Source organism: Symphalangus syndactylus, chromosome 14, assembly GCF_028878055.3.
Source record: "Symphalangus syndactylus isolate Jambi chromosome 14, NHGRI_mSymSyn1-v2.1_pri, whole genome shotgun sequence".
Lineage (NCBI taxonomy): Eukaryota > Metazoa > Chordata > Mammalia > Primates > Hylobatidae > Symphalangus > Symphalangus syndactylus.
The window spans coordinates 51,259,000-51,319,947 of record NC_072436.2 but is presented as its reverse complement, the minus strand read 5'-3'; the positions used below and the strand labels follow the sequence as shown (position 1 = coordinate 51,319,947).

The following is a 60,948-nucleotide window of genomic DNA, read 5'->3' as shown; positions in this document are numbered from 1 at the left end:
GTGGGAGGATCACCTGAACCTGGGGAGGTTGAGGCTGCAGTGAGCTGTGATCCCTCCGCTGCACTTCAGTCTGGGCAATAGAGTGAAAGCCCATCTCAAAAATAAATAAATAAAAATAAAAATAAAGACCAACCAGGCCAGGTGCGGTGGCTCATGCCTGTAATCCCAGAACTTTGGGAGGCCGAGGCTGGTGGATCACGAGGTCAGGAGATCGAGACCATCCTGGCTAACACGGTGAAACCCCGTCTCTACCAAAAATACAAAAAATTAGCCGGGCGTGGGCGGGTTCCTGTAGTCCCAGCTACTCGAGAGGCTGAGGCAGGAGAATGGCGTGAACCCGGGAGGTGGATCTTGCAGCGAGCTGAGTTCACGCCACTGCACTCCAGCCTGGGCGACAGAGTGAGACTCCGTCTCAAAAATAAATAAATAAATAAATATCAACCAAAGGGAAGGATTTTTTTTTTTTTTTTTTTTTTTTTTTTGTGACAGAGTCTCCCTCTGTCGCCAGGCTGGAGTGCAGTGGTGCAATCTTGGCTCACTGCAACCTCTACCTCCCGGGTTCAAGCAACTCCTCTGCCTCAGCCTCCGGAGTAGCTGGGACTGCAGGCGTCCACCACCATGCCCAGCTAATTTTCTGTTTTTTAGTAGAGACGGGGTTTCACCATGTTGGCCAGGATGGTCTCGATCTCTTGACCTCATGATCTGCCCACCTTGTCCTCCCAAAGTGTTAGAATTACAGGCATTAGCCACCGCAGCCGGTGGGAAGGATTTTTAAGTATATAGAGTGGAGGAGACTTTTGTAAGTGATTTGTACATGATCTAATGGCACTCCAAGCAGGATCTGACCCCATGGCTCCAGGAAAAACTTTTAAATGGCGGAAGTAGAGTTAGGAAAAAGAGTTTCTGCTAGAAGGCCACAAAGCATTATACTTTATTGATTAGGATGTGCTAGTGGGTGTGTATAAATGTTTATAGAAGCAGACACATCCAGCCCCTAAGAGCTCCTGAAGGCTCTTGAAGGCCACTATCATGCAGTGTCCTCTTTTGGAGACAGCAGGCCTGCTGAGTAAGCTCACAAAATCTTGGGAACTCAATGTGTACGCAAAGAAAATGACTGCTAAATGGGAGCTTGCGGCTGAAGAAGCAATCTCTGGCTGCATGCGTGGCTGCAAAGATGTAAATTAGCCCCTGCCTGAGGCCTCCAAGAAATCAGGTCAGGACCAGAAGTCATCAAGAGGCTGGTCTGAAAGACGCATAATGAACTTGCCCTTTCCTAGGGAGATGGTACCTTTTTATTAGATTTTTTCTCAAGATATGCAAAATAGATGGGTTTCCCTGGAGTCCCCAGTCACTTCCTATCAAGGCAAGGCAGGAAGAAACAAAGAATGCTGGGTGGTTACCAGAGGCTGTAGGTGGAGTCAATGCATAAAGATTTGAGCAGAAGCAAAGTACTTGCCAAGGGGTTTAAGGGCATGCATTCGGCCGGGCTCGGTGGCTCATGCCTCCCAGCACTTTGGGAGGCTGAGGGTGGGCAGATCCCCCGAGGGCAGGAGTTTGAGACCAGCCTGGCCAACACGGTGAGACCCACCCCTACTAAAAAATACCAAAAAAAAAAAAAAAAAAATTAGCCAGGTGTGGTGACGGGCACCTGTAGTCCCAGCTACTCAAGAGGCTGAGGTGGAGAATTGCTTGAACCCAGGAGGCAGAGGTTGCAGTGCCAAGATTGCGCCACTGCACTCCAGCCTGGGGGACAGAGCAATACTCTGTGAAAAAAAAGAAAAAAAAAAAAAGCATGCCTTTTGTGGCCTCAGTTTGAATGCTGCCTTTCCAACTTGGTAGCTGTGTAACTTTGGGCAAGTTACCTTACTTTTCTGAGTTTCAGTGTCTTCACTTGTAAAATATAGGCAGTAATAGTATTGACCTCACAGACCTGTTATAGAGATGAATTTTAATTATAACACAAATTAATATTTGCATTTTGCTTAGGACAGGGTCTTGTACACAGCAAGCTAAATAAGTGTTTATTACGTAAACTCTTTTTTTTTTTTTTTTTTGAGACGGAGTCTTGCACTGTCGCCCAGGCTGAAATGCCCAGGCTGGAGTGCAATCTCGGTGCACTGCAAGCTTGGCCTCCCAGGTTCACACCATTCTCCTGCCTCAGCCTCCTGAGTAGCTGGGACTACAGGCACCCGCCACCACGCCCAGCTAATTTTTTGTACTTTTAGTAGAGACGAGGTTTCACCGTGTTAGCCAGGGTGGTCTCCATCTCCTGACCTTGTGATCCGTCTGCCTCAGCCTCCCTAAGTGCTGGGATTACAGGCGTGAGCCACCGCGCCCGGCCTACGGAAACTCTTACATCAGACCTGGAGTTCCCGTTGCTTTTGCTACCCAGCAACCCATCACAAACCTAGCGGCATGAACAACCACCCTTTGGGACATGCTCCCAAATTCCATGGATCAAGACCCATGTGGTCAGGGCTTGCCTTTGCTCCACAATGTCTGGGGCCTTGACAAGGGAGGCTCAAAACACTGGGAGAGGGCTGGGCAGGGTGGCTCACGCCTGTAATCCCAGCACTTAGGGAGGCTGAGGTGGGTGGATCACCTGAGGCCAGGAGTTGGAGACCAGTGTGGCCAATATGGTGAAACCCCATCTCTACTAAGAATACAAAAAAAAAATCTGCAGGGCATAGTGGTACATGCCTGTAATCCCAGCTTCTCAGGAGGCTAAAGCAGGAGAATCGCTTGAATCTGGGAGGTAGAGGTTGCAGTGAGCCGAGATCACACCACTGCACTCCAGCCTGGATGACAGAGGGAGACCCTGTCTCAAAAAAAAAAAAGCAAAAAACCCCCAAAAAACAAAACCCAAAATAAACAAAGAGACAAAATACTGGGAGATACTCAGGTGGCTGAGGCTGGGTGATCCACGCTGTGTCTGGGGCCAGGCTGAGGTGGCTGGAAGGTTGAGCTCAGCCGGGACTGTTGGCTGGGGCACCGGTACACCCCTTGCTCATGGCTCTGGCTCTGCATGTCACAGGAGCTAGGTTCCAAGAGGGAGTGTCCCAAGAGCAAGCAAGTGAAGAGCTCAAGAAGGTATGTGGCCTTTTGTGACCTAGGCTGGGACATCACAAAGCATCACACTCACTACATTATAGAAGTTGAAGCTGGCGCAAGTTGGCTGAGACTCGGGGGAAGAGGACATAGAGACCACTTCTCCATGACATTTGCTCTGACGGGGGGTCCCAACTGCCCCAGTAGCTTTGGACATCCCATGTGCATTGCTTGAATGAGCAGGACCCCAGGGTTCTTCCAGAGGAGCACAAGTCTCAGGTTGATTTTGTTCACTCTGCTGGGTAGACCCTAACTGAAAGGACTCTAAGAACCCATGCCTCTTTCATAGGGACTGCAGCTCAGGACTTTGAAGTGACTTGCAAAGGCCACACTGCCAGGACCAGAGCCTGCTTCTCCATCCCTTCCTCCTGGCACAGCCGCTGATAAATCCCGTTACCTGAATTCCATGCTGAGTTGCTATTCTTATCCCACGGAGGCTGCCTGTGCGCCATTGTTTTAATTACAGGCTGTTATTTCATTTGAAAAGTCAGCGATAGGATTAAGGGTACTGTCATTTTAAAAGCCAGATTCCTGGCCTAAAACCGCTCAGTGAATCAGAGGACAAATGTTCCCATTGTGCTGGTTAAAAATAGGAGCAATGGAAAAAGTGACAGAATGCGATGAATACCATTAAAGTGTAATTACATTTACTGTAGATATGAGCCTCAGGAAGAGTCTATCCCAGGCAGGGAAGCTTGCTCAGAGCCTATGACATGAAAAACCCAAAGCCTCCGTGGACGGCCCCTTTCAGGTTTTGAGTGTTTATACTGTATATTGTTACAGATCGTTCTTAGGAGCCATCCACCTTATTAGGGGTACTTGAAAGAACTGTGTCTTTCCAAAGGAAAATAAGAACAACGTAGCTCACCTTGATTCTCAGAATGTAGCTTTCCTGTATTTCTCATGAGGAACGTTATACAGTTTCTGTATTTTTTTGCCTCAATAGTCAAATGTAGTAGCTGAGTTGGACATATCTGAAAGGCAGGGCTAATTTTTTTCTTTTAATGAAAACAGTTCGTGTTTTTCTAATTTTAAAACAACGCATTCTTGCCATATAAATTTTTTTAAAATGTACGAAGAAAGTAAACGTTAGTCTAAATCCAGCCACCCACAGATAAAGCACTACTAACATTTTGGTGAATATCCTTTCAAACTACAATCTTTATGTGGATTTATAGATAGTGCTTTTTTGTTGCTGTTGTCAAAGCTCAGCAATATATTCAGAACCTACTTTTTATGATAATAAATGTAGAGTTACATTATTATGTCTAATGACTATCTGGTATTCTGTAGGATCAGCCTATCAGAATTTATTAATCATAACATGATTAATCAAGTATAATTTTGGCTCACATCTAAAAATTATTCTTTTTCTGTAATGAATGACAAATTATTTCTAGTATCTATATATATAAAGATGCTTTATGATGAACATATATCCTAATGCACTTGGCAAATTATTTTCTTAGAGAAGTATATTTCTGGAATATATATTTCTAGAAATGGACTTGCTGGGTAAAAGACATTTGCATCTACTTTTTTTTTTTTGCGATGGAGTCTCACTCTGTTGCCTAGGCTGGAGTGCAGTGGCACAATCTTGGTTCACGCAAACCCTCCCACCCCCCCCAGGTTCATGTGATTCTCCTGCCTCAGCCTCCTGAGTAGCTGAGATCACAGGTGCCCGCCACCACACCCAGCTAATTTTTGTATTTTAATTTTTTTGTTGTTTGAGACGGAGTCTCACCCTGTCGCCCAGGCTGGAGTGCAGTGGTGCAATCTTGGCTCACTGCAAGCTCCGCCTCCTGGGTTTATGCCATTCTCCTGCCTCAGCCTCCTGAGCAGCTGGGACCACAGGCACCCGCCACCATGCCCAGCTAATTTTTTGTATTTTTAGTAGAGATAGGGTTTCACCATGCTAACCAGGATGGTCTTGATCTCCTGACCTCGTGATCCACCCGCCTTGGCCTCCCAAAGTGCTGGGATTACAGGCGTGAGCCACTGCGCCCAGCCAAATTTTTGTATTTTTGGTAGGGACGGGTTATACCATGTTGGCCAGGCTGGTCTTGAACTCCTGACCTCAGGTGATCCTCCCTCCTCAGTCTCCCAAAGTGTTGGGATTACAGGCGTGAGCCACCATGCCCAGCCTGCATTTGCTGTTTTGATATCTATTACCAAATTTTTCTTTGGAAATGTGCCAGTTTACACTCCCACAAATACTTTTGTCAGCATTAGTTAAGTATTACATGTTTTTAAATCCTCATTAATTCAGCAAACAATTTTATTTCAATTGTCATATAGCTTGCTATGCGTATGTCTCCTGAAGAATTACCTCTTCTTTACCCACTTTTATTGAGTCTTTATTTTTTATTGACTTGTAACTGTTCACTGCATCTTAAAAATAGTAGCACTTTGTTGTGTGTTTACTGTTGTTTTCCCTCCGTTTTTCTTGGTTTTGAACTAGTTTTATTTTTGTTTTTGTTTTTTGCCATATAGAAGGGTTACAAAGTTAAATGTTTCCATGTTTTCCATTATAGCTTCTGGTAGTAACTAGAATTTACCTAAGCCCAGAAGAAAAAAAAGTCACCTGTGTTTTATTCTGGCTTTATACTGTTTTCATTTGTTCTGTTATAATTTTAGTATAAGAAATCTAGGAATCTATTTTGCTTCTCAAACGGCTGTCCAATCAGGATTTACTTTTTACCACTTGGTTGGAGAGGTAGGGGAAGAAGAGACTGGAAGAAATAGAAGCTGAAGACAGAACTAGATGTGTCTCCCTCCCCAGCCTCCTTTCTCTGCAGGGGTGGAGGAATCACGGAAGCTATCGTGGCTTTAGGTGTTGACTTTTGTCAATGTTTGCTGAAGCCAGGAGTGAAATTGAGACAATATTCTGATTCTTGGAACCTGAGTTAGCGTTAGGGGGGATGACAAACAGGCTGTTGTCAGGAGGTAGTTCCAGGTAATAGGAAGAGTTTCCACCTTCCTCAGAGGCTGCCTTTCTCGTTTCTCCAAATGATTTCACGGTTGGCCTAAGTTTCCTTTACTTCTCCCTACGATGGTGTAACATTACCTTGAATGCTGACGCTATGTGGTGGTGAGCGGCAGTGGGTGTATCTTGCCCATAAACCCTTGGAGGACAGTGAGGACAGGGACTGACCAACTAACCCAAGGGTACTCTGCATGCACACGGCCCCTGCACATGGCACATAATTGGTGCTCAGAAGGCCTTTGCTGGAACCAAGGGAAACACAAGCACCCACAGCAGTGATGGCTGATTTTGTCGGGTCTGCAATGGAGATTAGTCACCACTAGGTGTCATGGTGAGTCAAGTAAAATTTTGGCTCATGGTTACAAATTATGCGTTTACTGTATTCATCTTCGTGAATGCACACATGCAATGTTTTAAAAAGCATCTGTTGAGTGTCTACGGCACAACACACACGTTCTGGTGCTGGAGATCCTGCCCTGGCTGAGCTTCTGGACCTGGTGGGGAGAAATCCACAATGAGTATTGAGATGAGGGGCAAAAGCCCGGTGAAGGCACCCAGGAGGAGGGCCTGCTTACCCGGGAGGAGTCGGGAGCAGCTTCCAGAGCCAGGAGCCTTCTAAGGTAAGTTTTGAAGAGTAAGGATAGGTAAAACAAACCAACCAACCAAACCAGGTTATACTTTCTCCCAGGAAATTCAGCACAAAATGGCAGCCTGAAGGCTGGCCCAGATTTTGTTCTTGTTGAGGACGGAGCTTTTCCATCTTGTCCAGTGGCTTTGGCAGAGGTTTGTGTGTTTTTGAAGAATTACCTGTTCTTTATCTGTTTTTAAAAATTGAGGCATTCCTGCATATTAAAGACACTGAACACTTTGCTGTGTGTTTACTCTTATTTTTCCTTCATTCATCTTTGTTTTGAACTTGTTTTTGTTTTGTTATTTTATTTTCCTGAGTTTCTGACGTTTATTTCATTTGCCTAAGTTTCCTTGACTTCTCCCTACAATGCTACAATATTAATGGTAGTGCTGACTCTATGGTTTCTTTTTATCGTCTGGATATTTGTTGCAGTTTAAAGTTCAGATTCTTTTTCTTTTTCTTTTTTCGAGATGAATTTTGCTCTTGTTGCCCAGGCTGGAGTTCAATGGCACGATCTTGGCTCATCACAACCTCCGCCTCCCGGGTTCAAGCGATTATCCTGCCTCAACCTCCCGAGTAGCTGGGATTACAGGCATGCTTCACCACACCCAGCTAATTTTGTATTTTTAGTAGACACAGGGTTTCTCCATGTTGCTCAAGCTGGTCTCGTACTCCTGACCTCAAGTGATCCACCCGCCTTGGCCTCCCAAAGTGCTGGGATTACAGGTGTGAGCCACCACACCCAGCCTAAAGTTCAGATTTCTAAGTTCATACTATCAGTATGACTACAGTAATTACCTTGTTTGTCCTGGCCACTGTTAGGAAACAGCAGAGGTGGGCTAAGAGCAGGTTTGAGGCAGGGATGCAGTTGGCCTGTTCAGGTAGAGCCTGGAAGACAGCATTGGGTTGGACCAGAGTCCTGGTCAGGAGCTGAGACCAGATAACCCCCAGTGGGAGTGGGACTTACCCAGGGGCCTGGTCTGTGCCCTGACTGATAGAACTCTCACACAGGTCCTTTGGGACCCTGTTGATCAGGGCAAAGCTGTGGGAGGCAGGCTGTGGCTGGAGGTGGCAGGTATGGGGGTCCCAGTGTACATGGTGTCAGACTGGCCCATCTCACTGCCCCTGTGCCATTAGGACTGGCAGCCAGACCACCCTCAGCTTGACCTTTAGCTCCTGCCACCTGGCTTTGAGCACCAAGCTCTCAAGAGGCACATATTTACTGTCGCTTCTTAACTTTAGTAGTTATTGCAAAAATACTAAATTATTCCTGTGATTATTTTTGAATTTTCAATTAAAAAATACCCTCATTCACAGTTAATATCCAGGATTCATGGCCCAGTGGGTCTTGAGTGAATGGTAACGGTATGATTCACTACAAAAGGTTGAATTCTAGGGACACCGGCAGGTGGCCCAGCCAGGCTCAGCTTCCATCATCTTCTGAAACATGTTTTTGTCAATCTTACTTCCGATGGTGGCGGAAGTTTCCCAAACAAACTTCTCTCAAGAAAGTCAGGAAGATAGGACAGAATTTCCTCTCATTTTGCTTGAGATAATGGGGCTTTGAGGTCACTAACTCTTGAAATCTTCTTCCACCCAGAATTTTTGTTCTTTGTCAGCATAAGTACCTGGGATCTTACATGTAGCCCCTGCATCATTTCAGAAATGATCTCCAGTGCCCAGGCTCTGATGCCCAACAGACCCAAACTTACATCCCAACCTGAACTAGCAGCTTTTGCTCTCCAGGCCTTCATTGCCCCACAGTGGGAACAATAATAATATGCACCTTCTAGGTACCCACAAGCACAAGAGACAGTGAATAGAAAGTGCTTGGGAGCCCCGTGCCCAGGTGGTGCTGGCCCCAGCTGGACTGCGGGGATAGATGTTGAGTGTCCAGGTTCTAGCATCATGGAACAGAATCTGGCCTGTTGGGAAATCCTGCCTACAAGTATACCTCCATTAATTAGTGTCTTCCGTGAACATTTTTATTAAAAAAAGAAGAAAAGCTTCTCAACCCAAGGGCATGTTCAGATTTGTTGAAAGTAGTTGTAAGGCCATTTCATTATTCACTCTACTTTTTCATATGTTGGAAATGTTTTGTAAAAATAAATACAATAATATCAGGCTGTGTGCAGTGGCTCATGCCTGTAATCCCAGCACTTTGGGATGCTGAGGCAGGCTGGCCAACATCATGAAAGCCTGTCTTTACTAAAAATACAAAAAATTAACTGGCATGGTGATACACGCCTGTAATCCCAGCTACTCGGGAGGCTGAGGCACAAGAATTGCTTGAGCTGGGGAGGCGGAGGTTGCAGTGAGCTGAGATTTTATCACTGCACTCCATCCAGGCTGAGCGACAGAGTGAGACCTTGTCTCAAAGAAAAAAAAAAAAGAAACACAATGATATCAGCTTAAAACAAAATAATTCATTTGAAATTTGCCAGTCTTTTAAATTTTGTTTTCTTTTTTTTTTAAATATTTGTTTTTGAGAGTCTCACTATGTTGCCCAGGCTGTTCTCAAACTCCTGGGCTCAGGTTCCTCCCATCTCAGCCTGTGGAGTATCTGGGATTACAGGCACATCCCACTGCACCCAGCTTCCTTTCCTTATAAGTTCAATGAAATCGAATTGTATGCTTTTGCTTTTTAAAAAGCTGTGCACAAAAATGTCATTTTATATATTAATAATTATTTCCGGCCGGGCGCGGTGGCTCACGCTTGTAATCCCAGCACTTTGGGAGGCCGAGGCGGGCGGATCACGAGGTCAGGAGATCGAGACCACGGTGAAACCCCGTCTCTACTAAAAATACAAAAAAATTAGCCGGGCATGGTGGCGGGCGCCTGTAGTCCCAGCTACTCGAAGAGGCTGAGGCAGGAGAATGGCGTGAACCCGGGAGGCGGAGCTTGCAGTGAGCCGAGATGCGCCACTGCACTCCAGCCTGGGTGATAGAGTGAGACTCTGTCTCAAAAAAAAAAAAAAAAAAATTAAAAAAAAAAAAGTAATTATTTCCCTAAATCTATTCTTTTGCATATAGGTTTGGAGAACCTCTGGAATGATACCCCCAAAATAATATTTTTAAGAGATTATTTTTGGGTGGTGGCCTATTGGGTAAATTTTTCCTGAACTTTCTATTTTGTATTCTTTTCATTATTTGGATAATTTTACAGAAACAAAAGTCGTATTCTGTGAACACAGAGGGAGAAAGAGGAATAATAAAATTCTTTCACCTTCCACTGAGCTGTATGCAGCAAGAGTTTGGGGGCAGTGAGGTCCCGGGATCGGTGGAAGGGGGGGACAGGGAGCCACAGGGTGGGTGCTGAGGTGGACACGGCCTTGGGGAGCACATTGCCTACCCAGTCCATGCCCCCGTCACACCCTTTGCCCGCAACGCACCTCCAGCTCTGGAACTCATCCGCCACTAACCCGGCACCCGCGGGCCGAGCTGTCACGCAAGGAAGCGGCCACGCGAGGGCGCGATCTACCAGGGATCCGTGCCTGGGTCTGTGCATCCTTCCTTCTGCAGCCAGAAGAAACTCCTTTGAAGAAGCGGGTGGATAATGAGCTTGCAATACACCAGGGAGGGGAGCAGCGTCCCCAGAGGCTTTTCCATGCACCCTCTTTCTGAGCAGCTCTGGATACCCTGGGCCAGCTCCCACACAAATTGCTCATAACTCATTAGTCACCCTTAAACTTAATCTCTCCAACAATGACATCCTGTACTCAGGCGGTGTCTTAACCCCCTGAAAATGCCTTCGTGGCAACATCCCTGTGGCGTAAGCATGCCCCATTTTGCAAGGGAGAGAATTAAATTTCAGAGAAGTTAAGCGATCCAGGGAATTTCAATAGCAGAAATAAGTCTAGAACGGAGATTACCCAACTTGACTCAAACAAATGGCAAAACGTTTGTCATGGGGAATTTAATTCTTTAAACCTTTTCGTTGCTTTATCTCCTTGCTTGGAATACTCACCATCCATGTGCCCACTAAATCCTGACTGCTCTGAGACCACGTTCTTCATGCCAGTCTTATCTCCCGTGCCTCCTGGGCTTAGGAATCTGATGAGCCTGATTGTGGATCTGGGTCCTGCCCCCTGACTGTGTGGGGTTACTTGAACTTCGGTCTCCCCTCATAGAAAATGGGGATGGTAAGCCTTCCTATGTGGAGGTGATCTCAATATAGTTACCAGCTGGCGACTATACAGGCAGTTGTCAATCAACCTGTGGGACACACGGGTGGCTGGATCAGTCTGGCAGGAGCAGGTGGAGAGAATTACCAGGTGATGTGCTGACCCCACGAGGACCAAGGACCGCACTGCTCAAGCCTTCACCTGCCACTTGGCATTAAAGCCTCTTTATCCTTGTCTCCCCAACTGGACAATACATTCCTAGGTGCCAGGGCCTCTGCCTTTCACCGCTGCTGTCTTGGAGCTGGGCAGTGTAATTTCATGTATCAGATGATGGCTGTCAAGCACTAAGTTTTGTTTGCTCCTTCTCCTGTCTCCTAAGTTCACAAATAAGCAACAGCCCTGAGAATCCTCATGGCGGCTTTGGAACCTCGAGCATCATAAAGTATATTCGGGAGTCCGGAGGGCTTTGGCTCCCTTGTGCTCGTGGGGCAGAATGAAGCTGGGTGCGTTGTGTGTGCCCTGCCAGCACAAGCGCTAGCATCCGTCTCAATGCTGGGGATTCCTGGAGCACCCACTGTTCTCTGGTTGCCCCCTTTACCATGGCAACATCTCTGGGCCATCGTGTATGTGGAGAACTTTTTTTTGACCACGACAGCTAATTCTGAGTCTTGTTACTTCCATGCATGGAGGAAGGCACAGGTCCGCCTGTATGGAGAGCAGCCCCCTCTGCCCCAAGGTGGGGAGCCCAAGCTGAAAGTTCACACTGCCAAGGTGGGGGTCTTGTTTAGAAAGTAAGAAAAGTGGCCAGGCCCGGTGGCTGATGCCTGCAATCCCAGAACTTTGGGACGCCAAGGCAAATGGATCACCTGAGATCAGGAGTTCGAGACCAGTTTGGCCAACATGCTGAAACCCTGTCTCTATTAAAAATGCAAAAATTAGCTGGGTGTGGTGACTCATGCCTGTAATCCCAACTACCTGGGAGGCTGAGGCAGGAGAATCGCTTGAACCTGGGAGGCAGAGGTTGCAGTGAGCTGAGATCGTGCCACTGCACTCCAGCCTGGGTGACAGAGTGAGACGCCGTCTTAAAAAAAAAAAAAAAAAAGAAAGAAAAGAAAGGAAGAAAAAAGAAAAGCCCATGGGCTTTGGACACAGGGCCTGGGGAATGCCCGTTTCATCTCCACGGCAGCTCCTAGAAGATGGAAACACTTGATGAGGCAGGGAAGGTGGCCAAGGCGTGGGATCTGCCCATTCTATAGGCATTTAGAGGGCACCGAGCCACCCTTCTGGGCCTGTGCCCTCGTGAGGGCTGTGCTGGGAGGGAGGCTGGGGCTGGAAGCCGGGGCTCCCCACCTGGCAATGGGAAGGTCTGGCTGAAGCCAAGACCCATTGAGGCTGTAGGGTACTGTGTGCTGGATGGTTGGGAAAGGGTTGAGGCGGGTTAGGGGAGGAGGCCTTCACCCCACAGCCAGGAAACTCTGTGCTGGAGGACACAGATGTAGATGTGAGAGCCTGTGAATGCTGTGGCCCAGGCTCCCCTGGACTCTAAATATCCACCTGCTGCAGGCCCAGGGGACCAGGACAATCTTCCCTCCTGCATGGGTTGAGGACAGAGGCTCAGAAAGGTGCAGTGGCTTGCCCAAGGTTGCACAGGGTTACCAGCACTGGAAAACAAGTCTCCTCACCACCTTCCCAGCCACTCCCCTTTCTACCACAGCTTGGTGCCCACTGCTCCCTACCCTGCCCCCTTTCCCGCCCTCCTCATACCCCATGGCCTCTGTGGGTACTGCGCTGGGAGCCCAGCACTTTCTAGCCTGGGGCCAGATGGCTGCAAGGCAGGCAGTGGGTGTGGGGGCTGAGGCCTGAGGTGCTGGGCCTGCCAGCCCTGGGGGAAATCCTGGGACGGCCTTCCTGCAGGAAGCGCACTGCTTCTCCTGGTGGTCTTAGGATCAAACTTTCTATAGAGGGACTTGGGAAGCCATTTTGTGCAAACTCCCTCTCAACACATGGTAAAAAGCCATACGTGGCCAGGCACGGTGGCTCACGCCTCTAATCCCAGCACTTTGGGAGAATCACCTGAGGTCAGGAGTTCGAGACCAGCCTGACCAACATGATGAAACCCCCGTCTCTACTAAAAATACAAAAATTAGCCGGGCATGGTGGCAGGTGCCTGTAATCCCAGCTACTTAGGAGGTTAAGGCAGGATAATTGCTTGAACCTGGGAGGTGGAGGTTACAGTGAGTAGAGATCTCACCAATGCACTCCAGCCTGGGCAACAAGAGTGAAACTTCGTCTCAAAAAAAAAAAAAAAAAAAAATTTGCACATGATCAGAGCCCAGAAGATCCATTCTGAGCACTTCCAGCAACAAGGGGACCAGGTAAGCACACCCAAACCAGAGCCTTCGCTTGTGAGAAACTCCTCAGGTGGAGCCTATCCCTCAATCCCTCCCCACCCCTTCCCACCCCTCTGCCTCTCTGTGCCTTCCCAGGAGGGGCCACATCCTCCTGATGGCCCAGGAGTCTGAGTCCTGTCCTGGGGCTGAGATCTCAGGCACATCTCCCAGCATCCTTGGCTCCTCACCAGCCCCACACCTCCAAACCCACTCCATCCTCAGTTCTTCCTGCTTTAATGCTGGTTTTCTTTCTCTTTCTTTCTTTCTTTCTCTTTCTTTCTTTCTTTCTTTCTTTCTTTCTTTCTTTCTTTCTTTCTTTCTTTCTTCTTTCTTCCTTTCTTCTTTCTTCCTTTCTTCTTTCTTTCTTTCCCTTCTTTTCTTTCTTTCTTTTTCTTTTTCTTTCATTCATTTTCTTTCTTTCTTTCCCTCCTTCCTTCCTTCCTTCCCCTTTCTCCCTTCTTCCTTCCTTCCTTTTTCCCTTCCTTCCTTTCTTCCCCTCCCTCCCTCCTTTCCTCTTTTCTTCCTTCCTTCCTTCCTTCCCCTTCCTCTCTTTCTTTCTTTCTTTCTTTTTCTTTCTTTCTTTCCTCTTTCTTTCCCTTCTTTTCTTTCTTTCTTTTTCTTTCATTCATTTTCTTTCTTTGTTTCTTTCCCTCCTTCCTTCCTTCCTTCCCCTTTCTCCCTTCTTCCTTCCTTCCTTTTTCCCTTCCTTCCCTTCTTCCCCTTCCTCCCTCCCTCCTTTCCTCTTTTCTTCCTTCCTTCCTTCCCCTTCCTCTCTTTCTTTCTTTCTCTTTCTTTCTTTTTCTTTCTTTCATCTTTTCTTTCTTTTCTCTCTCTCTCCCCCCTCCCTCCCTCCTTCCCTCCTTTCTTCCTTCCTTTTGATGGAATCTCACTCTGTCGCCCAGGCTGGAGTGCAGTGGTGCAATCTCGGCTCACTGCAGCCTCCACCTCCCAGGTTCAAGCGATACTCCTGCCTCAGCCTCCCGAGTAGATGGGACTACAGGATAATCCAGCTAATTTTTGTATTTTTAGTAGAGACGAGGTTTTGCCATGTTGGCCAGGCTGTTCTCAAACTCCTGACCTCAGGTGATCCTCCCACCCCGGTCTCCCAAAGCGCTGGGATTACAGGCGTGAGCCACTGAGCCTGGCCTACTGCTGGTTTTCTAATTGCCTTCCTGCTTCCAGTTTTGTCCCCTTGCAATAGATTCTCGGCAGGCCACGCGGTGATGGCTCTGAGGTACAAACCCAATTGCATCACACTCGTGTTCCTTTTGGCCTTGGGCCCCGGGGCCTGTTCTCTGGAAAGTTCCTGCCTCTGCGCTTAGCGCTCCTGGCCTGCACTGGTTGCATGCATCACAGGGCTTGGTCCTGGCCTGCGTGCTGCTCTGTCCCACCCCAGCAGGGAGGCCCTGGAGGGCAGGAGTCCTCCTGGTCGTGTGCAGAGTAGGTGCTCAACAATGTTACCCAGAGGAGGGCGGGATGAGCATGAGGACTAGGAGCGAGCTCGTCCGTGCAATCCCAGCCTGGTTCCGGGTGCCTCGGCACATGTGAGGCTTCTCTGGCCATTTGATGTGGCGTCCGTGCCTCTTCCCCTCAACGTGCCCTCAGTGGAGCAGGCTGTCCTGCCACTGTCTCAGGTACACATTGTGTACTTCGGGCACATGAGAGGGAGTGAAGAGGGGACAAAGAACTTCCATGCGCTGGCTTTCCAGTCCCTGAGGATTTCCCATCGTCAGGAGAGTCCGGGTCCTCACGGCCTCAGATGGCTTTCGGGAGCCCCTGGCAACTTTTGCCTTTATGGGCCCTTCCTCCATAAAACATGATTAAAAATTCCACTTTGGCCGGGCGCGGTGGCTCACGCTTGTAATCCCAGCACTTTGGGAGGCCGAGGCGGGCGGATCACGAGGTCAGGAGATCGAGACCACGGTGAAACCCCGTCTCTACTAAAACTACAAAAAATTAGCCGGGCGTGGTGGCGGGCGCCTGTAGTCCCAGCTACTCGGAGAGGCTGAGACGGGAGAATGGCGTGAACCCGGGAGGCGGAGCTTGCAGTGAGCCGAGACTACTGCGCCACTGCACTCCAGCCTGGGCGACAGAGCGAGACTCCGTCTCAAACAAACAAAAAAAAAAAAAAAAAAAAAAAAAAAAAAAAAAAAAAAAATTCCACTTTATGGCAGAGCTGGTACAGAGATGAATATAATCATCTTTATTAATAAAATACAATTTATTATTTTGTATTCATTATTGTGATGCTCGTTTTTTATTCTTAATTGAAGCAAATTAAAATGAAAACATTTCTGTGAGCCCCTCATAGCACTGTAGTCCCCAGGCTCTGTGCCTCCAGAGATCTTGGGAGTGGCATCTTCCGAGCATCTTCAGAGCTGCCCCTTCATGGAGGGGATCACCTTTCCCTGGAAGTGGAAGGCCAGGCAGGAGCCCTCCTGTGGCTCAGAGCACAGAGTCAGAGGAAGCAAAGGCAGGCTTTGCAGGATGTGTGTGGGTACATAATGGCAACCTGAAAGCACAGAGGCACGCAGGTATCCTGAGACCTCCCCCACACCTCCCCAGGAGCCTGTGCATGGTATGTTCATGTTTCTGTCCTCTACCTGGAGAGTGATCACTCCATCTCTCTCTCTGTCCTTCAGGCGGTCATCCATGCCGGGGCAGCAAACATTGCCCTGCGTCTTCTGCTGATGCTCTCAAAAGCAGCGTGTGACAAGCCATGACTCACTTATCGGCACCAGTCATGTAGATCCAGTCACAATTATGGAAAGGAGCTAAGGGTGACAGCTGCTTTAAATACCCTCTGGAATAAAGCAAGATGTGGGGTTGGGGGACAAGATTATAGCGAAGGGTGTACAGACAGCGATTGGTTAGTTCTTAGAATCCCTTTGACTAAGTTAAAAAGCCTTCGTAGAGAAGAAACTGCTTTTCGCAAGAGACATTTGGAATGAAATAAAAGCAGGTGTTGACTTTGTGTACTCCAGAGTTACAGCCATAATCGTGCAGTGTTCTGGCTTTTCTCCCTGGGCAGGGGAGGAGCCTGCCATCATCTACCCATCACATCTCTTCTGAGCACAAATGATGTGTGCAGGGCACGGGGCCATGTCCCTGGTGGAGCTGGACAGCCTGGAAGTCAGAATCCTGGTGAGCTCCTTGCTTTGTCAATGATTAAGCTGTGACTCTCTGGCAACCTCACCGCCCTCAACCCCCACCCCATTTCAAATGCAGACTAACATTGGTATAAAGAGAACTTCCCAGGCCCAGTGCAGTGTCTCACACCTGTAATTCCAGCACTTTGGGAGGCCGAGGCAGGTGGATCATTTGAAGTCAGGAGTTCGAGATCAGCCTGGCCAACATGGTGCAACCCCATCTCTACTAAGAATACAAAAAAAAAAAAAAAAAATTAGTTGGGTGTGGTGACACATGCCTGTAGTCCCAGCTACTCGGGAGGCTGAGGCAAGGGAACTGCTTGAACCCAGGAGGTCGAGGTTACAGTGAGCCAAGATCACGCCAGCCTGGGCGACAGAGTAAGACTTGATCTCTCTCTCTCTCTCTCTCTCACACACACACACACACACACACACACAAGGGAGAACTTCCTGAGAGATAAAAGAAGAAAGAAATTACTGGGGAAAATCCCAAATTGTATCATCTTTTGGTTTCCATGAATATCTGTGAGACCCAAACTGGCAGCGTTTTACCCGTGAGTTTGGCAAATCCAAAAGATTGGCTCTCCACCAAGAATGATGGAACCCAATTCTGCATCCATGTTCATTTTTGAAACATTTCCTAGGAGTGAGAATAGTTTCTATTGTTTTCTGCTATCTGAGGCCCCCTTGCGGTGGAATCTCCTCTGTGGAGACCGCACACTGAAGTGACTATCACAAGGTCTTTCTCACCATGCCCAAGCCCAGGGGTGCAGAGCATCCCATCCCCACATCAGGTTGCCCTTCTGTAATAGTCACATGAAAAGATCATGTGGTCTTTTTTTTTTTTTTTTTTTTTGAGGCGGAGTCTTGCTCTGTCACCCAGGCTGGAGTGCAGTGGCGCGATCTCGGCTCACTGCAAGCTCCGCCTCCCGGGTTCACGTCATTCTCCTGCCTCAGCCTCTCCGAGTAGCTGGGACTACAGGCGCCCGCCACCACGCCTGGCTAATTTTTTTGTATTTTTAGTAGAGACGGGGTTTCACCGTGGTCTCGATCTCCTGACCTCGTGATCCACCCACCTCGGCCTCCCAAAGTGCTGGGATTACAAGCGTGAGCCACCACGCCCGGCCGGTCATGTGGTCCTTAAGTGGCTTCGATGCATCACACAAGTTCGTGTTGGAACCAGGGCTTGTTGCAGAAGATGATCCTGTTGCCCTTCCATGCAGCCTAGTGGAGAAGCTGCTCAGATCCTCACATTGCCCTGGAACAAAAGCAGCTTCTAGTAGACTGAGCTGAGAATCTGATGGGCCTGGCTTGGTGCCTGGTCCTGCATCTGAGGGTGGTCAACCTTGGCAAGTTCTTATAGACAAATGCAGTGACCACATCCCTGCATGGTCATTTATGAGGGCCTTTCAGACCACAGATCCAACGGAGACCAAGTCCAGTTGGGAGGGAATTGAACTTGACTGTTGACACTGCCCCAGCCAAAGCTTAGGTCCTGGTCAGAAATGAAGAGACTCAAGGCAAAAAATTCACAGACTTTCTGAGAACCTCATTCCAAAGTTGGCAAGTTGACAAGCTATGGATGAGGTTTTTTACTTTTGTTTGCATTAGTATAGGTGTTTGAAAGATGAGATCTCAAGTTGCATTATAAATTCCACTGTGATTCTTTGCAAACTTTGAAATGCATCTCACTGTAGCTGAGCTGGATCCAGCCATCAGATCAAAGGGGTGCTTGTTCCTGTTGAAGTTTTTTTTTTTTTTTTTTTTTGGGACGGAGTCTCACTCTGTCGCCCAGGCTGGAGTGCAGTGGCACGGTCTCGGCTCACTGCAACCTCCGCCTCCCGGGTTCACACCATTCTCCTGCCTCAGCCTCATGAGTGGCTGGAACTACAGGTGCCCACCACCCCGCCTGGCTATTTTTTTTGTATTTTTAGTAGAGACGGGGTTTCACCATGTTAGCCAGGATGGTCTCGATCTCCTGACCTCATGATCCGCCCACCTCGGCCTTCCAAAGTACTGGGATTACAGGCTTGAGCCACCGCGCCTGGCCGCCTGTTGAAGTTTTATTGGCCTAAGATGGAATCTAATTTTTTCTAATTAGTCATCTGTATCCATGTTCTCTGATGCCCAAGGACAAGGTAACCTGACCACAGTCATCTGCCAGCATTTTCAAGGAGAGACCAGGCCATTGAAGGCAGTTTATTATGAACATTGCCACTGGTCTTACTTGGATAAAATCATTTTCTTTCTTTCTTTCTTTTCTTTCTTTCTTTCTTTCTTTCTTTCTTTCTTTCTTTCTTTCTTTCTTTCTTTCTTCATTCCTTCCTTCCTTCCTTCCTTTTCTTTCTGAATCCGCTAAAATGTTAACTGTTTATTTAGGATGTTGAGATCATAGCTGCTATATGTTTATTTATTTGGCATCTCTTAGCTTACTTTTCTTTCTCTTTTTTTTTCGCTCTTGTTGCCTAGGCTGAAGTGCAATGGCATGATCTTGGCTCACTGAAACCTCTGCCTTGCAGGTTCAAGGGATTCTCAGGCCTCAGCCTCCCGAGTAGCTGGGATTACAGGCTCCTGCCACCACGCCCATCTAAGATTTTGTATTTTTAGTGGAGGCGGGGTTTCACCATGTTGGCCAGGCTGGTCTTGAAATCCTGACCTCAGGTGATCCACCTGCCTTGGCCTCCCAAAGTGCTGGGATTACAGGCATGAGCCACCGTGCCTGAGCTTCTTTTTTTTATTTTAATTTTTCCATAAGTTGTTGGGGTACAGGTGGTATTTGGCTAGATGAGTAAGTTTTTTAGTGGTGATTTGTGAGATTTTGGTGCACCCATTACCAGAGCAGTATACATTGCACCCCACTTGTAATCTTTTATCTCTTGCTCCCCCCCACACTTCCCCACAAGTCTCCAAAGTCCATTGTATCATTCTTATACCTTTGCCTCCTCATGGCTTAGCTCCCATATATCAGTGAGAAGATACAATGTTTGGTTTTCCATTCCTGAGTTACTTCACTTAGAATAATAGTTTCCAATCTCATCCAGGTCACCACAAATCTCATTAATTCATTCCTTTTTATGGCTGCGTAGTATTCCATTATGTATACCACAGTCTCTTTATCCACTCGTTGATTGATGAGCATTTGATTTGTTCCGTGATTTTGCAGTTGTAAATTGTGCTGCTATAAACATGCATGTGCAAGTATCTTTTATGTATAATGACTTCTTTCCCTCTGGGTAGATACCCAGTAGTGGGATTGCTGGTTCAAATGGTAGTTCTACTTTTAGTTCTTTAAGGAATCTCCACACGGTTTTCTGTAGTGGCTGTACCAGTTTACATTCCCACCAGCAGTGTAAAGTGTTCCCTGATTACCACATCCACACCAACATTTACTGTGTTTTGATTTTTTGATTATGGCCATTCTTGCAGGAGTAAAGTAGCATCACACTGTGGTTTTGATTTGCATTTCCCTGATCATTAGTGATGTTGAGCATTTTTTCATATGTTTGTTGGCCATTTGTATATAGTCTTTTGAGAATTGTCTATTCACGTCCTTAGCCTACTTTTTGATGGGATTTTTGCCTCCAGAATCCAAAGCATGATAAGTCATTCACTTGATTCTATGATTTTCCAGGTTAGGCCACATGTTCACTGGAGCCTGAGTCATCAGGTCCACCTGAATCAGATGAGTTGAGGAAGGGAAAGAGAGAGTGCATCAGTGAAAATCCAGGCACCATTGTGAAAAGAAGGCAGAGCAGATGCTGGTCAGGCAACACGAGCAGGTGCCCATGGAGGGTGGTGAGAGCCAGGCTGGGGTTGCTCCCTGTGCCGTACTCCTAACCTCAGCCTGCAGAGACTCCCAGGTGGACACTGTGATGCCAGAGTAGGCAGACTCATGCCTTGTTCACTCACTCATTCATTCAACAGCCATTCATTGAGAACTGACGCTGGACAAGGTCCTGTGCTAAACACTGCCCAGGATGCAAAAGATGTAAGATGTGTTCCTGGTTCTTAAAGATCTCAGCTTTCTGGGTGGCTCATACTTACGTTATGTGTGATTGTTGAAAAAATGATGACTTCTTTCTTGCTGGAGTTTCCTCATTTCCTCCTTCTAGCAAAGAGATATAAAGAAACCTGTGCAATTTTTCCAGGAGGTGTCTGACGTTCACTGAGATAATAGACTGTTCTTGTGAGTGGCATGGAAAGTCCGTTTCAATGACAGAGTTCACTGTGGCCATGATAAGTGGGATTGGGAGCAGGGTGGCAGCCCACAGAGCCACCCACGTGCTCATCAGGTCTCATGGTTTTCTCTGTATCCAGGGAGGCCCCTGCCCCACTGCAGCCGAAGAACCAGCCATGGCCATGGGGTCTGGCCAAACGATGGTTGGGAGCTTGCTAGGCCACAACTGGGGTTTCCCTGACTTCATCAGTTTTTATTTCCCATCATGCCAACTATGTTTCAAATTTCAAAAAAAGAAGAAAAAAAATCAATGTTTTTTTTTTTCTTGCAATGAACTTATTCTTTCAACTTGAAGATGGAAAAATCAAAGTCAGAGTCCACAAGTTTCTCAGGAGCTCTTGACCTACTTTTGGGGAAACCAGTTCTTGTTGGAACCACAAACCAGGGCACGGCTTCCAATGGCTTCATGTGATGTGCTGTCAGAAGCATATGTGAAGCTGGGTACTAGGGGGGCCCCATCAGAAAACCCATGGGTGAGTGATGATGACCTGATGCTTTGCTGGGTTTTATCCACACAAAGTGTCCAGATTGACACTGTAGATCTCACAGGGAACCTACCAGGTCACCCTCCCTCTAGCCCTGTCCCCACACCTCCTGCTGACCTGCACCTGCAATGCAGCCTGTGGCTCTCACTGGCCTGAGTCAGGGAACACTTGAGGAGCTCCCAGCTTAGAGGCTGGGGACTCAGTGTCCCACACATCCTGCCCTGCCCTGTGGCTCGGTCACGCAACTGGGCTCCCGCCTTTCTCCCACCAAGTTCTCATATTGCTGCCAACTCCCCCATCTGTGCCTCCTTCCCCAGGTCCCAGGACCCAGACCCACTTCTGCACCTCTGCATCAGGGCCTTGCCCATGGCCCTGACACCACGCTGACTCTCCGACACCTCTCAGACACCTGTGGGGCACGCTGCGATTCTCGCAGCTCCTTCCTGATCTCCAAGGCCAGTGCTAGCACAGACTCCTTCTTGCATATTACACCATTCCTATGAGTCATAAACCCCAAAGCTTCTCTCCTGGAGGGAAAAATTAATTTTCGCATTTTATGATTTCCTTTGATAGAACTTAGTGTTCATGTCACACACACACACACACACACACAATCTCTCTCTCTCTATCTCTATCTCTCACACACAGGAAACAAACTGCCCAGAAAGGCTCATACTCAGGACTCACAGTCCCAAAGGCCACCCTGTCTCCCCCATAGCTGCCTGCCCTTGGGGGACTTTGTCTCATTTCATACTCAGAGAGGTTTACTTTGCTGCCCTGAGTCAGAGCACTTTCCGGATGTTGAGCATCATCATGCAATTAGGAAGAATGAACACGGCCGTCCTCCTGCCTCCCCAGGTTTGGTCCCCGAGCTGTCTGTCTCTAGCTCAGTCCCATGGCTGGAGAGTAGGAGTTCCTTGTCAGTGTTCCCAGCCAGGGGAGCTAGAAATAGTTCAGGCAATTCTTATTCTTGTCCAAAGCAAGGATCAATGCAGCTGACCACAGTGGCCCTGTGTGGGCGCCACATGTCTGTGAATGTTGACTGACAGCAGAGGCAACTATTCCTGCATAGGCTGTCATGCAGCTAAGCTGGAGCAATGCCTTGCACTTACGAAAATAAAAAGCTCCCTCCCTCCCTCCCTCCCTCCCTCCCTTCCTTCCTTCCTTCCTTCCTTCCTTCCTTCCTTCCTTCCTTCCTTTCTCTTTTCCCTCTGTGGCCCAGGCTGCATGTAATCTACTCGGCTCGCTGCTACCCCGCACCGCGGACTCCCTCAGATTGCCAGAGCTCGCCACCCTCCTTTTTCTCCTTTGGCTGCAGGCGCGGTTTCGCCATGTTGGCCACGCTGCTCTCCAGCTCCTGACCCCGAGTGCTCTGCCCGCCTCGGCCTCCCTAGGTGCTGGGACTGCAGATGGAGTCTCGCTCACTCGGTGCTCGGTGTGGCCCGGGCTGGAGTGCGGTGGCGTGGTCTTGGCTCGCGGCAGCCTCCACCTCCCAGCCGCCTGCCTTGGCCTACCAGGGTGCTGGGATTGCAGCCCCTGCCTGGCCACCGCCCCGTCTGGGAAGTGAGGAGCGCCTCTGCCTGGCCACCCATCGTCTGGGAAGTGAGGAGCGCCTCTGCCCGGCCACCCATCGTCTGGGAAGTGAGGAGCGCCTTTGCCCGGCCACCCATCGTCTGGGAAGTGAGGAGCGCCTCTGTCCAGCCACCCTGTCTGGGAAGTGAGGAGCGCCTCTGCCTGCCCACCCATATGGGAAGTGAGGAGCGCCTCTGCCTGCCCACCCATCGTCTGGGAAGTGAGGAGCGCCTCTGCCCGGCCACCCCGTCTGGGAAGTGAGGAGTGCCTCTGCCCGGCCGCCCCGTCCGGGAAGAAGTGAGGAGCGTCTCTGCCCGTGGCCACCTCGTCTGGGAAGTGAGGAGCGCCTCTGCCCGGCCACCCCGTCTGGGAAGTGAGGAGCGCCTCTGCCCGGCCACCCATCGTCTGGGAAGTGAGGAGCGCCTCTGCCCGGCCACCCATCGTCTGGGAAGTGAGGAGCGCCTCTGCCCGGCCACCCATCGTCTGGGAAGTGAGGAGCGCCTCTGCCCGGCCACCCATCGTCTGGGAAGTGAGGAGCGCCTCTGCCCTGCCGCCCCGTCTGGGAAGAAGTGAGGAGCGTCTCTGCCCGGCCGCCCCGTCCGGGAAGAAATGAGCAACGCGTCTACCCGGTCGCCCTGTCTGGGAAGTGAGGAGCTCCTCTGCCCGGCCGCCCCGTCTGGGAAGAAATGAGGAGCACCTCTGCCTGGCCGCCCCGTCTGGGAAGAAGTGAGGAGCACCTCTGCCCGGCCGCCCCATCTGGGAAGAAGTGAGGAGTGTCTCTGCCTGGCAGCCCGGTCTGGGAAGTGAGGAGCACCTCTGCCCGGCCGCCCCGTCTGGGATGTGGGGAGCGCCTCTGCCCGACCGCCCCGTCTGGGAGGTCTACCACAGAGGCCAGAAGCAATGTGGGGGCTGGATGTGGTGGCTCACGCCTGTGGTCCCGGCACTCTGGGGGGCCGAGGCGGGTTGATCACTTCGGGCTAGGAGTTCGAGACCAGTCTGGCCAACATGGTGAAACATATGAAAAATACAACAGACAAACCAACCAACCAACTCAGTGACAACAAAACAGGTCTACCCTGGAGTCATACTCTAATTTTTTCTATTTTCCTCCCTTTCTGATCCTTTATCCCACTTTCTTTTTCTTCCTCTTCCTTCTCCTTCTTCGTCAAATAGAGGATTGAGTTATTATCACTGATCCATATAAAGTCCCTCTCTCATCTATTTTAATTCCCACTCCCCATTTCTATTCCCCGTCTTCCCATGTGCAACCTTCCTAATATGTTTGATATGCATCTTTTTGTTTGTATGTATTTTTAGAAAATGTTTATTATTTTTGTGTGCAAAAAAAAAATAAAAAAATAATAAAAAGAAAATAAAAAGCTCCTGGCAACTCCATTGTTCTGCAGTCCACGTGCTGTCGCTCCGGGGCAGGCTTCTCCCAGCTGCCCTCTGCCTGTGGCATTCCTCCTCCTTCCAGTAACCAGGCACAGGGGAGGGGCACATCCCAGGGTGACGGCTGTGGAGGCTGTGTGCTCTACAGTGACCACAGACTCCCAGATGTTCTGGAAATGCACTAATCAAAGTGTCAATGGAATAGCAGAAAAACTCAGAAAAGAAGACACAAAGAAACACCACCATCAAATTAGAAAGGGTTGGTGTGTCCATCTTCTACACATGTATTTCTGGATATGGAAAAGCCAACCAGCGTGGTCATAGTCATGGTCATTTCCATTCCTGTTCTTCTTCTTCTTCTTTTTTTTTTTTTGAGACAGGGTCTCACTCTGTTGCCCAGGCTGGAGTGCAATTGGTGTGATCTAGGCTCACTGCAACTTCTGCCTCTGGTTCAAGCGATTCTCCTGCCTCAGCCTCCTGAGTAGCTGGGATTACAGGCACCCACCACCATGCCCAGCTAATTTTTGTATTTTTCGTAGAGATGGGGTTTCACCATGTTGCCCAGCTGGTCTCAAACTCCTGGCCTCGGCCTCTCAAAGTGCTAGGATTACAGGCGTGAGCCATCGTGTCCGGCCATTCCTGTCCTTTTGACACAAGATTCTAATTACTCTTCTTGAGAACTGTCTGAACAATATACACTGTTTTAGTCATGATAAAGAATTCTTATAACCAGCAATACCATCTATGATTTCATATGTGATATGGTTTGGCTCTGTTTCCCTACTCAAATCTCATATTGAAGTGTAAGCTGCAGTGTTGGAAGTGGGACCTGGTGAGAAGTGATTGGATCATGGGGGTGGAATTCTCATGAATGGTTTAGCACCATCCTGTTGGTGCTGTCTTTGCGATAGTGAGGGAGTTCTCACAAGATCTGGTCATTTAAAAGTGTGTAGCACCTCTCCCACCCCTCTTGCTCCTGCTCTGGCCATGTGACATGCCTACTCCCCCTTCACCTTCTGCTGTGATTGGAAGCTCCCTGAGGCCTCCCAGAAGCTGAGCAGATGTTAGCACCATGCCTTCTGTACAGCCTGCAGAGCCATGAGCCAATTAAACCTCTTTTCTTTATCAATTACCCAGTCTCAGGTGTTTCTTTATAGCAATGCAAGAACGGGCTAACACAGTGTGCTTTTCCATTTTGTATGGCCAGTCAATTCCAGATTACCTGGATGATGGCCCTGCATGGTGGGCTGGATTACAGAAAACTCCACAGCATGCAAACCTCATTGCTACATAGCTTCGAAATATGCCATGTAATTTTTTACACAAGCATTTCCTTCCTAATTACATGATGATGTTTTATTATTTTCTGCATCAGTGCTATTAGCGACCACATATACAGTGTGGACTCTATGACCTTTGTGTTTACTCACTCATCGAATGCTCTCAACACCTCCTGTGAGGTCGAGTTTTAGTGAGGATAACAATAACTGCTTTAAGAAAGTGACTCAACAGTGCAGTGGCTCTAAGCAGATTGAAGATTACTTTCCTTTTATGTGATGATCTCATTGTCCCAAGTTGGAAGGCGACAGGGTTAGGCTGATGACCATTGTTTATAGGTGGCTTGCAAAGCCACTCTCGTCACTGCTGCTCAAGCCATCAGAAACAGAGAACAAGGGTGTTGAGGTAGCATGCCAGCTCTTTTGAGGCCCAGCCTGGTCATGGCCCAAGTCACTTGCACTCACTTTCCATGGGAGAGGACATAGCCACATGGCTGCACTTCAGGGGGTGCTGGGAAAACTGGCATAGCCAGCCAGCACCTGCCAGGCCAGAACTTTGCTATTACAGAGAGGGGATAGCTGCTCGCAACCTCCACCACTGAGAGTTGCTATCTGTCTTAGCTTAGGTAGCTTGAAAAATCAGAAATTTGGCTGGGCACAGTGGCTCATGTCTGTAATCCCAGCACTCTGGGAGGCCGAGATGGGCGGATCATGAGGTCAGGAGTTCAAGACAAGCTTGACCAACATGGCGAAACCCCGTCTCTGCTAAAAATACAAAAATTAGCTGGGCATAGTGGTGGATGTCTATAATCCCAGCTAAATGGGGGGCTGAGGCAGGAGAATTGCTTGAACCCGGGAGGCGGAGGTTGCAGGGAGCTGAAATCGTGACATTGCACTCCAGCCTGGGCAATAAGAGCAAGACTTCGTCTCAAAAAACAAAAAAATCAGAAATTTATTGCTCACAGTTCTGGAGGTGGGAATTCCAAGATCAAGGTGTCAGCAGATTCAGTGTCTCATGAGGGCCCAATTCCTGGTTCAGAGATAGTGCCTTCTAGCCATAACCTCACAAGGTGGTAGATAAGGCAGGGGCCTCTCTGGAGTCTCTTTCATAAGGACACTGATCCCATTCATGAAGACTCTGTCCTCATGACTTATCACTTCCCCAAAACCACACCTCCTAACACCATCACACTGGGGATTAGGTTTCAATATAGGAGTTTGGGGAGGACAGAAACATTCAGATCACAGCATTATCTTATTGACATTTTATAGGTGAAGGAACTCAAGCACAGATCAATTTAAAAATTCCTCTGAGAGCACAGATAATCGGAGTGGAGATAGGATTCTTACTCAGGCTACCTGACTTTAAGTCCGTGCCTTTGATCACTATGCTACGTTAGATTTATAACACAATATTAACTTTAACATATAATTAATACACATCTTCACATTTGACTGCCTACTGTATCTTTCTGCCCCAAAGCCTCAAAGTCACTCATTTGTCAAGAAATTTCCTTGAGATATTCGATGGTGGGCTGGAGAATTAGATGCCACCCATATTCTTAAGTCCGGGGTGAAAGCCAGAACTCAGCTGTGGTCAGGCCCCTGAGTAGCTGTCAGGGAGTGGACGGGCAGGGCATCCTGCTAGACCGGCCAGTGGATATGACCTGCTCCTCAAGGGCCAGTTGGGTGATCTGTGGCTCAAGGCTTTGTATGGAACATTGCCTCCTTTTCCCCCAACTCCAGGCAGTCATATTCCTTCCTGCTGCTTTGAGAGACCCCAGGGCTACAGCAAGAACTTGTGGTGCATGCAGAAGAGCCAGACAGCAGCCCAAACATCACAGTTCACAATCCTTCTGCAATGGCGAGGGGCTGGGAGGCATCTGCTCTGGTCGGAAGAATTTTAAGAGACTTTTTGCATCTTAAAGAGCTGATTGCTACTGTCATCAACTTCATCTCATTGTGGCCTCATTTTATATTTTTCCTTCATCCCTTTGTACCCCGTCATTAGTATGGGATTAAGAGACAGAGCAATTGGGAAGTCAGAAAAACAAAACAGCAAGTTCCACTTTAGGGCAATTTGCTGTTATAAAGGCATGTCCCACATGCTACCTGGAGGTAGCCAGATCTCCTTGGGCCCGTGGTCAGAAGGGGCATGGAGGCCGGCAGAGATCTGCAGGCTGCTGTAGATCATTAGGAGGTAGGAGCAGGTCTCCCCATCCAGGCTCTGACACCTTCACCCAGAACACACTGCTGCAAAGCCTCTTAACGGACAGCAGCTTTCTCCTTAATTAGATGGTTTTCCTGGCTAGGGGTTGGCAGGGCCAGCATAGCAGCTAGCCTGGGTTAATTTAAGTGAGTATCCTGATCCAGTGATCTATAACTTTCAGAAGGGTGAAAACCAGTGTTCCCCAGAACCAGGCACTCCCATATTTAAGCACCTAGGCAGGCTCGCTTACACTTTGGAGACTCCGGGTACCCTGAAACCCTTCCTTGGGCTCCCTACATAAGGATCTGGACTTCTTAATTCCTTCACTTTATTTGTTAATCACCATAATGAAAATAGATCAACACAATTTTGTATCATTAAAGAGTAAATAAATTATAGTAAATCCATAGAAAACTATGCAACAGTTATAAAGAGATGGATATCATATAACAAAATAAAAAAATCTAAATGACAGTTGTTTGAAAAATAAAATAAGAATTAATTCATGTAATTAACAAATGTGCATGCGTGTGTGTGTGTGTGTGTGTGTGTGTGTGTGTGTAAAGAGCATGAGAGAGAGAAAATATGAGTCTGCTACCCATTGGGGATACAGCAATGAACAAAACAGAATCTCTTCCCTGGGAGTCAGTGCTGCTGGAGCCATGCCAGGAAACAGGGCCAAGGATGGGATTGGTGGTCCACGCAGGACCACTGGGTTTTATTCTGAGAAGACAGGGAGCTGTTGGAGGGCTTGGAGTAGGGGCATGACATCCCTGCTTTGATTTTTAAAAGCTCAGTCTGTCTATTCCAAAAAGCATTGCTTCTGGGTGGTTTGAAGCAGGGAGAGCTGTCCAGTGGTCATTGCAGTGGTTCGGGGGAAGTGGAGTTGTGTTTGAACCATTGTAGTAGGGGTGGGATGGTGAGAAGCCAGCAGGCTCTGGGTGGACTTTGAGGACGGAGTCCCCAGGATTTGCTGGTGTTTCAGATGGCGGCAACAAAAGAGAGGAACCACAGAGGATTCCCAGTATTTGGCCAGTAAATGGTGCTGACTTTACTAAGCGGAACCGGGAGAGGAGCAGGCTTGGCAGAGGCAAAGTCAAGGGTTCTGCTCTGAACCAGTTTGCACGGCTGATTCAGACTGAGGTGTCAGGTGGGCAGTTGGTGGTCCAGCTTCAGGCTGGAGGAACATATTTGAGAGTCATCTTCTTTTTTTAGAAAAATAATTTCAGGTTTTATTTTAGATTCAGGGAGTATGTGTGAAGGTTTGTTAAAAGGGTTTATTGCATGATGCCGAGGTTTGGGGTACAAATGATCGCATCACTCAGGTGATGAGCATAGCACCCAAGAGGTGGTTTTCAGCCCTTCCCCACCTCCCCTCTCTAGGAGTCCCCAGTGTCTACTGTTCCTGTCTGTATGTCCATGTGTACCCAATGCTTAGCTCCCTCTTACAACTGAGAAGAGAGCCGTCTTCTTCTAAACATTATGTAGAGTTGTGGGGCTAGAGGAATCAATGAGGGGAGAGCTGTGATTATCCCCTCCTTTAGAGGTCACTTATATGAGGAGGACCCAGCTTGGCAGGTGGAGGAGGACCACGGGGTGAGGCAGGAGAGCCTGAAGAGGTGGAGGTAGAAGCTGGAACCCAAGGGCAGAGAGAGCTTTGGGGAAGAGGGAGTGATCCTTGCTAATAACTGCTGCAGATACCACTCATGGAGGCAGTAGGTATCCACATGGGTGACAGAGACAGACGGACTCAGCAGCAGACATGGGATGCATGGAGGGCTCTGGAGGAACACACACCTAAAGAGCTACGGATTGGGATTGGACAGGGAGGGGTAAAGGAAGCATGCTCTTTGCACTCCTGTATCAGGGATCTGTGCATTACTTGGGAAATTAAAAAAGAACAATATGTTAAAGGTGGAATTAACTGCAGTGCAGAGAAGGTCTCTCCCTACTTGGGCTTCTGCCTTTTACATCCTTCTACAGGGGCTGCTCAGGGTGACCCACCTCTCCTTCTCCTTCCACCCTGTAGAAAGGGCTTCCTTCCATCCACAGGCACCTGCCTCTCCCTCTTCCCCGACCCAGGGCCCGCTCCATGTTCCAATCCTTTTAGCACGTCCTTACTTCACTGGAAGATGTGTTTTTCCTCCAAACCCGTGAACACAGGCAGGAGGAACCAATTCCACAATTGGTTGCAGTTCTCTGTGCAGGTAGAAATAATATGCAATGCTGTGACATTTGCAACCGACTGCCGTGTTGATTTGGTTTTGTTGTGATTGCTGCTTTATCAACGAGCTTTTCCCTGAGCTGTTTCAGGCTCTGTTTTGTGCAGATGATTGAAGACATTCTGAAAATTTCTTTATTTCTGAACAATCCATTCAATCCATACTTTCCTAACCCTTTGAGGGAAAACAAATACAACACTCCACACACACACACACAAGTGCACACACACACACTTTTTCAGTCTCTATCAAGCTGAGAGTCTCCCGGTAAATGAGCCAATTTGTTTTCATTTAAATATGAAAATGGGATAAGGAGAAGTATACCTCATGAACATGCATGAGAGAGTACAGAGCCGTAAGCTGGGGAAAAATAAAGATAAATTTGTCACATCTCTCACGATGAATGATGTGTGTGCAATTAAACAGAGCCAGCCTGGCGGCTGTGAGCACCTTGGTGTGTTATATTTTTATCTGCAGGGCCATTACTCTCATGTTTCCTGTCACAGAATCTAAACATCACAGATCTGCAGAGGATGGGCGAGGATGCTGAGTGATGCCAAGCAGTTCTGAAAGTAGGTCAGTGGGTCACCATGCGGACCTGAACAGAAAGGACATGGACCTGACCCCTGAGAGGCCAAGGCTCCCACAGCCAGGGCAGTGGCTGGTGGAAACCCTGGATGAGGAAGCTGGAGTCAAGGCAGCTGCATCCCAGGGAGCAGGATTGCCCTGGTACACACCTGAAGAAAGCCAGGCTTTAAAGTGGGGCTGCAGGAAGAGTGAAAGATGGGGCTGGAAGGGTCCCTCTGGAGTTATGCAGCTGCAGACACCTTTGGCACTGAACAAGAGAAGAGTGCATGTGTGTTTGGGTGCCCACATTTGGAGGAAAGATACAGGGTCTATGCACATTGTGTGGAGCTTACCAAAGGACAAGCAGGTAAAACACCGCTTAATGCAGCCTTTCAGAGTACAGAGGGAGCTTGGAGGCTTATTCAGCTCAACCTCTTGCTCAGAGCAGGAATCCCTGCCCCGAATCCCCAACCAAGAGCCTGAATGCCCAGCTCCACCAAATTCAAGGTGTGAAGGGTGCCTTGGGGTGTTCAGGTGGGTCCCTTCCCATCTATCGTGCTGCAGCTTCGAGGCGGGCTGGGGCCTGCAGGTTCTGTCCACCCCCAGAGTGGATTCGGCTCAGCTGCTGGATGGAGCTGTACCCGTTTCCATTCTCACGTTTCCTGCACAAGTCTTCCCAGCCTGGCATTGCGCCTGCACAGCCTTCCCACATCAAGGCTGCGGGAACCTGCCCACAGGCTCAAGGTCCCCTTAGGTGGTGCCAACATCTATTCCTCACCCCTCAGTGGCCACCTGTGGGCCCTGCTCCGGCCCTTGGAGGTGCACGCAGGCACCCACCAGCTCTGAGGCTGCCAGCCACATGCCAGGCCCTCAGTCTTCTCACTGCCTGGCTCCACCAGCCATCTCTCCTGTAGCATGGTCTCTGGTGCTGTGCCTATCCCAGCCACTTCAGGTGCCTCCTTTTAATTCCTCAACTGTGCCATGTGCAGCAGGAGGATTTTTTACATTTTATTTTAAACGAACCAAGAACATTTTAAGGAAGAATGGGGTTTGGACTGAAACAAGGTAAGCAGTTTTGGTGATGTTTGCAGGACAGGTTGAGGAAGACTCACAGTGTTCCAGGAGTTAGACAGCAGGACACTTGGAGGAGGGTCGTCTCCTGGGCTCAGTCCCCAACAGAGAGGGGAGGGGGGCTGGCGACACTTGGCTCCAGTGGCTGTTCAGGGTGGGGAGGCCCTGCCTTACCTGAGTCCGAGCTGTTGTCCTAACTCTACTTTGATGCTGCTAGGATGACTTTTTGATCAGCAGAGGAGTCTCTAGACCTGGCAACTTTGGCTAAAGGAAAAAAGGGAGCTGCTGTCCACCAGAAGTCTCCCTGCAAACCTGCGGAAGATGATCTGGGCCTCCAACCCAGTGCCTTGGGAGAAAAGTACAGTCCCTGGGATGGTGAATTTCCACCTGGGGCAGGAGGGGACCCAGGCCCACCTCCTGCATGCTCCTGACTCAGAGAGGAGGGCCCTGAGGGTCACAGCTGGCTTGGCTCTGAGCCCACTCGACCCCACCCCCTGCACTGAAGCCTCCTCTGAGCACGCAGGGACACCCCCAACTCTGCCTGCAGGGCCTGCGCTCTGGGCAGGTCTCTGGCCCACAGCAGTAGCCTCTGATTCCTTCCTTCCTTCTTTCCCTCCCTCCCTCCCTTCCTTCCTTCTTTCCTTCCTTCTTTTTTCTTTTCTTTCTTTTGCTTTCTTTTTTGGAACAAGACCTCTCCCTGTCACCCAGGCTGGAGTGCAGTGGTGCAATCCTAGCTCACTGTGGCCTCGAGCGATCCTCCCCCATCAGCCTCCAGAGTAGCTGACTCCTCCTGTCTTGACTTCTGTGTTTCTTTGGCAGATGTCTTGCAGATTTGCTGGGTAATTATCCTGATTCTTATTCTCAGCCCCTTTCTAGATTTCAGGTTGCAAAACATAAGCTGCAATTTCCTCATGACTGTTTTCCCTGCAGTTTCTGCCCATGGCCCCGGGGATGGGAGGGCTTCGTGGAGGTCTCAGATTCCCCTCTCCACCACCTACCAGGCTTCCTGTACAAACGGCATTAGTCAAGAAAGCAAACAAATGGCATGCCTTTCTACTCCGTTATTACTCCTTCTGAAAAAGAACTCGCTATTACTATACGTGGACAAAATGTCCTAGAACTTCCAATAGACAATTCTAAGAATTTTCACCTCATATTTTAAGGTGTGATTTATTTTCTTTTCTTTTTTTTTTTTTTTTTTTTTTTTGAGACAGAGTCTCGCTCTGTCACCCAGGTTGGAGTGCAGTGGCGCGATCTCGGCTCACTGCAAGCTCCGCCTCCCGGGTTCACGCCATTCTCCTGCCTCAGCCTCTCCGAGTAGCTGGGACTACAGGCGCCCACCACCACGCCTGGCTAATTTTTTTGTATTTTTAGTAGAGACGGGGTTTCACCGTGGTCTTGATCTCCTGACCTCGTGATCCACCCGCCTCAGCCTCCCAAAATGCTGGGATTACAAGCGTGAGCCACCGCGCCCGGCCAGGTGTGATTTATTTTCTATCCCCATGTATTTCTCTGTGCAAAGGACACTGAATAGCTGTTGGGCACTAGCACTAAACACACCAGGTTCTGCCAAGTTTCAGGGTCACAGAGAGATTTTTATCTGAGAAGCAGTTTGGACCACAGGACAAATGAGTCTGTGGAAGGCACGTTTCTGTGTCACAGCACCCCACAAAGCTGACTCAAAGCAAGCAGGAAAATGATACTTTGAGCTACAAGATTCAATTGCTCTGCCTCCCAGACACCCCCTGGTGCAGGAAATGGGGATCCTTCCTTGAGATAAGAAACAGCAACCGAAATCGCATTGTTCTCACACCAGCAATGGTGAGCCATAAGCAAGCTCCTTGTATTTGTGCACGAAGTTGGGGGTGTGATAATGATGGTTCCTCAACAAATCTCTCTCCTGGGACCACATCTGTCATGGGGTCTAGGGGAGAAAAACATCCTAGAGAAGAGCTCCTTCTGCAGCTTTGCAAACGCCAAGTGCAATGCTGAACCAGCGATGAGACGAACAGAGGGAGGTGAATGGAGGGAGGTGAACGGAGGCCCTCATTGTGCTCAGCCAGCACTGCATGTGTCCCTGGCCAGGGCAGAAGCTGGTCACATTGTGAATGAAACCTGCCCCAGGCATGGGTGAAAGGCACTGCAACGACTAGCAGGCATCTGTTGGTGGCTCGCTGTCTACAGCCTCCTGAGTGAGGCCCAGATTTTCTCTTCTGCACTGCCCAATGAGCCCTCTGCACGCATGTCTATCACCCCCCTTGGACTGAGAGCAGCTGAAGAAGAGGCTCCATGCCTTAGTCATCTTTTTTATCCTTGCTCAAATGATGGTAGCCAGTATTTATGAAGCACTTACTATATGCCAGGCTGTGTGCTAAGTAGGTCACATGCATTGCCTTTTATTCCCCACGCCAGTCCTGAGTGGTTGATACTATTTTCCTAATTTTAAAGATGAGGAATTAGCCCAAGTTTAGCTGCTGGTGAGTAGGGAAGCCAGGACTTGAATTACACAGGCTGACTTGGCCAGGAGGCTTTTTTCTTACTTTTTTTTTTTTTTTTTTTTTGAGACAGAGTCTGGCTCTCACCCAGGCTGGAGGGCAGTGGTGTGATCTCAGCTCACTGCAATCTCCGCCTCCCGGGTTCAAGTGATTCTCCTGCCTCAGCCTCCCAAGTAGCTGGGATTACAGGTGACCAGCACCATGCCTGGCTATTTTTTGTATTTTTAGTAGAGATAGAGTTTCACCATGTTGGCCAGGCTGGTCTCGAATTCCTGACCTCAAGTGATCCGCCTGCCTCGGCCTCCAAACTGCTGGGATTACAGGCGTGAGCCCCCGCACCCAGCCCACCAGCAGGCTTGTAACCATTGTAGCCCACAGTTCTTTCTATAAACCTTCTGTACAGAGTTGAGTGGCACCCCTAGGTGGTGGGTGCCAGCCAGGAAGTCAACTCTCCCAAGGTCCTAAGATGCCATATTAGTACCCACTAACAGCTCATTCCAAAGCCAGTCTTCTGCTATAGAATTGGCACAAAGATCTTCCCTGTGCCATTGTCAGCTGCCTGAGAACAGGCACCATGATTCATCTTTGTTTCTCCTAGAAACCCCTGTTTAGTGCCTTGTAGATAGAAAATGCTCAACATTCGGTTAACTGAATTGAATGCATTCATTTTTCATCTAGAGTTATAGATTAACACAATATGGCCCTTTAAGACTAAACAACATTGATCATTTATCACATTGTAGCCGCAATGAGCTTAATGATAAGCTGAAAGATGAACACGAGAAAGAAGCACACGCCCTGCAGAAGTTGGATTGCGAGGCTGTGTCACACCCAGTGATTTTTCGAGGACACATGGCAAGTGGCTCTCTGGTGGTTGCCATGAGAACGATCACTTGGGACTCCTGTATTTAGAATGCAGTGTTTGCAGTTGTGCGTGTGATGTGTATGTGTGTGACAACGGCTGTGCATATGTGGGCAGCATATGCCAACGGTCTTCTCAGGGAAGATCGTCCTGGGGAAAGCTCAGAAGCAGACAACTGAAACCCTCCCAGGTATCCGTTGATGAAGATCCTGATCATTCATGCCTACTCCATCAGGTGACATCACCAACCCCAGTATGGGAATTCTCAGCCTTCACTGGGAATCTGTGACATGAGGAGCTCTGTGCTAGGTGTTGTGTGAGAAATCAGAAGCCAAAGCAGATTTCTTGGACCTTGAGAGAATATGAGTCCTGCTGAGAACTCTGATCCCCTATACACTTTGCCCAGCTTCCCCAGTGGTAACATTTTGTTTTTTTGTTTTGTTTTTTGAGACGGAGTCTCGCTCTGTCGCCCAGGCTGTTGTGCAGTGGCATGATCTCGGTTCACCGCAACCTTCGACTCCCAGGTTCAAGCAATTCTCTTGCCTCAGCCTCCCAAGTAGCTGGAATTACAGGCATGTGGCACCATGTCCGGCTAATTTTTGTATTTTTAGTAAAGACGGGGAGACGGGGTTTCACCATGTTGGCCAGGCTGGTCTTGAATGCCTGACATCAAGTGATCTGCCTACCTCGGCCTTCCGAAGTGCTGGGGTTACATGTGTAAGGCACTGTGCCCTGCCCCCAGTGGTAAGATTTTGTAAAACTGTGTATAACATCATAACCATGTCATCAACATTGATACAATTCACTGATTTATTCACATATCCCGTTTCCCTTGTACTGGTGCATGTGTGTTTCTGTGTATATTAGGTTCTGTATAATTTTATCACCTAAGTGGGTTCATGTCTCCACCGTAGTCAAGATACTAAATCCCTTTAGCATCCTAAGAACCCCTCATGTTGCTCTTAACTCTCCTTAACCCCTATCCTTAACCTCTGGCAGCCACTAATTTGTCCATCATTTTAAATATTTTTTCATTTCAAATATTTTTTCATTTCAAAAATGTTATAGAGAAAAAATCATACAGTATAGAAGCTTTTGAGATTGGCTTTTTTTTTTCCCCACTCAGCACAAATTGCTGGAGATTCATTCACCTAAGTTGTGTGTATTAAGAGTTTGTTCTTATTTATCATTAAGTAGTGTTCCACGGCATGTATGAACCACAGTTTGTTTAACCATACACCTATTGAAGGACATCTGGGCAAATTCCTAGACTATAACAAATAAAGTTACCATGGACATTCATGTATAACATGTACAGTTTTTTGTGTGGATGTAAGTTTTCATTTCTCTGGGATAAAAAAGAGAGTTCAGTTGCTGAGTCATACAGTAGTTGCATGTTGCATGTCGACTTTAGTTTTTTTAGAGACAGGGTCTTGCTCTGTCACCTAAGCTGGAGTGCAGTGGTCCAATCACAGTGCACTGCAGCACTGAACTCATGGATTCAAGTGATCCTCCTGTCTCATCCTCCTGAGTAGCTAGTACTTCAGGCATGCACCACCACATCCATCTAATTTTTAATTTTTTTTTTTTCAGAGATAGGGTCTTGTTATGTTGCCCAGGCTGGTCTTGAACTCCTGGCCTCAAGTGATCCTCCTATGTCAGCTTCCCAAAGTGATGAGATTACAGGCATGAATCACCAAGCCTGGCCTGCAGGTTTAGTTTTATAAGAGATTTCCAAATTGTTTTCCAGAGTGCCATTTTACATTCTCACCAACAGTGTATGAACGATCCAGATTATCCTCATCCTTGCCAGCTTTTTGTATTGTTGCTATTTTTTATTTAAGTCATTGTGATAAGTGTGTAGTAATATCTCATTGTGTTTTTTTCTTTTTGGGGGGGGTGGGGTGGGGCAGTCTCACCCTGTTGCCCAGGCTGCAGTGCAGTGACACAATCTTGGCTCACTGCAACCTCCGCCTCCTGGGTTCAAGTGATTCTCATGCCTCAGCCACCGGGGTAGCTGGGATTACAGGCACATGCCACCATGCTGAGCTAATTTTTGTATTTTAGTAGAGATGAGGTTTCACCATGTTGGCCAGGCTGGTCTTGAACTCCTGACCTCAAGTGATCCGCCCACCTTGGCCTTCCAAAGTGCTGGGATTACAGACATGAGCCACTGCTCCCAGCCTCATTGTGATTTTAATTTGAAATTCTTTAATGGCTAGCAATGTTGAATATCTTTCCACGTGCTTATTTGCCATCTGTATATCCTCTTTGGTGAAATGTCTGTGTATGTCTTTTGCCCATTTTTAAATGGGATTGTTTGGTATTTACTGTTGAGTTTTGAGCATTCTTTATATATTCTAGATACTAGTCCTTTGTTGAATATGTGGTTTGCAAATATTTTCTCCCAGTCTATAGCTTGTCTTTTCATCCTCTTAACATGAGCTTTCACAGAGCAAAAGTTTTTAGCTTTGGTGAGGTCCAATTTGTCAATTTTTTCCTTTTATAGATCATGCTTTTGGTGTCAAGTCTAAGAGCTTTTTGCATAGTCCTACTTTTTAAAGACTTTCGCCCATATGTTTTTCTAACAGTTTTATAGTTTTACATTTTTCATTTAAGTCTATGATCCAAATTGAGTTAATTTTGTATAAAGTGTGAAGTTTAGGTTGTAATTCACTTGTTTGGCCTACAAGAGTCCCATTGCTCCAGGATTATCTGTTGAAAAGGCAATCCATCCTTTATTGAATTGCCTTTGTACCTTGTTAAAAATCAGATGGGCATGCATTTGTGTGGGTTTGTTTTTGAGTTTATTATTCCATTGATCTATGGTCCATCCCTCTGTAATACAATGCTATCTTGATTACTATAGTTACATAGAGGTCTTAATAATGGGCAGAATGAGTCCTCTCACTTTATTTTTATTTGTCAGAATCGTTTTAACTATTCTAGAGCCTGTACTTTACCATAGATACTTTAGACTAAGTTTGTCAAGATCTACAGAAAACTTTCCTGGGATTTTGATAGCAATTGCTTTAAACCTATAGATCAATTTAGGGAAAATTGACATAATTATTATGTTGAGTTTTCCAATCTGTGAACACAGTAAGTATGCCTCTCCATTTATTTAGGCTTTTTAAAATTTCTTCCATCAATATTTTTTAATTTCCAGTATAAACATCTTGTACATGTTTTGTTAAGAGGACACCTAACGATTCATCTTTTCAGGAGTGACTGTAAATAGTATTGTATTTTTTATTGCAGTTTTCACATTTTTACAGTTAGTATATAGAAATAGAATTCATTTTTGTTAATCTTGTATCCTGTGACATTGCTGAACTCACTTATTAGTTCTAAACATTTTTTCATAAATTCCCGGGGATTTTCTACAGAGACAATCATATCACCTATGAATATAGTTTTCGTTCTGTGTTTTCTATGTGTACGTATTTTATGTCTTATCTTTACTGAAGCTTCATTGGTTATAACTTCCAGTACTATGTTGAATAAGGGTGGTAAGAATGAGCATAACCTTATTCTTTATCTTAGGAGGAAGACATTCAGTCCTTCCCCATTAAGTAGGATTTTGTGGATTTTTTTTGTAGGTACCCTTTATCAGTTGAGGAAATTCCCCTCCATTCCTAACTTGCTGAAATTTTTATTATGAATAAAATTAGATTTTTGTCAATCGCTTTTTTTGTGTCAATTGATATGATATGATATTTCTACTTTAGCTTATTGATGTGATGCCTAACTTTCAATTATTTTTTGAATGTCGAAATAGCCTTGCATATCTGATAGAAATCACACTTGTTTATGGTATATAATTCTTTTTATACATTATTGGATGAAGTTTGTGGATATCTTGTTGAGAATTTAACATCTAACTTCCTGTGACTTGTTGGTTTGTAATCTTCTTTGTACTGTCTTTTCCTGGTGTTTGTATTAGGGTAATACTGACCACATAAAATGAGTTTTTAAATGTTCTCTCCTGTTTTACTTACTGGAGGAGATTGTGTAAAATTGGTGTTAATTCTTCTTTAAATGTTTGGTAGAATTCCCCAGTGAAACCATGTGAGCCTAGAGATTTCTATCTTAAAAGCTTTTCATTTACTAATTTAATTTTCTTCATGGTTATAGGGTTATTCTGACTGCCAATTTCATCTTGGTTGACTCAGTAGTTTGTAGTTTCAAGGAATTAGTCCACTTCTTTTAAGTTGTCAAATATGTGAGTTTAATGTTAGGCATAGTATTCCCTTGTTATCTTTGAAATGGTTGCCCAATCTATAGTGATATATCCCGTTTCATTCCCGACATTGGTGATTTGTGTCTCCTCTCATTATATTTTTGTCAGTCTTGTTAGAGGTTTATCAATTTTATTGATGGATTCTAAAGAACCAGTTTCTGTTATCAATTTTCTCTATTCTTTTCTTTTTCTATTCTCAATTTCATCGATTTCCACTCATTTATTTTCTTTCTTTTGCTTGTGTTGGCTTTATTTTGCTCTTCTCTTTCTAGTTTCTTGAAGTAGGAACTTAGATTATTAATTTCAGATATTCTTCTTGTGTAATATAACATTATTGCCAAAAATTTCCTCACAGTACTGCTTTAACTGCATTCCACAAATTTTCATAGGTTGTGTTTTCATTTCATTCAGTTCTGTGTATCTTTAAAATTTTCCTTGTAGGCGTTCTTTCAACCCACAGATTATTTATAAGTATGTTGTTCAATTACTCTTTGCTTGTTATTTTCCTGTTGTTTTTCTATTATTGATTTCTTGTTTGATGCCATTATGGCTGGGTATCACACTATATGATTTCAATTCTTTAAAATTGTTTGAGGAGCTGGGCACAGTGGCTCATGTCTGGAACTCCAATGATAGGAATGTTGGGTCTTCTCTTATTGTCTCAAAGGTCTCTGAGTCTCTGGTCTTTTTTTCAGTCAATTTTCTCACTGTTTTTCAGATTGAGTGAATTCTATTTTTTTGTCTTCAAGTTCACGTATATCCTCTCTCATCTTCAGTCTACTATTGAGTTCATACAGTAAGTTTAAAAATCTCTGTTATTGTATTTTTTCAGTTCTTCATTTTCATCCGGTACTTTTTTATAACTTCTATTTTTTTTCTCAGATTTTTAATTTTCATTTTAAGAGAATTTATAACTTGAAGCATTTTATGATGCTACTTTAAAATCCTTGTCAGATAATCTCAACATCTGATTCATCTTGGTGTTGGTGTCAGCTGCCTGTCTTTGCTCCTTTGAGTTGAGATTTTTTATTTTGGTTCTTGGCATAAATGGTGAGTTTTTAATTATATCTTGGATATCTTGTCTGTTATGTCAGGAGAGTCTGGGTCCTATGTAAATATTTCATATTAGCAGTCAGTTACCCTATTTAGGTTTAGCACATGCATCTCGCCTGACCTTATGGACTGTGGTTCTAATGTTAGTTTGATTTTCAGAGCCTTTGGTCTGCTAGGTTTCTCTGGTGCTTCTGGATATCCCATTGGTCCCTGATGCTGCTGCCTGAGTGGGTAGAAGGGCTTTCCCTTGTCATGGAAATTCAGTTTCTTTCAGTGGGTGGTGTCCCCCGACCTGCACTCCCCCTATTCCTTTCCTCGGTATTTCTGGGTAGGGAAGGCAATTCTCTTAAAGGGCAAGAAAGTGGTGAGAAGAGAAGATCTAGGAGCAAGCCTTAGGAACCTCAACATTTAAACACTATAGTGGAGGAGCTGCTGGCAATAGAAAAGGAGGGACAGGATAGCAGAAGTGCTGGGAGTGAGTATTTCAGAAGCAAGAGAGGAGAGTATTTCAAGAAGGAGAGCACGGACGCTATGCCAAAGGCTATTGAAAAGTCACGTAGGATGAACACTGAAAGGTTTCCACTGGATCAGGCTACATAGTGGTCATCCGCTAGAGGAATTTTGACGGAGAAGTAAGGGTGGAGGCCAGAGTGAAACAGTTTGAAAGTTGAGATGCCCCCTCTAGTTAAGGCTACCTAGGTTTCCAGCATGGAAAGTGAGAGGGGAATGACGCCTAGAAATCAAAGGCATCTCTGCCTGAACTAAGGAGGAACTAATGCAACTGTAGGAGAGGAGCAGGAGGAAACTGCCACCGTTTGCATTAAAGTCAACAGACGTGAGCTTCTCTGGACCCCAGAGGCACCAGCACCATCCTCCCAGGCTCTGCCCCATTCTACTCTCCAATTCTCAGGGTCCACCACTGTTCGCTGCTGCCCACACAGATCCAGCATCCCTGCAGCCCTCCCCTCTCTGCCAAGGGGTTACCATGCCATCACTGATTATTTCATTCTCTGGCTCGTCTTCCCCAGCACTGTCAAGGTTCCCATTTCACCAACCAATGAATGCAAATGTTTAAAGAATATAACAGCTACTTTTAGAAGGGAATCATCTCTAGAATGATTTTAAAAGTCACTGCCTGTTATAGGAACATTCGTTGAGAGAGAAAGAAATCACCAATTTAGTCTCCCTGGACTGGACAGCAATTCTGAGACATTGGCTATCTAAATCATTTCCCCAAACTCACTAAATAAACACAAAGAAGGAAAAGTAATGATTGTTTTTACATGTTTAGTTGGTGAGTTTTATCACAAGCACATTAATTTTAGCTAGGTTAGGTTAACACAGATAGAGTAGAATTCTATCTATGCAATAGGAAGACTTCATAGCCATTGCAGCTACCTTGCAGGCAGTGTGCAAATACCCTTCTCAAGGACCTTTGAAAAGTGAGGTGAAACGGAAGGTGTTGAGATTATTTGCAAATGTGGGTTCTATTCTCAAACTGGCACCAATAAGGTGGGTTACTATAAATATTTGACATAATTATCTGGATCTTGTTTATCGTTTGAAAAAGTGCATTAAATCATCCCTAAGGTGCATTTTAGCTCTAATATTATAAGAGTTTACAAACACTTTTACTATTTAAAATGATTAAAGATTCATGGGTTGTAACCAGTTGCTGTTACCTTTTTTTGTTGTTTTTTAATTTGAGACAACGTCTCACTCTTTTGCCCAGGCTGGAGTGCAGTAGTACAGTCTCAGCTCACCGCAACCTCCACCTCCCAGGTTCAAACGATTCTTCTGCCTCAGCCTTCCGAGTAGCTGGGATTACAGGTGTGTGTCTGCCACCACGACCGGCTAATTTTTTGTTGTTGTTGTTGTCTTTTGTATTTTTAGTAGAGACAGAGTTTTGCCATGTTGGCCAGTTTGGTCTCGAACTCCTGACCTCAGGTGATCTGCACGCCTCAGCCTCCTAAAGTGCTGGGATTATAGGTGTGAGCCACCATGCCCGGCTTAGCTGTTAACCTTTTCCAAAGCTTACTTTTTGATCAGAGCCCCACTCATAATTGTTAAATGCTTTCTATCGGGAATTGTGTTGTATGGAAGTTTCCAGAAAAGCAGGGACACTGCTTTCTCAGTCAACTGGCATAGAGATGGCCTACTACAGTTATGCTCCCAGTAGGAGCACCTGGCTGTCAGATGAAGGAGGTGTGAGACAATGCAGGATACTTTCCAGGGAAACCTAACCTAGGCAAGGAACGACTAGTAGAGCTGAATGCTAGTCTGGCTTCCTCTCTCACCCCGTGCCTCTCTTTTCCCTCCTTTCTTTGTGAAAGGGAGCAAAACAACACTGCGTGAGATAATGCCTGTAAACCTGTAAACCCTGGGCAGTATCGTGATAGCCCAGCATGGAGAAGCCCAGCGCGGTGACCCCCGGGGGGCAAGAGCAGCCAGCACAGCAGCCTCAGCCCATGGAGCATATTCCCACGGGGCAGCCTGGGAACCAGGACCCGCCTCGTGCCCAGACTCCCGTGGGTGGGCCCAATCCTCACTGCCTTCCCCCTTCTGTCAACTGCCACCTAGAGGCCTTTTCCCCCGCGGAGCCTAGGATGCATCCAGCCCACTTCAAGCCAGTCGCTTTGGCACTGCACATTTTATTCCCTCTAAATATATTCATGGCAGCAACAAAGCTTTCAGCACAGAGCAGATGCAGGTCAGAGCAGAGTGAGCTGGAATGTGTTTTTTTCTAGAGCCCGGACTTTCTGGGGCTCTCCTGGACATCATCTGCCCTGCAGCCTTGCTCCAAACCTGGGTGGCACATAGGGCCCAGGGGCCCAGTGGCCAGACACACAGTTTTCTCTCTCATTCTTTCTGTTCCTTTACGGAGATTTCTCAGGATTCTCTTGCTCCTGTTCCACTGAGGATCCTCAAGGTGGCCTATATTGTGTAGAACCTGGATTGAGAGGCTGCTCACCCCACTGGGCAGAATTATCATTTCAAAATGGAATTCCAAGGTCACGTGGTTAGCGTATGAAAGGCTCAGGCATGGGCATTCATTGGTAAGTCAGCTGTGACAGCAGCCGTCCCTGCACAAAACATTTTCCCCTTGAAAAATCTCATGCAAGTTCAAAATAGCTTTACACAATACTTGTGCTTCTCCCAGGGATGATTTCTTTTTCTTTTTTAATCCTTGACCTACTTTTTCTCTATGTGCAATATACCTAATGAGTAATAACGACTTCAGAGAGGGCAGCACCAGGGGAAACAAAACTGAATGAATGCCTTGAGAGAATGACTCGGGAGCCCTCAGACTCGACAGACTTTCTTCTCAGGGCAGAAACGAGGGCGTTCGTCTGAACTGTAGGTTTGCTGAAGATTCCTATGGCTGGACGATGCCCTGGCGAAATAGTCAGGATATCACAGAGGTGGCTAGCAGTGGAGCCAGACAGAGGGGCTGACACACACGTGCACACACTTGCACACACTCACACTCTCACGCACACACGTGTTCACAAACCCACCCTGTCCCCACCCAAGCTAGATGGTGCTGTAAAGAGAATGCTTTGGGGTCTGGAACGTTCGCTGCCATCTAAAAATGCTCTTCTAAAACAGACTCTGTCAATGACAGGATCCGCACAGAAAGGGAACACGCTTCTCCGCCTCTGGAGTCATAAACCCAAACCCAAACCCCAGAAGGCTCGGGGGAGGAGAGAAGTGGCCACAGACTTCACTTACACATCGCTCTCCAGTCTGTGCACAGCAAAAACAGCTGCTGCCTCAGCCCCTGAGTGTATGTCAGTCCCTTTGAATGGGAAATCAGAAAAGATGTCCTTCTAAGCCGGAGATGGGATTCTTGAGAATTACATGAATAAGCGTCTCTTCTCTCCAAACCATCGGCCACTTTTCTTCAGCAAGATTTTTCCCCTAAGCAGGCCTCTGTGATGGAGGAAACACGCAGAGCTGCACTCGCTGAGTCTCTGTCAGGAGCAGGCACTGGGCTGGGGTGATTTCGAACCTCACAGACGAGTTCAAATCCCACCTCCAGCAGCTATGGGCTATGAAGTCTTGGGCAAGTCACCTTCTTGAGCCTTAATTTCCATGCCTGTTACAAGACGATAATAACATCTGACTTCAGTGTGGTGAGGGTTAATGATAACTGATATGAAGCCACTTCACACAGAGAATGCTCTCAATAAACGGTAGCTATGGTGATAAGCAAGACATGGTCCCTGCATTCAGGGAGATGCCATTCGGTGGCCTTGAGGTCAACTACAAGCCTGCTGGGATTGAGCTGGACCCTGAGGCTTCCTCAGCCCATGACTAGGACCAGGCAGCAAAGCTGTGTGTAGCAGGTGTGGCGGAATGATTGCATTTCAGCTCCGATTTCTCATACCCAATTTTTCAGCAGGCAGCTTGCATGACTTTACCCTGCTCCCCTCCCGGCTTTTGTTTGTCTGGAACCCTAAGCTTCTCAAAGGAGAAAGAGAGAGTGAGAGAGAGAGAGAGCACCTAGTTCTGGAAAAGAATAGGTTAGAGGCTCTCATGAGGATAGACCCTCAGAGGAGAAACACTGTGTGTCCTTCAAGGGCTTGACCCCAGCCCTTGTGGCTGCCAGCATCATCTGAGGGCCCTGGTCCCTTGTGGCCTGGAAGCAGCAGAATCCCCCCTGTAAAGAACCCCGTGCATGGGGATGAGCTCTTCAGAGGCAACTCCAGGACCTGAAGGGCTGTGGCCTCACCCCTATTTCCTGCCACTTCAAAAGCTGCCTGGTTCTTGTGCCACCCTGGGGGATGGAGGTTGGGGGGTTTGAATAGGGATGGAAAGTAAATATTAGGCCTCTAAGTCAGATTCAACCTGCTTATTCCCAAACCTATGCTCACCTCTGGGAGACACCAGGTTCTCTTCCTGACTGAGGGAGCTGAGTCCTCTGAGGGCTCCTGCCTCCTCCAGAGGGCTGTGAGGCATATGCGAACCTGGGCTCCCCAAGCTGGGCCAAGGAAAATGACCTCTTTCCACACTTCAATGTCCTGGAAGCTCAGGGAAGTCAGGGCCTGTCTCCTGGCTCAGCAAACACAGCAGGTCTCATTCAAATAGAGCGAGACTACCCCTGCCGGCCGCCTGCCCACAGTGCTCCTGTGGTAGGTACAAGGCTGCACTGACTCCAGCTTTGTCCTCTCCCCACCGCTGTGCCCATCCCTGACCCTCCTGGGCCAACTTCAGGTCCCTGGGGCCAGGGGTACCCAGAGCACACCCCTGCTGACCCCTGCCTCGGTGTTGGTGCCACTACAGAGCCAGCAGGCAGGAGGAGCCAACCGGTAAGGGAATAGCAGGGCACAGGAGGGAAGAGGAGCTGGAACATTTGCCCTGGGGCCAGAGGTCTTCACGCAGACAAGTGCAGCTGGACTAGTTTGCTAGGGCTGCCATGACAGGGTGCCAGGCAGGGCAGCTTAAACAACATTTATTTCTCCCACAATTCTGGAGGCTGGAAGTTCAACATCAAGGTGTCAACAGGAGTGGTTTCTTCTGAGGCCCCTCTCCTTGGCTTGTAGGTGGCCATCTTCATGTTCTAATAGGGAGACCACTCATACTGGATTAGGGCCGACCCTTGTGACCTCATTTTACCTTAACCACCTCTTTCAGGACCCAATCTCCAAATACTGTCACAATCTGTGGGGACTGGGGGTTAGGACTTCACCATGTGAATTTGTTGGGGGACTACATTCAGCCCATAACAGGATCGCTGACTGAAACCCTAAGGGGCTGCATGATTTTATTTTCCTCAAGGAGAAAAAATCCAGGCCTTCTAGAAAGCTTGACCTTGTTTCTTTCCTTTTTGGTTTGCTCTGTTGTGTAATTAGGGAAAATACTAGAAAAAAAGGAAGGAGTCATATATATATATGTATATATATACACACACACACACATACACGCATGTGTTATTATTTTCATTCAATAAAAATACATTTTTTATTATTTTTTATTTTATTTATTTTTTGAGAGAGGGTCTGGCTCTGTCACCCAGGCTGGAGTGCAGTGGTGTCATCATGACTCACTGCATTCTCAGTCTCCTGAGCAACTGGAACCACAGGCATGTACCACCACACCCAGCTCTTTTTTTTTTTTTTTTTTTTTTTGCGGGTAGTGGGAGGAGAGATAAGCTCTCACTATGTTGCCTAGGCTGGTCTTGAACTCCTGGGCTCAAGTGATACTCCTGCCACGGCCTCCCAAAGTGCTGGGATTACAGGCATGAATCACTGTGCCTGGTCTCTGTGTGCTCTTAGCTGACTTAGAAGAGACCAAATAGCACCAACCAGGCTGTTTTCCAGCTAGAAATGAGGATAGGCTCCTGCTGACTGACTCTCCTAGAGGTATCTTTTTTTTTTTGGCCCACAGATCAGTGTCTTAAACCCACCCCCTCTGAGATCACCATTCCTTTCATAGGTTTAGCATTAGACCACCCACCGCACCTGCTCCCTTCCTCTCCTCCGTCCCTTCAGGAGGGGAGACCCCATCCCACCCTGGGAGTTGGCCGATGTAAGGATAGCTGATCGCACCCCCAAGTGGGGTTAGACCATCACTTTGCTACCTCTTATCTCAGCATCAGATCAGTGCTTTCATCAGAATAGGGCCCTACTGTGTGCTCCATTTCCAAAACCGTCTCAGATACGTTTGATCTTTGCACGTTTGATCTTTGTGTCTGCGGGAGGAGGAAGGAAATGAACTTTTACTGAGCTTGCTCCACATTTTAGGCTTATTGTTAGTGGTTTTTGCATCTGTGGTTTCTTTAATCATCATGTCAACCTATGGCATGATTGTGTATCAGAAAAAAAAAGTTATTATTCTGTGTAACCCTCAACTCAACCCCACCCCACTGATGTGCTGCAGAGGGTAGGGTGCAGTACCAGAGACGTCTGAATATTAATCTATAGAACACGTTGATCTACAAGTTGTGTTGATCTACAGAACAAAGGGCATGGAGAGCTCAGGAAGAAGAAAATATGTGAGAGTGTGGTGGGGGATGGTGGGGAGTGGAGAGAGAGCTGGTATCCTATGGAATACAACTTTGAGGAGAGTTTTAGAAAGCCTTGCTGGGGATGACTGGTGCATTCCCCTCCTTGCTTTCTTATAAAAGAGGATTTCTGACTTCCCTATTTGTGTTTCCTTGGGGGGTATCAGAGTTCAGGCATTGGGCTTGTTACATTCAGGTACAGTTGCTATGAGCACCGTTTTATAAATGAGGAAACTGAGGCTCAGAGAGATGCAGTCATTGTTGGTCAGTGAAAGACCCACAGATTAACTTCCAGTTTGTCTAACTGCAGTCACCTGACTGGTTCTTCCTGCCCACGGCACAGGCAAAATCAGCTCACTGAGGCCGTGGCATTGCAATAGAGAAAGAGTTTAACTGACGTGAGGCTGACCCACGTGGGAGAACTGGAGTTATTGCTCAAATTAGTCTCTCCAAAGGCTTGGATACTAGGGTTTTTTGGATAGTTTTGTGGGCAGGGGGCTAGGGAATGGCTGCTGCTGATTGGTTGGGGATGAAATACAAAGGTGTGGAAAATGGTCCTTGTGCACTGAGTCTGCCTCTGCATGGGGGCCACAAGACCTGTTGAGCCATGAGTCATGAGTCCTGGTGGGGTCAGTCTGAACGACATCTCAAAAACCAATCTTAAGTTCTACAATAGCAATGTTATTTATAGGAGCAATTGGAAAAGTCACAAATCTTGTGACCTCTGGCCACATGATCCCTGAGCAGTAAGGGACTCTAGAAACTATGCCTGTCTTGTCAGAATTTGGGCCCCTCTCATAATCTTAACCTTGTGGCCTTTCATTAGTTTTACAAAGGTGGTTTAGTTTGGGGACGGGCTATTATCACCTTTGCTTTAAATGTAAACTATAAACTAAATTCCTCCGAAAGTTAGCTTGTCCTATGCCCAGGAATGACCAAGGACAGCTTGGAGATCAGAAGCAAGATGAAGTCAACTATATCAGATTTCTTACTGTCATAATTTTTGCAAAGGCAATTTCCTAACCACAAAGGCCGTTTTGCAATGTAGTACATAGTCAACACTTCATTAATATTTATTTGAGCCCATTTACTTTTTCACATTTTGGCCAGTTAGGAAACAGAGGCATTACTGAGTGTTTGGCATTCCCTAGGCCAACCAGCCTTCTGAAGTCCTTAGAGGTGAGATGACCACCTCCTACTCTTGGCACTAACTGTGCTGTGCTTTGCACACAGATTTTCATCAATTCCTGGCATCTCCATCCAACTCCCTCTTCTTAACTTGGACTAGACTTTCTTAAGTCTCAGGAAGGATGTCATCCATTGATTTTATACTGCAGAATGCACACACAGTTACTCTGTGATTTTTCACATTTTTAAGTATTTCCCACTTGCTTTTTATCAACAATGATGTAATAAGGCACACTTCTGTAAGTTCTGTTTCCAGGGAGAAGAATGGAAGCTTTGATTTCCTCTCTCAGCTTGACCAGAAAAAAACAGGTCCTAAAAGCCGGCATTCTTTAACTCCAATGCTAATAATTCCCACTCCTTATTGTGTTTTTAAACCAAAGGGTCAGGTGAAAAAGTAAAGCAAAAATTGCCCCAGAAACCCAAAGAGGGCGGATCTCACATTCAGAGGCCTGCGGGGAACAAAGTACTGCAGGGATAGACGATGAGGCCTCCCGCACTGAAGGATGCCAGCTGGAGTAAATGCGGCTGAGTGCTGCACTTACCTCCCAGGGAACAGTGCTCTCCTGACCTTCAGCTCCTCCTTCCTCCCACAGGGGATGCCTGAGGGAAGAGGGAGAAAGAAAACTGCCCAAGCAGGACTCAGATTCTGTCACCTTCTAGCAGAGCTGACTTAGGAAACAGCAAATTGTGAGCTATAATTTCAGGGATGCTTGGAAGACACGCTCCCCCAAGCTAAATTATTTCTAGAATTTCCACCATCAACGTTTATTTGTTGGGTAGACGGATTATCTCCCATCAAAGTGCAAATGTACCTTGAAAGGTATCACTTGTGCACAGGGAGAACTAATGGGTAGATGGCAGATTTTGGAACTAGACTTGTGTTCTTATCCTGGTTCTTCCATCTCTTACCTGTGTGACCTTGTACCAGTACCTGACCTCTCTGAGCATGGGTGTGCTCACGTGACCCTGTCTCATAGAGGTAATGGACTTAAAACCACTTAGACATAATGCATGCTGGATAAACACTGGCTGCATCCCATCCAATTTAATATGTTGTGTTATCATTTCATTCAATTCCATGTAGTTTTAAATTTCCTTTGAGAAGATTGTAATTCAGAGCCTAAACTCTGAGAGTTAGACTGTCAGGATTTAAATGCCACCACCTCTGCCACTTGCTAGCTGCAAGACCTTGGGCAAGTGAATTAATGGTTCTGTGCCTCAGTTTTCTTATATGTAAAATGGAATCAAAATTGTACCTCCCTCATAAGATTGTGGAGACCAATGACTTGACATAGATAAAGCACTTGGAACAGTGTGTGGCACTTACTACATGAGTATATATTATCTTTAAGCCATCAGTCATTGCCTCTTTCATGTGAATTACCTCAAGCACACATTTCCATTTTGATAGTTAAGCTAAGTGTTTTAAAGAAAACTACATTTTTTTTTTAGCATAAATGTTAAGTGGATAAATATTCCCTTTTCTCTTTTGGATTATTTCCCCTTAGATGTCTTTGGTACATACAGTGTCCCTCTCTCTTCCAATCCCCCAGCCTCCAAACCAAAAAACTCCACTGTTGTTTACCTGTTAAAATGACTTACCCTATTAACTTATAGAACCCAGCAGACATTCCCAAGACAAGATCAACGTAGCTGGAAGACTACCTCAGAGACAAGCCAGCTACATGGTATGTCCTGTACATCTTTAACTTAGCAATCCTAGAGGGTCAGAGCAGCAAATACTGCCCTCACTGGCCAGATGATGTTGAAGTGTCTAGGGGACTTGGGATCACTTCCATGTGTTCTTACCACTGTCCCCAAAGACGTGTCTGACTTGTGAAAAATGAAAAAAGTGGCCTGGCTACAAGCTTAGGGGGTCGGATTTGACCTAGTGTTATTTTTTTTCAAACAGTGCCCCTTGGCTCTCTGGGGTTCGTGGGATGAACTCTAAGGATTCTCGAAAATAAAGCCTAATTATTGAAAATAAAGTTCTATGACAGAACTCAGTGTCTCATTTCATTTTACCTGACCCTCCCCCAGCAGCCAATCTATAAAATAGAGAAAATTTCTTACTGGCACAGTCATACCCCCTCTTTTTCATCCCTCTGATGTGGGCAGGACAAGTCTTGTGGTGCTTGCCACTCCCATAGTCCTCTTCCCATGAGTTCCTCCCATTGTGGGCAGCCATGTTGGAACCATGATCATGTGACCACATGGCCACAGCTGATTGGACAGTGGATAGACAGCATGGCCAGTGCCTATTCTGCAGACTCACTCCTTGGACAGTATGAATATGAAACAGAGAGAGGCAATTGAGTGCTTGGTCATGGGAAAAGAAACTCAACCTCCATCAGAGAGAAGTAATACTCAGAAACTATGAGTTGGAGAATCTGTGAATAGGCACAGGCTGTAACTAGCAGAGGCCAGGATGTAGAGGAAAGAGAGAGAGTAGGTTGCAAGCAGTCATAGTGACAGGGACAGGAGGCAGGGAAATCCTGGGCAGAAGAGGGTGGGTCCCCAGTTAGGGTCCCACCCTCAGGCCTGGAACCATAGCCCAAAGTGAGAACATGCATTCCTGTTTTCCTGCTCAAATGTTGCACTTTCCAAAACCACCCATGGCCTGCGCTGTCTCTCATCTTCTGTCCATAAAAACCCTAGGCTGCACTGGCAGAGAGGAGAAGAGGAGAAGTGCAGGACGTCAGAGACTACATTTGGATGTCAGGGAGAAGCAGTTTGACTTCAGAGGGATGGCTTGAGGGCATTGCTTTGGACAGGAGTCTGGCTGGGGATGACTGGACTCCAGGGGAAGATCACCTTCCTGCTCCATCCCCTTTCCAGCTCCCCTTCCTGCTGAGAGCCACTTTCATTGACAATAAAATCTTTTGCATTCACCACCCTTTAATTCATTTGTACGATCCGATTTTTTCTGGACAGTTAACAAAAGCTCAGGTACCACAGGTGCAGATGCAAAAGACTGTCACACTGACCCTCTGCCCTCACTGGCAGAAAGCAGCCATCTCACGTGAAAAGGCAGAGGGCTCACTGAGCTGTTAACGCTTAAACTGTCCATGGACAGCAAAGCTAAAAGAGTGCTGACTGTAACACTCCTTGTGGGGCTTTGGGAGTCATGGGCTAGATGCTGCTGCAAGGCCTACATGGAGTTTTGCTTCTGCTGGTGCCCAAAAGCAATCACTCTGGCTCCCACACCCACTCACCTGCATGCTACCTCCCATGAGGGGTTGAGTACAGTGGGTTCAAGTGAGTGGAGTTTGCCCCCATTGTCACCAAAGCATCTGGCTAGCTCCAGTGCCCGCACTCTGGTTCCCACCCTTGAAGGGGTCGGGGAAAATTTCCTGCTTCAATAGGGACAATGGAAGACAGACCCTTAAGAGCTGAGTAAAGGTAAAGGCTAAGGGTGTCAGAGGGCTCCTACTGCTGAGGTGGTGATCACCCTAAGACCACCCTTCCTGGACCACTTTCCTATTCCCATGAGGCCTGGCTGTAAAAATATTTCTGCGGTCCCTTTGAAGCTTGTGCAGCGGCCTCTACCTGTCAGAGCAGGGTTGCCAGGCAAAGTAGAGGAGGCCCAGTTATATTTGAATTTCAGCTAAGTAAGCAACAATTTTTAGTATAAGTATGTCCCCAATATTTCAGGGGACATATTTATACTAAAGATATTTTTCTTGTTTATCTACAATCCACATTTAACTGGGCATCCTGTGTTTTTCTGGCAACCCCATCTCAGAGGGCTTGCTTCTTCCTGCAACAGCAGTTTTAACCAGCTGAGCACTTTATTTCGTTTTTGCCATGGAAGAATTGATTGTCTTTTCCTCTGCTCAGGGTGGGGCAGTGGGGCACTGGTGCATTTTAAGAATTGAAAATGCTTCAGCGCTTGCAACTTTCCCAAGCTGGTCTTCCCAGCCTCAGAATTATTACTGTTACTTTTCTGCTTGGTTTAGGCTCTGAGTCCAGATTTGCCACGTTCTATCCCTTAGGCGTTGCGAACTTACGAACTTACGTTTGCTTGCATCGGGGTTGTGTTCAGGGACCTCTCCTGGGTTAACTGGCGTCCAGGGTCAGAGTGAGGTGGATGAGGAGAAACGCATCAGCGCTCGGCCCCTGGATACTCCGCCAGTGGCTTCACACCTGGGAGTCACAGACCCTGCTGAGTGAAGGTCAGCCACGCTGGACAGTCCTTTTGAGAATGGGCGTTTTAACCAGCAGAGAGAGAGTGGTCACCAATAGAACACCAGGCCTTGACGATTGGAGGACTTAGCACAAAAGAAGGTGGGAGGGAGGACAGAGGACAGGGAAGCCTGCTTGGTCTCCTGTGGTGGTCCAGCAGAAGGACAGAAGTGTCCAGAGCGCTCCCAAACGGAGTCAAGCTGCATCTGCTCCAGGAAGCCTTTCTTGATAGAAAAAGAGGGGGCAGCATCCTCTCATTTATCCCCCACCTCTCCCAAGGGCATGCCTGGGCCAAGGCTCACCTGGCTTCATGTGTGATCTGTATCTGTGTTCATCCTACATCAGCTCAGTTCAACACATCTTTCTGAGCACCTGCTATGTGCTAAGCACAATACAAGGCTCACATTACAAAGAAAGATACAGTCCCTTTCTTCATGGAAACCATGTTCTCTTGTGGGAGGGAGATCCACAAAGAGAACATTTCAGTCCATGAGCTATGAGCGTGCTACGGGCAGGGCCCCATGCAAGCCCAGACTGCAGGTTCAGGGACCTGCACCAGGGCCCTCCTGCCTGCCTGTGGTGAGATCTTCCCTCACACAGACACCAGGAAGCAGTCATACGTGTCATTTCAAATCATGTATCTTAGTTTGGGTTGCTGTAACAGAGCACCACAGTGGCTTATAAACAACAGAAATTTATTCCTCTGGAGGCTGGAAGTCCAAGATTAGGGTGGCAGATGGTTGGGTTCTGGTGGGGGCCCTCTTCTGGGTTGCAGACTGGCAGCTTCTCTCTCTCTCTCTCTCTTTTTTTTTTTGAGAGGGAGTTTTGCTCTTGTTGCCCTGGCTGCAGTGCAATGGCGCGATCTCGGCTCACCACAACCTTCGCCTCCCAGGTTCAAGCAATTCTCCTGCCTCAGCCTCCTGAGTAGCTGGGATTACAGGCATATGCCACCACGCCCGGCTAATTTTGTATTTTTAGTAGAGACGGAGTTTCACCATGTTGGTCAGGCCAGTCTCGAACTCCTGACCTCAGGTGATCCACCTGCCTCGGCCTCCCAAAGTGCTGGGATTACAAGGGTGAGCCACCGTACCTGGCCCCTCTTTTTTTTTTTTTTTTTTTTTTTTAATTTGAGAGGGAGTCTTGCTCTGTCGCCAAGGCTTGAGTGCAGTGGCACCAGCTCAGCTCACTGCAACCTCTGCCTCCTAGGTTCAAGCAATTCTCCTGCCTCAGCCTCCAGAGTAGCTGGGATTACAGGCACGTGCCACCATGCCTGACTAATTTTTGTATTTTTAGTAGAGACGAGGTTTCACCATGTTGGCCAGGCTGGCCTTGAACTCCCGACCTCAGGGGATCCACCCATCTCGGCCTCTCAAAGTGCTGGGATTACAGGCATGAGCCACCGCATCCAGCCACAGCTTCTTTGTGCCTTTACGTGATGCGAAGAGAGCAAGAGAGCTCTCTGCAGTCTCTTTGCTAAGGACACTAATCCCATTCATGAGGGCTTCATCCTCATGACCTAATTGCCTCCCAAAGCCCCACCTCCGAACACCATCACCTTGGGGGTGAGGATTTCCACACAGGAATTTGCGGGGGAGGGCACACACATTCAGACCGTAACACCATGAGATTGAGGAAACAAATTTTTTTTAACGCGCACATCTTCAGGAAATAACTTGGCACAGCTTACTCAGGGACACCTTTTGCCCACAGAAATCCAGCAAACGAAATTGTTCAAAAGCACACAAGCACCTACCACATCCCTGGGCACCCTTTCCTCATCCATCTCTTCCTCTCTCCACCCGCAAACTGTCTGCCTGGGCTAGTTTGGGCTAATTACTGAGCAATAAAGTGTCTGATTTTTATATAGTGGCTCTGTTCAGAGCTGCCAAAAACATTAAAAGTAGGGCCAGGGTAGGAGAGATAAACATATTTTTTCATTATTTCACCTAAAAGATTCATTTGAGGGGGAGAAATAGGCTCACTGCCCTAACCAGAGAGTTGGATGAGAACAAATTGCTCATTAATTTTAAATATGTCAACTGGAGAAGGAGATTAAAGTGAGGGCGACTGATGAGTGGTGCTTCTGGGAACAGACGAAAGCACACCTAGGAAAGAGGATGGGGTCCCCAGTAGGCCCTCAGCAGAAACAGAGCTACCCTCACTAGCTCTGCAGGGACAGCAGCTCCGGACCATGCACTGGACACCCCCTCCCACGGCAGGGGCTGGCACTGCCCACTCGGCTGGCAAGACTATAGAGCGATGAGGACTTGGCTCTGATGAAGTCGGAGCTGGAGATGAAATACTGCGGGCTCTTGGCATCCTCCTCAGTGGCCTGGCAAGGTGTAGATAACAATAAGGGAGCATCCCCACTCGGTGTTTACATTCAGCTGTCTCTAGTAGGCAAGTTGCAAATGTTCGCCTTTATTAACGCATGTGTCTTCTCATCACTCTGTGAAGCAGACGGGTCTATGGTGTCTTCAGGAAAGAAATGCTGGCTGGTTTCTTAGAGCAGCTTCGAATTCCAGCCCCTGGTACCATGCTCAGATTGCTGTGCAACTTAGAGGGGGCCTGTTGGCTCCTGCCAAAGTGGCAAGAGGTGAGTGTTGAGGGAGTGGTTGGCAGGACAGGTGGCCAACATCAAAGGAAAGCTGAGCTACTGTTCAGAGCTGCTGTCTATCCAGGCCCTTTGTAGGTTGCCCTCCGATTTACCTGGGGGTTCTTGTGGGAGCCCATGCGGGTGTGTTTTCTGTGTGCTCGGCCTCCCTTGTAGAACCAGTCCTCCCTACTCCTCCCTACTCTCGGTCCAGATAATTCAGGTCAAGGTGGGCACGTGACCAGGACCAGGCCACTTACAATTGTCTGTATTCCTGGGTATGTGACTCAAGCCAGAAAAGTCAGAATCAATTTAGGACCTTTCTGTAGGTATTGGAAGAGGGACTCTTCTTATGGTTTGCTAAGTTGGTGGAATGTAAAATATCTTTGCCATTGTTTGGGAAAAGCCTGCCTAGAAATAAAACCAATGCAAAAGAAAGCAGGGCTAAAATTGAGAGGTGGAATCCCAATTACGTGGTTTTAGTACTTGGGTCAAGCTGTGCCTGAAACCCATGACTTTCCGTTACCTGAGCCAATGCCACCTTTTTGCCTTAATCCAGGTTGGCTTTAGTTTCTATAGTTTACAGCCAAAAGACCTCTGTTTCGTACTCTAGGTGTATAAACTTGGACATGTTCTATTTCTGAGACTCAGTTTTCTTATAGGTAAAATAGAGATAATATGCCCCATCTACAGCTATTGAAGAGAACCAGTCACAGAACCAAGAATATGATCTTTCCTTGGCCATATTAACCATTTTGGTCCTAGTTTTCTCTTGCAAAATGGGCTAACAAGACTGCTTGACCTCCCAGGAATGGAAGCAGTTGGGGTAATGGATGTGGAAAGGAATCTTTACACTTATATGGAATTTTTTTTTTCTGGGGGTAACCACATTAAAAAAAAACTTTTTATTTTTGAGATGATTGTAGATTCACATGCAGTGATAAGAAGCAACACGGATGGGCACCGTGGCTCACGCCTGTAATCCCAGCACTTTGGGAGGTCAAGGCAGGTGGATCTTGAGGTTGGGAGCTAGAGACCACCCTAGCCAACATGGTGAAACCCCGTCTCTACTAAAAATACAAAAATTAGCCAGATGTGGTGGTGCGCACCTGTAATCCCAGCTACTCAGGAGGCTGAGGCAGGAGAATCGCTTGAACCTGGGAGGGGAAGGTTGCAGTGAGCCGAAATCATGCCACTGCACTCCAGCCTGTGTGAGAGAGCGAGACTCCATCTCAAAAAAAAAAAAAGAAAAAGAAGCAACACACCCTTCACCAGGTTTCCCCAGTGGTAACATCTTGCATTACTATAGTATAATAGCAGAATTAGGAAACTGGCATTGATGCAGTACCTTGACCTTCGAATTTCACCACTTTTACATACATGCAGTTGTGTGTGTGTGTGTGTATACTTAGTTCTATGCAATGTGAGTTCGTATGACCAGCACCACAGTCAGAATATAAAATACAAGGATCCCTTATGCTATCCTGTTTTAGCCATGGCCTCCTCCTCCCCTCTCATCTTGCCAAACCCCTGACAGCCACAAATCTGTTCTCCAGCTCTGCAATTTTATTATTTCAAAAATATTGTATACACAGAATCACATGATAAGTAACTTTTTGAGACTGGCTCTTTTCACTCAGCATAACTCCACTGAGATCCATCCAACTTGCCGCATGTATCAGTAGTTTCTCCCTTTTATTGGTGAATGGTGTTTCATGGTATGGACGTAGCACAGTTTAATAGATTATTAAAAGGCATTTTGGTTGTCTCCAGCTTTTCTGGCTATAATAAATAAAGTTGCTATGAACATTGTGTATAAATTTTTGTAAAAACATAAGATTTTGAAATGAAAATTTCTCTGGGATAAAGGGCCAAGAGTGTAATTGCTAGATAAGTCCATTTTTAGTTTTAAAAGAAACTGATAGCCAGGCATGGTGGCTCATGCCTGTAATCCCAGCACTTTGGGAGGCAGAGACGAGCAGATCGCTTGAGCCTGGGAGTTCAAGACCATCCTGGGCAACATGGCGAAATCCTGTCCCTACACAAACAAAATACAAGAATTAGCTGGGCATGGTAACACACACCTGTAGTCCCAGCTACGTGGGGGGCTGAGGCAGGAGGATTACTTGAGCCCAGGAGGTTGAGGCTGCAGTGAGCCATGATGGTGCCACTGCACTCCAGTCTGGGGGACAGAGTGAGAATCTGTCTCAAAAAAACCAAACCAAAACAAAACAAAAACCAAAAAACTGACAAACTATTTTTCAGAATGGCTGTACTATTTTTTGTTTCCACCATCAGTGTATAAGTGGTCTGATTTTTCTGCATCCTCAGCAGCATTTGGTGTTATCACTATATTTTATTTTAGCCATTCTGGTAGGTATGTAATGCTATCTCATTGTACTTTTAATTGGTATTTTTCTAATGGCTAATGATGTTGAATATCTTTTCACATGCTTGTTTCCCATCTGTACATCCTCTTCAGTGAAATGTCTGTTACATGTCTTTTTCCCATTTTTTAATTGGATTATTGAGTTTTGAGAATTCTTATGTATTCTAGATACAAGTCTTTTGTCTAATATGTGATTTTCAAATAATTTTTCCCAATCTGTAGCTTGTCTTTTTGTCCTCTTAACATAAGCTTTTACAAGAAAAGCTTTTAATTTTGATAAGATTCAATTTATCAATTTCTTCTCTTTTTCTGAGACAGGGTGTCATTCTGTTGTCCAGGCTGCAGTGGCATGATCATGACTCACTGCAGCTTTGACCTTCCAGGCTCAAGCAATCCTGCCACCTCACCCTCCCGAGTAGCTGGGACTATAGGTGCCCACCACCATGGCTAGCTAAGTTTTAAAAAATATGTTTTTAGTAGAGATGAGGTCTCTCTATGTTGCCCAGGCTGGTCTCAAACTCCTAAGCTCAAGCGATCCTCCTGCCTCAGCCTCCCAAAGTGCAGGGATTACAGGCATGAGCCACCACAGCTGGCGTCTCCCTAAGTATTTAGGTCTTCTTTGGTTTCTTTCATCAGCACTTTGTAATTTCAGCATAAGGATACTGTGTATGCTTTGCTTGATTTGTTTGATAACTATTTCCCTTTCTTTGGGCAATTATTAATTATGTTGCATTTTTAAATTTTGGTTTCCACTTGTTCATTGTCAGTATATAGAAATGCAATTGATGTTTGTGTGTTGATCTTGTATCCTGTGATCTTACTGAACTCAATTATTAGTCCTATGAGGTTTTTGTTTTGTTTTGTTTTGTTTTGCAGATTCCTTGGGATTTCAATCATACTGTCTGCAAATAAAGACACTTCTATCTTCTCCTTTTTTACTCTAAATGACTTTTATTTCTTTTTCTTCCCTTATTGCAATGACTAAAACTTCCAGTGCATTGTTGAATAAGAGTGGTGAGAGCAGGCATCCTTATCTTGTTCCCATCTTAGAAGGACAGCATTCAATCTTTCACCATTGAGTATGATGTTAGCTCTAGGTTTTTGCAGATGCTCTTTATGAGATCAAGCAAGTTCCCCTTTATTCCTAATGTACTGAGTGCCTTCGATCATTGATGGGTGTTGAAGTCATCAAATGTTTTTCTTCTTTGGCCTGTGGATATGGTGAATCACATTGACTATCAAGTATTGAGCTAGCTGTACATATGTGGAATAAATGCCATGTGGTCATGGGATTTATACATTGTTAGAGTCAATTGGCTAAAATTTTGTTCAGAATGTTTGCCCATATTTTAATTGGAATTTGTTTTACTGTTGAGTTTTGTGAGATTCATATATTCTAGATACAATTCTTTGTTAGATATGTAGGTTGCAAATATTTTCTCCCAGTCTATAGCAAGTATTTTCATCCTCCTTACAGGTCTTTTGCAGAGCAAAAGTTTTAAATTTAGGTAAGGTCGAATATATCAATCTACTATGAACTGAATTGTGTCCTTCAAAAATTCCTATGTTGAAGCTCTAACTCCCAATGAGACTCAGTGTGACTCTGTTTCGGCCTGAGAGGAGGTGATAAAGGTTAAATGAGGTCATAAGGGTAGGGCCTTAATCCCATAGGGTTGGTGCTCTTACAAGAAGAAGAGAGGGGAAAGAGGAGCAACAAAGAAAGCTTTGAAAGAGCAGCCATTGACTTTGAGGAAGCCCAGGAAAGGACGGTGTCCAGGAAGTGGGAGAAGAAACTTTTTCAATGTGGAGAGCGATCCTGATACTTCAGAAGCCCCCGATAATTCAAATCTTTTTTTACAGAAACAACCAGCTATGCCTTGTGATCAAAATCCAGAACAATCAAATGGAAATTGCAGTGAAGATGAACAAAAGGGAAAGCAGAAATGTAGAGAAGGAGGAGGAGAAGCAGGAAGAGAGAGCGATAAAAAGAAGAGGAAAATGAAAAGGAGCTGGAAGATGAACCGGAAAAAAAATGGAAAAGGGAAATGAGAAACAGAAACAGTATCCCAAGAAAAGATTAGTCAGCAAATCCCTCATGGACACTCTCTAGGCAAAGTTTAAGTTAAACAGGTGCCCCACAATACAAGAGTCTATCAGTCTCATTTGAATTTGGCATGACACATAAACAGATAAGTCAATGGTTTTGTAAAAACAGGAATAAATATAACAAAGAAATGTTCAAGAGAAAGCATAAGAAAACACATATGAGATGGAGTCTCTCTGTATTGCTAAGGCTGGTCTTGAACTCCTGCCCTCAAGCGATCTTCCCACCTTGGCTTCCAGAAATGCTGTGAATCCAAGCATGAGCCATCGCACCTGGCTAAGACATTTTATATGACACCATTCTCACCAATAAATGGAGTTCTGAAAGGATAAACAAGAAAATATTAACAATCCTTAATTCCGTGGAGTAGAACTAAATGAGGGGAGTGCAAAGGAGGTTTTATACATTTTATTTTGACCCTATTGTAGATTTAAAGTTTTTATAATGGATGTTAAAATTGATTTTATTCAAGAAAAAAATCAATAAAACAAAATAGAGACTAGAGCTCTCTCTCTCTCACACAAAGACACTGTGAGAAAGCAGCTGTCTACCAGCCAGGAAGGGAGCCCTCACCAGAAACTGAACCCTGTCGGGCCTTGATCTTGGACTTCTAGCCTACAGAACTCTGAGAAAATACGTTGCTGTTGTTTAAGCCACCTAGTCTATGGTATTTTGTTATGGCAGCCTAAGCAGGCTAATATATCATCTTTCCTTTTGTGGGTCATGATTTTGGTGTCAAATCTAAGGACTCTTTGCCTAGTCTGCATTTTAATTCAAGTGTGTTTTCAAGTCATAAGGAAATCAACCTGTAATTATGGAATTTCAGGCTAGTAGCAAGGACATTCTGCATCAGAAAAGGACCTCTTTGAACCGTTCGTTATCCTACACCCGGCTTAGTCTCCTGAGCTGGCTCAGGCCAGCTGGCTGGCTCCTTGTGAGTAACCTCAAGAAGTAAGATCTGTGTAGAGATCACGAGGAGAGGAGCGTGATGCTTGCCTGTTGGTACAAAAGCTCAAAAGAAGAGCAAGTGGGTCCAATAAATTGCAACTGTTCCTACGGGAAATTATTGTCATCTAAGTTTAAGATTCCTTTCCACATCCATTATCCCAACTGAGCTCTAATCCTCTGAGGTGAAGCAACTTTGATAGCCCTTTTCACAGAGGAGTGGACTGGGGCTTCCACAGGATCACATAGAAACAGAAAGTGATTTTCAGCTAAAAACTATCCTCAGGGGTTGGCTGCTGCTTTTTAGGAGTAATAAAAAGAAACCTCTCCACCGGGCACGGTGGCTCATGCCTGTAATCCCAGTACTTTGGCAGGCCGAGGCGGGCGGATCACGAGGTCAGGAGATAAGACCATCCTGGCTAACACGGTGAAACCCCGTCTCTACTAAAAATACAAAAAATTAGC

At 46.7% G+C, this 60,948-nt stretch overlaps 1 long non-coding RNA gene and 1 pseudogene across 1 annotated transcript; both read left to right on the top strand.

Annotated features, from left to right (window-relative positions):
* Positions 1-3,175: 3,175 nt before the first annotated feature.
* Positions 3,176-8,744, top strand: LOC129461995 (uncharacterized). Its single transcript, XR_008650749.1, has 3 exons — positions 3,176-3,327; positions 6,516-6,714; positions 8,326-8,744. It is a non-coding gene; the product is annotated as an uncharacterized lncRNA (long non-coding RNA).
* A 44,204-nt stretch (positions 8,745-52,948) lies between these two features.
* Positions 52,949-59,747, top strand: LOC129462964 (NANOG neighbor homeobox-like; annotated as a pseudogene).
* The last annotated feature ends 1,201 nt before the right edge of the window (positions 59,748-60,948 follow it).